Genomic DNA, 70118 nt, shown 5'->3' with positions numbered 1-70118 from the left:
CACACCCTGGTCCATTGGCTGTAGGGCCGCAGTCGTATTTGCCGGAAGGAACACCAACTTAGTTGCTCTCAGCTCAACGTCGACTTTGTGCGCCGAACAGTTGTCGACGACAAGAACGCATCTGCCGCCCAGTTCCATTCGCCTGTCAAATTTCAGTAGCCACTTCCTGAATAGGTCACCTGTCATCCAGGCTCTCTTGTTTGCGGCGTACTCCGTCGGCAGTGAGCGAATGTTTTTGAAGCACCGTGGCTTGAGTGCTTTGCCAATCACAAAAAGGGGGACCTTTTCGTACCGGTCATATTTGCGGTGACCAGAACAGTGACACGCTCTTTGCTGCGCTTGCCGCCGGCACAGCTGTCTCCCTTGTAGGTGATCGTCTTGTCTGGCTGCAACTTGAAAAATAACGCTGTCTCGTCAGCGTTAAACATATCCTGTGGTAAGTAGCTCTCCAAGTACTGCTGCAGGGTGTCGCTTCTCCAAGTAGCGCATGTTTCGGCGCCCACTTCCTTTGCCTCGCCGGTAACGTGCGGAATACGAGATTGTGCCGCTCCCTGAAACGATGAAACCATCCCTCGGAGGCGACAAAGTCTTCAATGACCAAGCGCAGGGCGAAATCGGCTGCCTTGACCACGATGATAGGGCCGCTTAATGCGATACTCTGGGCTCTCATTTCTTTAACCCAGATAATCAAAGCTGACTCCAGTTCCGGGAACTTCGCTGTCCTTAGCCTTTTTCGACTGGCGCCAAAATCCTCGGCTTCATAGGCACTTTCAATGGCCGTCCTGTTGCGTATGTAGGTTGACAACGTGCTCGGAGGTATGCCGTGCTTCCTCGCAATTTCGTATTTGCTCGAGTTTCCTTGGTCAACCTTTCGCAAAATCTACACCTTCTCCTAGACAGTCTTCGCGCAGTAGTTTCCCCGCGGCATCTTGCAACTTTGATGCGGAATAAGACGGCTTGACGGCGTGAGCGAACAACGTGCTCGAGGAACAAAGTGAGGCTGCCGGGAGCGGCCTAGGACTGCTAGGACTACTCCGCCGACTCCTCAGCGTCCCGTGGGTCCCGCGTACAAGTGGCGCCAGGCGCTGAGATAGCGGGAGGGCTACGGGAAAAAAAAAATTGCTCCCTGGATTTTGGAGGCCACACTTTGCTCGCCTTTTGCTCGGAGGCCACTTGAAGCTCGAAAAAACTGGTCGTGCCGCCCATCGTTCGACCGTAAAAACTTCCACTAGTGTTTGACGATGATGACACTCGGCGGCGTGCGCTTCGAATTATCCGTAGAGGCTGAAATTTCTGTTCGAATTAACGAATCGTTTTACACATGGTCTCTTATGCATTGCGGACCGGACTGCGGCGACCATTTCGAATTACCCAAAATTTCAAATTAATGAGGTGTGAATTAACGAGCTTTCACTGTACCAACTATTAGACAAATATGCACTTTAAAAAATCTCCGACAAACATTGTAATTTCTGGGCTGAAAGGAGTAAACCGAAACTTGGTCGCGGCCCAAAGAAAAGGTTTGCGAGATTGTGTCTCCTCTAGGTCTTCTACTACCAGTCGATGGCATTTCACGTGCGCACAGACTTGGTTCATACGCAGACAAGAAATGCCGTCCTGTATTTGCAACGCTTTCTACTTTTAAGATTAAGGAAAATATTATGGCAAACAAGAACAAATTAAATGGTACCGGTGTGAGCTTAAGTGAAGATTTTTGCAAAGAAACTAGAAACACACGCGAAAAACTGTATGGGTACAGAAAGACAGTTTGCAGTGCGTTTCAATTAATATAGTAACGAAAAATGCTTTGTTTACTACAGCCAGACGAACAGTACCCTTGGCTTCACTTTCGCCTTTAGGCTCCAATATTCCTTGTTCTACCCTCTCCCTAGCAATCCCAGCCTACTAAACGTGCCGTAACCCTTCAGCTAGTTTCAGTCTTCATTACAAATATTAATAGCGTACAAAGTACATGCGATGAGTTATCCTCTTCAAATTGATGACAGAAACTTTGTTGTCAAGTAAAAGTCACAATAATGAAGTTTTACAATGGAAAAATTCCTCCAATTTCTACAAAACTGATCGAGGTTAAGGGGCGGTGTTCTCATCAAGATAGCGGATTAATTTCCCCCTCAAATTATTCCTACATGTTCCCCATTTGGATATGTATGCACATGCATTTGCTTTGCATATCAACAAATGATTTAGTGTGCTTGGTATCGTCCATCTCACTGCTCTTCGAACTTTTGCAATAACTTCCATGACTGTTTGCACGCAGTGTTCGCGAATCTGTGCCATGGGTGATTTTAATTTCCTAGAAATTATTTGGAGCAGTGAGGTTGGAATGGCAAGCCGTCTTTCAGCGGAAAGTAATCACTTTTTAAATTACGCAAAGATTTCAACTTTACCCAAGTAATCGTTGAACCCATGCACATCACAGCATTTTCTTCCCATATACTTTATTGATACTGGCTCCATTAAATTTGACACAGGCTCCCTTAAATCGACTGTATTTTCCTTGATTTTCAAAAAGCTTTTGACGCCATTTACCCCTACAAGAACAAAGCATGCTAAATATTGGCTCAAACTTATTGCGGTGAATTGAATGCTTCTTGTTTAGGAGAACTCAACATGTAACAGCTAACAATCTTAACTCATGCAATTGCTCAGTAACATCTGGTGTGACGTGAAGTTTCATCATTAAACTCTTACTCTTTCTAATTTATACTAATGACTTTCCATCCTGCTATACATTGACAATCAGGCTATTTGCCGATAAATGTGTCGACTATCCAATAACCCGCAGGATTCATCACAACTTCAATCTGATCTTGATAGCATTACCTCTTGGTGCTCCCTCTGGTCAATGAAACTGAATATTAGCAAGTGTAAAATAATCAGGATCTCTAGAGAAAGTATTGAATGCACTAGCCCTGCTTATTCAATTACTCATTTTAAGTTGTCATCTGTCAATACTTAAATATCCAGATGTTCACATTGATAACAATTTAACATGAAATAGTCACATCAATTATGTGATCAACCCCTTGACTGCTGAATTACTTTTTATAGTTTTCCAACCAATAGTGACATTCTTCTTATTGCCAATTCCAAATCTGATTGTATAAAAGGAGCTAGTCAATGCTGAAAAAAAAATATTTGTACCACATACTTAGCCAAATCAACACAAGTTTATTTCTGAACAATACATAGGAAGCCAACTACTTTCTGCTAAAAAAATACAAACATCATAAAAAAAACTGCTTCAGGCTCCAAATCTTTCTTCACTTGTGTTTGCTAAGCACCCTTGGGCTATTTCACTCTGGAAGCTTCGGGACTGTGTGGAAAATTTCATAACGCTGTATAAAGCAACGAGGCTTCACTACCGGGCATTCGCGACGTTCGCTTCTGAGCCGTCTTCGTATCCTCAGAGGATCTGCTCAATTCACCGTCATCGCTGTCTTCGCTTTCAGACACAAGACAAATATCTGTATTCGAATCATCATCACTCGAAAAAGATGCCAAAAACAAAAAGCTTCTTTCTCGTGTTCACATGCCAGCTATGCATGGGTCACCGCCACTGCACAGTCTTTTCATACAAGAACTACGCTCCTGATGCAGAATATTAAATCCTCGAGCGAATACTGCCATCTAGTAGATGGCAGTATTCGCCAATGGAAGTCGTAAACGCACGCTTCTCTGCCTGAAAGGTAGAGGGGAGTACCTATTCTGCTAGGACTAGTTCTGCTCGTCCGAAGCAGTTTTCTAACATTTTTTTCTAACAGGAGCAAGCAGACCCACCTCTGCTTCTTCCACAAAACTTTTTTCATGAATCCTGAAATAAAACACCCATTGTTCTGGCCACCTACTTACGCTTAATTTCGCATCAGCCACAACTTTAAAGTTTACGAGCCATTCTGCTATACCAACATGTACTTCCACTCCTATGTGCCCAAGACTTCATCTGAATGAAACCGTCTTCCTGCCTCCATCGCCAACGACCCCCATCATGCATCATTAAAGACTACCATTTCTGACTTTTAACACCAATCCTCTCTGTAATGCCGCAAATTGCATTGAGAGTATTTAAATAAATAAATATGCCTTGCAAGTGTGTTCAGACTTCTTTTTCTCGGAAAGACAGCAGAAGGACATCATGGCTTCACGTGACACAAAATGGTGCAGCTACTACATGATCGAGTATGATTATCTTCTTTGTAAATAAAACACCTGGGCACATGTTCAAGCCACTGTATTCTTCGAGATTCAAGCATTAAAATATTTTACACCCTTAAAGGCAGACTCCAATGAAACTTGGCACTCCGCAAAATGTCAATACATAGGTAGTCTAGCTAGAGGTAGTGCTGCCTGCCAAATATCACCTTTGAAATACAAGCGCATACCTTAGACAAAAAAACTTGCAAACGACTGTGTTTTTGAGACCGAAACTAAAAAGAATACCATTACGGCTGACCAAAAGTAACGTCAAGGACAGAAAAATCGTCTACTCCACACTCATCAAGCACGCACATCGCGGACGCGCCCCTTAGTGTGTGTGTTTTCTCGATGTTTACTTAAGAAAGCTCCATGAACATGCCTCTTATCAAACGGTGGTCCGGACTTCCCACCGGTGAGTTCGCAGTGTCTAGTTTTTTCCCCCATATTCATACACTGCTTGACTTGAATTTGACTTGCTATGGACTTTAATGCAGCATGAACGCACAGAGCGATTCAGCGGCAGGGAGAATTGCTCAAAAAGAGCGATGCAGCGACGTTCTGTAGTAATTGTCATATCTGGTTCTGTCCAATTTGCCTGAGCAAATAGCTAGAGCTCCGCGTCGTCTACTTCCTGGCAATTCGAGCACCAATTCTAAGTTAAATACGTGACTGCAAGACTTTTCACTGCCATTAACGTAGCTTATTGTATATATACTACTTATTTATGGCCGTTTCCCCCCCAAGTAAAATTTCATGGCAGTTGGCGTTTAAAGGGGTCATAAAACGTCTTATTAAAATTTTCAACTATGTGCGTATTCTCCACTCATATTGCCCACGATTGTCCAGCCAACGTCACTTTAAGTCAGCCAATGAAAAGTCTCTGTCATCCACAAAAGATGGCGATGTGGCACTGTTTGCTGAGCTATAGTTGACAGACGTTCATAGCACTGTACCATCTCAAGTGCGGCGCTGTAAAGCCATCACGAACGTTGTTTCCACTTTTATAAGTTGTGCGGCACTGTTTGAAGATGCACACAGTAGGTATGCGAGGACTAAGCCACCCAAAACATGCTTGTAAAATACAACCTAATGCAAGCAGTAAGAAAAACACTGGGAAGCTGCACCAAGTAAGCGAAGGCAACACGTGACAAAGCCCAAATGTACTTTATAGAACCAAGCAGATAAATCTCTGTACTTTCATAGTATACACATAGAGAGCAAATATTGCCGTTTCCTTTCCTAGGTTTCCATAAATCTATTATTTTAGAGGAAAAGATCCGTCTGTTAACATCATGTTTCATTGACCTCACATTAATGTTAGTGCCTATACGTGGCCGGTAGGCCTGCATGATTGTTTAGGCACCCAAAAAAAAAACGGATATTTCAAACTAGCGTTATTGCGCTGAAATGTTTGAGAATCGGCATGTCTAATAATTATTGAATCAAGAAAAATTACGACCAGGCAGCTTCATTTTGGTTTCACAACCTCTCTTTAAAAGGACTGACAAGTGGCCAGAACATGCGATTAGATCATAGCAGAAATGAAAAGAGCATGAAATATAGTGACATATCTGAGAATTCTTTTCGTGTCGTGACTAGGATTTATATTTTTAAATCATGCTTTAAATTATCAAAAACTGTTCTGTTGCACAGCCTAGCAGAGAAGCCTTGAAGCTGGACTATAGAATATATAGTCGATCACTTTGCTGAACATGGTCGCATAGTCTGATGCTGTTGTGCGTGCCAGTCCTCAAGATTACAGTATGTATATTATCCAGCCCCGCTCAATTCTGTGCTGCTTACTATGTTAGAGGAGTGGCACGGGTAAAAAGCAGTGCTGCCATCACGGCCGCTGGTGGCCCAAGTCTAGTTGCAGCACAGGCACTATAACACGAACTGCCTGCAGCATGTAAGCATATTCACTGCAAATTTTGATTACAAATGTTTCATGGTGTTTTGCACTTTACCATTGCGAGACTTTCCTTCGCGCTGAATTGAATAGGCACCACAAGAAATGGTCCCTTTAAGGCTTGTGTCCTTGGTGCACGATGCAGAACCCCAGGTCATTGAAATTTCCGGAGCCCTCCATCGTATCGTGATTTTGGGACATTAAAATTTAGCAATTATTATTACACAGTTGGTGCTGCAACAGCTTGAACAATTTGTTTCCCAAACAGATAGCCTAGACCACAGACTTCCACTGATGGAACGAACATACAAAAGCTTTGGTGGTGCTCCCACATCTTCACAGGAAGGTGTAAAGGTGCTCTAGAAAAGTGGCCTCAGTTATGTTGGGAACACATTCTCAGGTGAAAGCAACATTCTCAGGGGAAAGAAAACTTGTCAAAACTCACTATTGTGCAAGAGTCTCACCATTGTACAAGGCACTGTTGGCAACGCTGCCCACAACTGCCAGGCCAATGCCCAGCTTGCCAAGCGAGTTGAATATCTGTGCAGCCATTGTTCAGCCTGTCTGAAAGTGACGAATCCTGTTAGCAGCCTGCGATTGCAAAAGCACAAATCTTTGTGCGATCCAAATTATTTGCCACAAACACCTCACAAACTTCAGAGCCATGTCGTGCATCTTTAGCCCCCATTTCAGGCATGGTGACCCTTTGACCAGCTGCTCATCAGCGAGTTGCTTGCTTTTATGGTGAAAGTATTTGACAGAGATCTGTCTTGCTGAGTCAAATTAGAAGAAGAAATCTCCAATGAAGGCGGAAATGTCGTAGGCCCGTGTGATTAGACTTGGGAGCACGTTGAAGAACTCCAGGTGGTCGAAATTTCCGGATCCCTCCACTCTACTCTCATAATCATATGGTGGATTTGGGACGTTAAAAACCCCACATATCAATCAATCAATTAGAAGAATAAACTGTCTCGATAGTCACGTTTACACTTCACCTGATAAAAAAAAACTGGCCTCACGCTTCTTGAAATCTTCAGTCTCTTCTTCACTCGCGGAATAAGATTGATTAATATGAGGGGCTTGAACACTCAAAACCACCATATTATGAGAGATACCGTAGTGGAGGGCTTCGGAAACTTCGACCACATGGGGTTCTTTAACGTGCACCGAAATCTGAGCACAAGGGCCTACAGCCTTTCCACCTCCATCGAAAATGCAGCCGCTGCAGCCGGAATTCAATCCCACCACCTACAGCTCCGCAGCCGAGTACATAAGCTACAAGACCGCCACGGCGGGGCCCGCTGAAGAAGCGAGACTGAAACGTAGGGCCAGTAATTAGGGAGTTTTAGAATAACATTTGCAGGGGCTGCGGGCGTTGCAGGCATAGCGGGTGCCATATGAGCTTTAGAATAGCGTTTGCTCTCCCAAGAAAATAGGGACTATCGCCCCGACCGCAAGCCCATATGCACGGAAGCTACTCGCAGCACTTTGTGGGCCTCGCGGGCCGCGATCGCCGCACGCTATTTCGGACTTTCTGCATGCTGGCCGCGAACGCCGGCTCGCGTACGACGCGTGCGCAGTGGAAGCGACTGCACCGCAAGGGCTCGCGGTGCGCTATTCTAAAACTTCCTAGAAACAAAATAAAAAATTGGAGACTAAACGTGACCTCACAGTCTTATCTTTTACACTGTACGATTATGCTCGATTATGAATGTTACACGAACTGCTTCGGCTTTCAAAGTAAACCACAAAGCACATACTATTTCGAGCCTGCCATCAGGGGTGGCTTGCGATACATGACGAGATGTGATGGGACGGTTACGAAAAACACGGATTCGGCAGGAAGCAAACACTTGCCATGTGGTCGCCAGTAGGTTGGCCCACACTTCTCAATCCTATCGGTCTTCGAGATGTAACACGGAAGCGCACGCGTTGCCGCAATGGTTGCCGACTGTGTCTTTTCGCTGCTAGTGAGGAAACATCCACAAACCGTTGGAAGGAATGGCCAGAAGCGTTAGTTAGCCACAGTGAAGTGGCGGCCCTTAACACTTACAAACGTGCAGTATGTACGGTAAGGACTGCGACCACGTGCGTAGTCAACGCTACTACAAGCGTAGAGACAGCAGCAACCACAAATTCAGTTTAACATCCATCATCTCACCTTGTTAATATTTCAGGTCTCTACGCCGCACTTTCTTACACCGCCCGAGTAGACTGCAATGTGTTTTGCTGAGAAGACTGAAAGTGTGCTTCGCCACAGTATACCGGTGACCTAAGCCAACGTTTCATCCCTAGATTGGCTAAAAAGATCCCTAGCTGATGAAATAGACAACGCCTCCTCTAGAAAGATGCCTGAGGAATGCCTCGCGCTCCCAGCAAAGTTGGCCTGCCTTCAGTTTTAAACAAGCTCCGCGCGGTGGCGCTCGCGACCAACACTATATTTTGGGGGGCAAGCGAGCCATTCGGGGTGCAGGATAGCTAGTAACGAGGAAAACAACCAGGGAGACTCTTCGACAGCTGGTATGGACAGATACGATTCCAAAGTGGCACCAATATCTAAGATAGGTAGAGTCCGGGGCATAAGTAGACGTAGCCACGAGCGCCGAGCCAATTCAGACATAGGGTATATTAACATGCAGGGTGGTAGGAACAGGCTGAACTGGGAAGAGATAGAAGAACAGCTAAGGGAAGAGAGGCCGATGGTATACGGTTTTGTAGAAACACATCTCAGGGACATGGAACAACCTCCGAACAATCCGGACTACGCGTGGGAATATTGTAACAGAACAGAAGGCAGCAGAAAGGGGGGTGGTATTGGGGCATTCATTCATAAAAGTACAGACTGGCAAAGGGTCAAGCAGGAGTGCAAGGAACATTTATGGCTAAAAGGGAGAGTGGCAGGTCAAATGACACTCCTTGGTTTCGTGTACTTGTGGACGGGAGCAAAGGCCAGAGAGGAAAACCAGGCAATGGTAGAGTGTATATCAAAGGACATTCAGGAGTTAGGAAGAGAGTGCGAGATAATTATACTAGGAGACATGAATGCGCACATAGAAGATATAGATGGGTATACCGACCCGACAGGCAAAATGATCATGGATATGTGTGAAAGGCTTGATTTGATCATTTGCAACAGTACCGAGAAGTGTGAAGGGCAAATAACATGGGAGGTAGGAAGGCTTCAGTCGACGATAGATTATGCACTGATGTCACATAGGATGTATGATAAGCTCAGGGGAATGCACATAGATGAACGTGGCTCCAGAAGTCTGGGTAGCGATCACAAACGTATCAAGCTAAGTTTTGGAAGAGCAGTGAAAGTGGGAAGGAGACAAGATGAACAACTACAGGAAAAATTTTATCCAGAAAGGCAAATTGAAATAGCCACTAAACAAATTGAGAAAGTAATCACGGAGGATAACAAGACAGTGTGGACATACACGAATCTAATTAGACTCTTTGAGCTAGAGCTTAAGACGCGTGACAAATCACCCCGGAAAAGAAGACACAAACCCAAAAGTTGGTGGGATGAGGAAGTTAAGAGAGCCATAGCAAAACGTCAGGAAGCGTCTAGGGAACACAGACATGCTAAGCAGCGGGGTGAACCGACAGATGATGTTGAAAGAAAATGGGCAACCTTTCTAAGCTGTAGAAGGGATGCATCCCTTCTGATCAATGAAAAGATTAGAAGGAAGGGAGCTCAGTGGCTGGCAGAAGTACATAAAAAAGATAGAAAGGCAGCTGCGAAATTTTGGAACCATCTAAACTCCCTAAGAAATGAGACAAGCCTAAAGCAGAGATTTATAAATACAGCCCAAGGTGCTAGGCTAGAAGGGGACGAAGCTATTGAATATATATAAGAACAAAAGTGACAGAAAAATTTCAACAAAGAAGTGCTTTATGCACCACAATAGACAAGGACGAATCAAGTGGTGCAATGGCTCCATTTTCACAACAAGAGTGGGAAAGGGCTGAGAAAAGGGTTCCTAGTAGTACATCAACAGGCCCAGATGGCATTCCAATTAGGCTGATAAAAACATTAGGTCCGAAGTCTAAGCAGGCTTTGAGAGAGGCAGTGAGCACAATAATAATCGATGGTGAAGTTCCCGATGGATGGAAACTTAGCAGGATGAGCATGAACTATAAAGGAAAGGGGGACAAAGCTGACATAAACAACTACCGTCCTATAACAGTGACATCAGTGGTCTACAGGCTCGCGATGCAGATTATAAAGGAAAGACTGCAGGCGTGGATAGAGGATGAGGGGGTGCTGGGGGAACTGCAGAATGGGTTTCGGAAACACAGGAGGTTGGAAGACAATCTGTTCTCACTGACGCAGTGCAACGAAATAGCAGAAAAGGAACACAGGCCCCTGTGGCTAGCATTTTTGGATATCAAGGGAGCGTACGATAGCGTGGTTCAAGAGGAATTGTGGGGAATACTGGACACACTAGGCGTGGAACATGTAGTCACTAATCTTTTAAAGGGTATCTATAAAGGTAACAAGGTAGTTATAAAGTGGGAAAAACAAGTATCCAAGCCTGCAGAGGTAAAACGGGGGCCTATAGGCAGGGGTGCCCCCTGTCACCCTTATTATTCATGATGTACCTACAAGGATTAGAGGCAAAATTAGAGGGAAGTGGACTGGGCTTCAACCTCTCTTTAGTCAAACAAAGAAAACTAATTGATCAGGCACTACCAGCATTAATGTACGCAGATGATATAGTGCTAATGGCCAACAACAAGGAAATTTTGCAGAGATTGACGGACATCTGCGGTAATGAGGGAGATAGGTTAGATTTTAGATTCAGTAAGGAAAAATCAGCAGTCATGATTTTCAATGACAACGAAAGTAGTGAGCTTAGAATACAGGAGGTCACGCTAGAGATAAAGTGCCAACCACTGGCACGCGTATGCTTGCGCCTACGCGTCAAAAGCGTCTAGTCGCGCCTGTGGAGGAAAAGGGCGTGCAACTACTGGCACGCGTCGACCACGTTGACGCCCACGCGTCCAAGGCCGATGCGCAACGTTGCTTGATCTTTTGGCTTGGAACTGTCCAAGTTCAGCACAGAACGGCACGTTCTCAACTGGAGCGGGAATGTATGTTTCAGAGGATATGAGAACACGTTAACAAGTTGATAGTGCTTCAACCACCACAGTTTAGACTATTTTAGAGGTAATTGACATTTCAGTGCCCAAAGTAACTACAGCGGTAGCACCAGAAATCGACATCGGTGCGTGTGCCGCTCCCGCGAATGAACATTCGCGTCTAGCATACTGTACGGCTATCATAGGCGTGTGCAGGGCTCTCCTTAAGGGGGGGGGGGGCAAAAGTTTGTCCCAGTGCCCCTCCCCAGGGCTGACTTAGCACCCCCTCCCTATTATGTTAATATATGGAATTGACATTGAGCTCCCCCCCCTCCTCTCTGCGGTGAATGAGGCGTGGCTGCCTTCCTGATCAGGTTTACAAACCACCGGGTTTCTATACCTGCACTACCAAAGTTACTAACAATATCTTGTATATGCTGGTACCTTCAGTATATTTACACAACATATTTTATATCAGTCAACTTAATAATCACGCCTGCAACTTCATGATCTGAGAGATTTAAGTCAGTCATAAGACTACAATTGAGGCCAGAGTAGCAGGCTTTCGGTTGATGTGTGTGTTCGAAATATCCTCTAATGCAACAAAGCACACCCGGTTCTTATTGACACAAGAGATATTGGTCATAAGATAGGAACCAAATACTGCGTAGAATGCCTTCGGGCATTTTCCATAGCTGAAATGTGCTCTAATGCAACTAACTGTGCCTGACACTTCATGATGTGACAGATATTGGTCAGAATATTTCAACTGAACCTTGCACTGGAAGACTTCTGGACGTTGTCTTTAGTCAAAGTATTCTCTAAAACGACAGACGACACCCAACTGTTCATGAAGTGACAGATATCGGTCATAATATTAGAACTGAAACCTCAATACAAGACTTCTGAACGTTGTCTTTAGTCAAAGTATTCTCTAGAACGACAGACGACACCCAACTGTTCATGAAGTGACAGATATCGGTCATAATATTAGAACTAAAACCTCAATACAAGACTTCTGAACGTTGTCTTTAGTCAAAGTATTCTCTAGAACGACAGACGACACCCAACTGTTCATGAAGTGACAGATATCGGTCATAATATTAGAACTAAAACCTCAATACAAGACTTCTGGACGTTGTCTTTAGTCAAAGTATTCTCTAAAACGACAAACGACACCCAATTGTTCATGAAGTCACATATATCGGTCATAATTATAGAACTGAAACCTGTAAGGAAGACTTCTGAATGTTATCTTTAGTCAAAGTATTCTCTAAAACGACAAACGACACCGAACTGTTCATGAAGTCACAGATATCAGTCATAATATTGGAACGGAACCCTGTATGGAAGACTTCTGCACGTTCTCTTTAGTCAAATTATTCTCTAAAATGACAAACCGCACCCAACTGTTCATAAAGTCAATGTTATCAGTCATAATATTGGAAGTGAACCCTGTATAGAAGGCTTTTGAACGTTGTCTGCAGCCGAAATGGCCTGCAGCCAAAATGAACGTTGTCTGCAGCCGAAACAACGCACACCCTACTCTTCATGAGGTGACGGATTTAGGTCATGAGGCTGTAATTGTGCCCTGTTCAGAGGGCTTTGAATGATAAGCGTATTGGAAATATCCTGTCATGCAAGAAACCGCATCTGGCTCTTAATGATACAACAGATACTGCCATAAGAATGGAACCAAGCACTACGTAGAATGCCTCTGGGCATTTTTTGTAGTCAAAATATGCTCTAATGCAACTAACTGTACTTGAAGTTTTCATAATAAGACAGATATTGGCCATAGGGCTGCAACTGAACCTTGTAGGAAAGACTTCTGGATGTTGTCTGTAGTTAAAGTATTCTCTAAAACGACAGACGACACCCAACTGTTCATGAAGTGACAGATATCGGTCATAATATTATAACTGAAACCTCAATACAAGACTTCTGGACGTTGTCTTTAGTCAAAGTATTCCCTAGAACCACAGACGACAATCAACTGTTCATGAAGTCACAAATATCGGTCATAACATTAGAACTGAAACCTTGATGCAAGACTTCTGGACGTTGTCTTTAGTCAAAGTATTCTCTAAAACGACAGACGACACCCAACTGTTCTTGAAGTGACAGATATCGGTCATAATATTAGAACTGAAACCTCAATACAAGACTTCTGAACGTTGTCTTTAGTCAAAGTATTCTCTAGAACGACAGACGACACCCAACTGTTCATGAAGTGACAGATATCGGTCATAATATTAGAACTAAAACGTTAATACAAAACTTCTGGAGGTTGTCTTTAGTCAAAGTATTCTCTAGAACGACAGACGACACCCAACTGTTCATGAAGTGACAGATATCGGTCATAATATTAGAACTGAAAGCTCAATACAAGACTTCTGGACGTTGTCTTTAGTCAAAGTATTCTCTAGAACGACAGACGACACCCAACTGTTCATGAAGTGACAGATATCGGTCATAATATTAGAATTGAAACCTTAATACAAGACTTCTAGACGTTGTCTTTAGTCAAAGTATTCTCTAAAACGACAAACGACACCCAATTGTTCATGAAGTCACAGATATCGGTCATAATTATAGAACTGAAACCTGTAAGGAAGACTTCTGAATGTTATCTTTAGTCAAAGTATTCTCTAAAACGACTAACGACACCGAACTGTTCATGAAGTCACAGATATCAGTCATAATATTGGAACGGAACCCTGTATGGAAGACTTCTGGACGTTCTCTTTAGTCAAATTATTCTCTAAAATGACAAACCGCACCCAACTGTTCATAGAGTCAATGTTATCAGTCATAATATTGGAAGTGAACCCTGTATAGAAGGCTTTTGAACGTTGTCTGCAGCCGAAATGGCCTGCAGCCATAATGAACGTTGTCTGCAGCCGAAACAACGCACACCCTACTCTTCATGATGTGACGGATTTAGGTCATGAGGCTGTAATTGTGCCCTGTTCAGAGGGCTTTGAATGATAAGCGTATTGGAAATATCCTGTCATGCAAGAAACTGCATCTGGCTCTTAATGATACAACAGATACTGTCATAAGAATGGAACCAAGCACTACGTAGAATGCCTCTGGGCATTTTTTTGTAGTCAAAATATGCTCTAATGCAACTAACTGTACTTGAAGTTTTCATAATAAGACAGATATTGGCCATAGGGCTGCAACTGAACCTTGTAGGAAAGACTTCTGGATGTTGTCTGTAGTTAAAGTATTCTCTAAAACGACAAACCGCGTCTAACTCTTCATGAAGTCACAGATATCAGTCATAATACTGGAACTGAACCCTGCATGGAAGGCAGCCAAAATGTTCTCCAATGCAATAAATATACCCGACACATCACGATGCAACAGATATTAGCGACTAGATTGGAACCGAGCACAGCGTTGAACACTTTCGGATGGTATATTTATTTATTTTCAAATACAGCTGCTCACTGTGAGGCTACTGCAAAAGTGGCATACATATATACAAAATGAAAGAATATAAACAGTAATATCACATTAAGTGTGCCAAGGTAAACAAATGTCACTACCCTTGAGTGCACCCCTGTAATAAATGAGAGAAATAGGACATTATTATAATACAAGTGCCTCCAAAAAGTCAGACACACTGGGATTAGGAATCAAACCAAGTAGATCAATCCAGTGTTTGATAACTTTATTTGAACGTGTTAGAGAACTCTACAAATGACTTCTAAGCTGGGTGGTGATTGCGGATCAGTGCTGTGTTGAAGACTTCAGCACTTTGCTGGTAGTTTAAATATCCTTTAACATCTACAAAATGCATCTGACACTTCTTGATGAGACAGACATTGGTTTTGAGATTACAGCCAAGCACTGTGGCTTTAGCATGCCATTAATTGTCAAAATACACTATAATGCAATAAAGCATGCCAAAAATTTTTGATGGGACAGATACTGATCAAAGGATTGCACCAGAGCACCGTAAAGAAGTTTTGGCAAGTTTTCCAACAGAACTACACAGAATATGCTTAAGTGAATGCGTATATATAATCCAAGTTAATGCATATACTAAAAAACCGAACAGAAATGAAGGACTCCTTGGAAACACATACAAATATTCAATGTTCAGAACCATCGAATATATTGAGCTCATTACAGTCTGGAGGCACAGATAAATACAAGCACAGCTCTGAAAGGACTCATAAGTCACATGAGGTACTTTTTGCATTTCTTCTACACAAAGTGCAGTACCATACTAGTGTACCTTCATTCATTCTGTGCATACATGTGGTGATCTTCTCTTCCCACAATCGTGTCATCGTGCAGCTGATTTCAAATCAGGTGCTTCTCACAAGGTTTTCAGTTATCTGTCCAGCTGTAAACAGATCGCGCGTTATGTTATAGTAAACTGTAAAATGACGGAGAAGCGCCATTGTATGCCTATAGCTATGAGTATCAGAATGAACTACAAATTAAGAATGTGTGTGTTAGAATGCCTCCAAACAACGTATGTGCTACTGAGCGTAGCACAGAAGCAGAAGAAGCGAGAAGTGAAATAGCAGGCAATACCAGCAGCACTTAATCATGCAACTTTCTTTTTCGATCACCACAGCGACGCACGCTCGAGTTTCTGTCTTGTACGTGAATGGAAATGAGACCGCTGACAGCCCAGTGTGTCAGCGTCGCTGGTACCCGACACGAAGTCGCATCTCACTGCTACCAACCAGCGCACGCTTATGATTAGCTTGGCAACACACAAAAACGATTAGCACCGAAGCCAACGAATGTTTCCGCGTCATACAATTCGCGAATACACTTATATAAGTACGTACGTTTTCACATCACGGAAATGTGTTGGCTAGTGCGAGGTTCGCTTTCAGCGATGATGAATATTGATGTTGAAAACAAACACAAACACAGTGCAGATAAAAACTCCTCCGTATGACCTACGCGATATTTCGGTCGTCGTATATTGTGTCTATGTTGCGACGGAAACTACCGTAGAGTTTTTTTCAGCCGATGTGCCTCGCATGTGCTGGTTCATACGAACTAGATGGTAGAGGCCTGCGCTGGATGCAGATGACACCGATCTGAATTGCCTCCGCGGTAGGCGAGGGCTCACGCTCAAACCTTCGAACCTCCGAAGTATGTTCGCACTCGTTTTTAGCACAGAAAGTCACAGATGAAAGCACAAGAACACCGACATGCTCCTTTCGCTCGGCCGACGATCGCACAGGGGTCCGGCGCTAGCATAGCCGGCCGGCATTCGCTGGATTTGTCGGCGTCGCTCGAACTCGGCACGAAACCGCGTCACGCTGGTATCACTCGCAGTCGTTCGTCGTTTCGTTGTCGTTCTAGATTACGAAGCGGTCATTCAGGAACGTTAGGAGTAGTTTTCATGCTTGCTTTCAGCACTCGGCTGTGCCTTCGAAGCGGCGGCCATTAGGCACAGCATTCGGAGTCATCGCGGCCTCTGGTTGGTTGGCGCGCGGCCTCTGGTTGGTTGGCGCCGCTGTACGCGTGGTGACGTAGCGTACGCGAGGCGAAATATCAAGCCCGGCTTGATCCCTCGCGCCTGCTCGCGTATTCCCCTCCGAAGCCGACGCCGAGAGGCGCATTTGACGCTTTTGACGCGTAGACGCGAGCGAACGCGTGCCAGTGGTTGGCACTTAAAGTGCCAACCACTGGCACGCGTATGCTTGCGCCTACGCGTCAAAAGCGTCTAGTCGCGCCTGTGGAGGAAAAGGGCGTGCAACTACTGGCACGCGTCAACCACGTTGACGCCCACGCGTCCAAGGCCGATGCGCAATGTTGCTTGATCTTTTGGCTTGGAACTGTCCAAGTTCAGCACAGAACGGCACGTTCTCAACTGGAGCGGGAATGTATGTTTCAGAGGATATGAGAACACGTTAACAAGTTGATAGTGCTTCAACCACCACAGTTTAGACTATTTTAGAGGTAATTGACATTTCAGTGCCCAAAGTAACTACAGCGGTAGCACCAGAAATCAACATCGGTGCGTGCGCCGCTCCCGCGAATGAACATTCGCGTCTAGCATACTGTACGTCTATCATAGGCGTGTGCAGGGCTCTCCTTAAGGGGGGGGGGGGGGGGGGCAAAAGTTTGTCCCAGTGCCTCTCCCCAGGGCTGACTTAGCACCCCCTCCCTATTATGTGAATATATGGAATTGACATTGAGCTCCCCCCCCCTCCTCTCTGCGGGGAATGAGGCGTGGCTGCCCTCCTGATCAGGTTTACAAACCACCGGGTTTCTATACCTGCACTACCAAAGTTACTAACAATATCTTGCATATGCTGGTACCTTCAGTATATTTACACAACATATTTTATATCAGTCAACTTAATAATCACGCCTGCAACTTCATGATCTGAGAGATTTAAGTCAGTCATAAGACTACAATTGAGGCCAGAGTAGCAGGCTTTCGGTTGATGTGTGTGTTCGAAATATCCTCTAATGCAACAAAGCACACCCGGTTCTTATTGACACAAGAGATATTGGTCATAAGATAGGAACCAAATACTGCGTAGAATGCCTTCGGGCATTTTCCATAGCCGAAATGTGCTCTAATGCAACTAACTGTGCCTGACACTTCATGATGTGACAGATATTGGTCAGAATATTTCAACTGAACCTTGCACTGGAAGACTTCTGGACGTTGTCTTTAGTCAAAGTATTCTCTAAAACGACAGACGACACCCAACTGTTCATGAAGTGACAGATATCGGTCATAATATTAGAACTGAAACCTCAATACATGACTTCTGGACGTTGTCTTTAGTCAAAGTATTCTCTTGAACGACAGACGACACCCAACTGTTCATGAAGTGACAGATATCGGTCATAATATTATAACTGAAACCTCAATACAAGACTTCTGGACGTTGTCTTTAGTCAAAGTATTCCCTAGAACCACAGACGACAATCAACTGTTCATGAAGTCACAAATATCGGTCATAACATTAGAACTGAAACCTTAATGCAAGACTTCTGGACGTTGTCTTTAGTCAAAGTATTCTCTAAAACGACAGACGACACCCAGCTGTTCATGAAGTGACAGATATCGGTCATAATATTAGAACTGAAACCTCAATACAAGACTTCTGGACATTGTCTTTAGTCAAAGTATTCTCTAGAACGACAGAAGACACCCAACTGTTCATGAAGTGACAGATATCGGTCATAATATTAGAACTGAAACCTTAATACAAGACTTCTGGACGTTGTCTTTAGTCAAAGTATTCTCTAGAACGACAGACGACATCCAACTGTTCATGAAGTGACAGATATCGGTCATAATATTAGAACTGAAAGCTCAATACAAGACTTCTGGACGTTGTCTTTAGTCAAAGTATTCTCTAGAACGACAGACGACACCCAACTGTTCATGAAGTGACAGATATCGGTCATAATATTAGAACTGAAACCTTAATACAAGACTTCTGGACGTTGTCTTTAGTTAAAGTGTTCTCTAAAACGACAGACGACACCCAACTGTTCATGAAGTGACAGATATCGGTCATAATATTAGAACTGAAAGCTCAATACAAGACTTCTGGGCGTTGTCTATAGTCAAAGTATTCTCTACAACGACAGACGACACCCAACTGTTCATGAAGTGACAGATATCGGTCATAATATTAGAACTGAAACCTTAATACAAGACTTCTGGACGTTGTCTTTAGTTAAAGTGTTCTCTAAAACGACAGACGACACCCAACTGTTCATGAAGTGACAGATATCGGTCATAATATTAGAACTGAAACCTCAATACAAGACTTCTGGACGTTGTCTTTAGTCAAAGTATTCTCTAGAACGACAGACGACACCGAACTGTTCATGAAGTGACAGATATCGGTCATAATATTAGAACTAAAACCTTAATACAAGACTTCTGGACGTTGTCTTTAGTCAAAGTATTCTCTAGAACGACAGACGACGCCCAACTGTTCATGAAGTGACAGATATCGGTCATAATATTAGAACTGAAACCTTAATACAAGACTTCTAGACGTTGTCTTTAGTCAAAGTATTCTCTAAAACGACAAACGACACCCAATTGTTCATGAAGTCACAGATATCGGTCATAATTATAGAACTGAAACCTGTAAGGAAGACTTCTGGATGTTATCTTTAGTCAAAGTATTCTCTAAAACGACAAACGACACCGAACTGTTCATGAAGTCACAGATATCAGTCATATTATTGGAACGGAACCCTGTATGGAAGACTTCTGGACGTTCTCTTTAGTCAAATTATTCTCTAAAATGACAAACCGCACCCAACTGTTCATAAAGTCAATGTTATCAGTCATAATATTGGAAGTGAACCCTGTATAGAAGGCTTTTGAACGTTGTCTGCAGCCGAAATGGTCTGCAGCCAAAATGAACGTTGTCTGCAGCCGAAACAACACACACCCTACTCTTCATGATGTGACGGATTTAGGTCATGAGGCTGTAATTGTGCCCTGTTCAGAGGGCTTTGAATGATAAGCGTAATGAAAATATCCTGTCATGCAAGAAACCGCATCTGGCTTTTAATGATACAACAGATACTGGTCATAAGAATGGAACCAAGCACTACGTAGAATGCCTCTGGGCATTTTTTGTAGTCAAAATATGCTCTAATGCAACTAACTGTACTTGAAGTTTTCATGATAAGACAGATATTGGCCATAGGGCTGCAACTGAACCTTGTAGGAAAGACTTCTGGATGTTGTCTGTAGTTAAAGTATTCTCTAAAACGACAAACCGCGTCTAACTCTTCATGAAGTCACAGATATCAGTCATAATACTGGAACTGAACCCTGCATGGAAGGCAGCCAAAATGTTCTCCAATGCAATAAATACACCCGACACATCACGATGCAACAGATATTAGCGACCAGATTGGAACCGAGCACAGCGTTGAACACTTTCGAATGGTATATTTATTTATTATCAAATACAGCTGCTCACTGTGAGGCTACTGCAAAAGTGGCATACATATATACAAAATGAAAGGATATAAACAGTAATATCACATTAAGTGTGCCAAGGTAAACAAATATCACTACCCTTGAGTGCACCCCTGTAATAAATGAGAGAAATAGGACATTATTATAATACAAGTGCCTCCAAAAAGTCAGACACACTGGGATTAGGAATCAAACCAAGTAGATCAATCCAGTGTTTGATAACTTTATTTGAACGTGTTAGAGAACTCTACAAATGACTTCTAAGCTGGGTAGTGATTGCGGATCAGTGCTGTGTTGAAGACTTCAGCACTTTGCTGGTAGTTTAAATATCCTTTAACATCTACAAAATGCATCTGACACTTCTTGATGAGACAGACATTGGTTTTGAGATTACAGCCAAGCACTGTGGCTTTAGCATGTCATTAATTGTCAAAATACACTATAATGCAATAAAGCATGCCAAAAATTTTTGATGGGACAGATACTGATCAAAGGATTGCACCAGAGCACCGTACAGAAGTTTTGGCAAGTTTTCCAACAGAACTACACAGAATATGCTGAAGTGAATGCGTATATATAATCCAAGTTAATGCATATACTAAAAAACCGAACAGAAATGAAGGACTCCTTGGAAACACATACAAATATTCCATGTTCAGAACCATCGAATATATTGAGCTCATTACAGTCTGGAGGCACAGATAAATACAAGCACAGCTCTGAAAGGACTCATAAGTCACATGAGGTACTTTTTGCATTTCTTCTACACAAAGTGCAGTACCATACTAGTGCACCTTCATTCATTCTGTGCATACATGTGGTGATCTTCTCTTCCCACAATCGTGTCATCGTGCAGCTGATTTCAAATCAGGTGCTTCTCACAAGGTTTTCAGTTATCTGTCCAGCTGTAAACAGATCGCGCGTTATGTTATAGTAAACTGTAAAATGACGGAGAAGCGCCATTGTATGCCTATAGCTATGAGTATCAGAATGAACTACAAATTAAGAATGTGTGTGTTAGAATGCCTCCAAACAACGTATGTGCTACTGAGCGTAGCACAGAAGTAGAAGAAGCGAGAAGTGAAATAGCAGGCAATACCAGCAGCACTTAATCATGCAACTTTCTTTTCCGATCACCACAGCGACGCACGCTCGAGTTTCTGTCTTGTACGTGAATGGAAATGAGACCGCTGACAGCCCAATGTGTCAGCGTCGCTGGTACCCGACACGAAGTCGCATCTCACTGCTACCAACCAGCGCACGCTTATGATTAGCTTGGCAACACACAAAAACGATTAGCACCGAAGCCAACGAATGTTTCCGCGTCATACAATTCGCGAATACACTTATACAAGTACGTACGTTTTCACATCACGGAAATGTGTTGGCTAGTGCGAGGTTCGCTTTCAGCGATGATGAATATTGATGTTGAAAACAAACACAAACACAGTGCAGATAAAAACTCCTCCGTATGACCTACGCGATATTTCGGTCGTCGTATATGGTGTCTATGTTGCGACGGAAACTACCGTAGAGTTTTTTTCAGCCGATGTGCCTCGCATGTGCTCGTTCATATACGAACTAGATGGTAGAGGCCTGCGCTGGATGCAGATGTCACCGATCTGAATTGCCTCCGCGGTAGGCGAGGGCTCACGCTCAAACCTTCGAACCTCCGAAGTATGTTCGCACTCGTTTTTAGCACAGAAAGTCACAGATGAAAGCACAAGAACACCGACATGCTCCTTTCGCTCGGCCGACGATCGCACAGGGGTCCGGCGCTAGCATAGCCGGCCGGTATTCGCTGGATTTGTCGGCGTCGCTCGAACTCGGCACGAAACCGCGTCACGCTGGTAGCACTCGCAGTCGTTCGTCGTTTCGTTGTAGTTATAGATTACGAAGCGGTCATTCAGGAACGTTAGGAGTAGTTTTCATGCTTGCTTTCAGCACTCGGCTGTGCCTTCGAAGCGGCGGCCATTAGGCACAGCATTCGGAGTCATCGCGGCCTCTGGTTGGTTGGCGCGCGGCCTCTGGTTGGTTGGCGCGCGGCCTCTGGTTGGTTGGCGCCGCTGTACGCGTGGTGACGTAGCGTACGCGAGGCGAAATATCAAGCCCGGCTTGATCCCTCGCGCCTGCTCGCGTATTCCCCTCAGAAGCCGACGCCGAGAGGCGCATTTGACGCTTTTGACGCGTAGACGCGAGCGAACGCGTGCCAGTGGTTGGCACTTAACAGATAAATACAAATATCTGGGCGTATGGATAAGCAATGGGACCGAGTATCTGAGGGAACACGAAATATACGTGGCGACTAAAGGTAACAGGAATGCAGCAGTCATGAAAAATAGGGCACTGTGGAAATACAATAGGTATGATGTTGTGAAAGGAATATGGAAAGGGGTCATGGTCCCTGGGCTGACGTTCGGCAATGCGGTCTTGTGCATGAGATCAGAAGTTCAAGCAAGATTAGAAATTAAGCAACGTGGAATAGGTAGGCTTGCTTTAGGAGCTCACGGGAATACACCGAATCAGGGAGTACAAGGTTATATGGAATGGACATCATTTGAGGGCAGGGAAGCTAGCAGCAAGATAAAATTTGAGAAGCGATTGAGAGAAATGGGGGAAGAGCGTTGGGCTAGGAAGGTTTTCAGCTACTTGTACATGAAGAATGTCGATACAAAATGGAGGAAGCGAACCAGGAAGTTGACTGGTAAATACTTAGAAAACAGTAGGTGGCCAAACCAAAAATAACTATCGGTTAAGAAGAAAGTGAAGGAAACGGAGACTGACATGTGGAGAATGGGCATGATTAAGAAGTCCGCACTAGAGATCTATCGAACGTTTAAGCGGGAAATTGTCAAGGAAAGGATCTATGATAATACTCGGGGTAGTTCTCTACTGTTTGAGGCCAGAACGGGAGTACTTCGAACCAAGACATATCGGGCCAAATACGAAGGGGTAGACACAGTATGCAGTGTGTGTGGAGAGGAAGAAGAAACTGCCGAACACTTGATAATGTTCTGTAAATGGCTTCACCCTATAGTTGAGGATGATGGCGCAGAGTTTTTCAAAGCACTGGGGTTTAGGGACCGGGAGGGCAAAATAGACTTTAAGCGGCTAGACTTAACTAGAAGGAGGTTATCTGATTGGTGGCTAAAGTCAAGGCACGAGTGAAAATTAAACTCTTCACTGCAAAGTACGAATCCTCAAACTCTTTTTTAAGACAAAAAAATAAATATAACTTTTGGTTCATTAGGTTTTACAGCTTGGTGGCGCTAGCCACCGCCCGATCTAAAGGGTACAGCCATATCCATCCATCCATCCATCCATCCATCCAACCATCACGGCGGTGGGCGGTACCAGCTAAGGAAGGATTTTTCATCTGCGGCTCATAGGGGCGCGTCAGTCGAGAGTTGTTTTTTCTGCAACTCTGCATTACTGTTTCGGAGGCTATGCAAAGTGTTGCGTTGTTGCACCGTCCGACACAAGTGACGCTAGCGACCGAGAACGTTTTCAAAATGAAGAAAGAAAAGGGCGCTGTGGCAGCTGTTTTTCTTCTCATGCGGCAGGCATCTTCTTAGAGGAGGCGTTGAAATAGATTGGGCCTGGGCGAAGGAGCGCAGTACAATGGGAAGCGGCCGTCGGCCTTCTCTACGAGTAGAGTAGAGAAATTAAGCAACGCGGAATACGTAGGCTTGCTTTAGGAGCTCACGGGAATACATCAAATCAGGGAATACAAGCTCATATGAGACGGACATCATTTGAGGGCAGGGAAGCTAGCAGCAAGATAAAACTTCAGAAGCGATTGAGAGAAATGGGGGAGGAGCGTTGGGCTAGGAAGGTTTTCAGCTACTTGTACATAAAGTATGTCGATACAAAAAGGAAGAAGCGAACTAGGAAATTGACTGGTAAATACTTAGAAAATAGGAGGTGGCCAAACCAAAAATAACTATCGTTTAAGAAAAAAGTGAAGAAAACGGAGACTGACATGTGAAGAATTGGCATGATTAAGAAGTCTGCACTAGAGATCTAACGAACTTTTACGCAGGAAATTGCCAAGGAAAGAATCTATGATAATACTCGGGGTAGTTCTCTACTGTTTGAGGCCTGTTTGAGGCCAGGACGGGAATATTGCGAATTAAGACATATCGGGCCAAATACGAAGGGGTATACACACGGTATAGTGCATGTGAAGAGGAGGAGGAAACTGCCGAACACTTGATAATGTTCTGTGAAGGGCTTCACCCTATAGTTCAGGATGATGGCGCAGAGTTTTTCAAAGCACTGGGGTTTATGGACAAGGGGTGGGGGAGGCAAAATAGACCTTAAGGGGGTAGAAATAACTAGAAGCAGGTTATCAGATTGGTGGCTAAAGTCAAGGCACGAATGAAAATTAAACCATTCACTGCAAAGTACCAGTCCTATACTTCACTAATTAAAAGGAAAAAAGATAAATCTAGTTGGTGGTTCACTAAGTATTGCGGCTAAGTGGCGTTAGCCGCCGCCCGAACTAAAGGGTATAGCCACATCAATCCATCTAATCTATCCATCCATCGCGGCGGGCGATACCAGCTAAGCTTTTTTCACCTGCGGCCCATAGAGGAGCGTTAGTCGAGAGTTGTTTGAGACTGGCAACTGTACACCACTATTTCGGAGGCTATGCAAGGTTTTGCGTTGTTGCACCATCCACCACAGGTGAAGCTAGCGACCGACAACATTCTAAAATAAAGGAGGAAAAGGGTGTGGCAGCTGTTTTTTTTTCTCATGCGGCAGGCACCTAAATAGTGGAGGAGTTGGCCAGAAAGAAGGGTGGCAAGAACTCGCCGCTCCAGTCGCAGAGCTAAAATCGCGGACCATTCGCGGTCCATGTGAAACGAAACCGCCATTAGCGGCAGTTGCAAACAGAGCGAATGGAACGATTTTTTTCGCTGCAATCGCGGCATGTGAAACAGGCTTTAGGCGACCAATTGTCCCGCCTCATCGCAGCAAGCCACCTTTCCCGCACACCACCGGCAGCTGGTATTTCATGGAACGAATGCCCGTTAGCGTTGTTCTTTCCGCTGAATTTGCACGGCGGTACGCAACAGCACGACATGCTGGGGCAGCGGAGCAGGTGGTTGCGAAAGGCTGAAATAGAAAAAAAAAATGACGAGTACTAACAAATTCAAATGCATTTTTCGCACCGGCACCACTGCCAGATAGACTGCATTCGGGATACATACCTGTTAAAGCCTGCGAGAAGCACGAATGAACTTAAATTCTGATGAAAACACGGATTCAGAAACTTAGCAACGCACGCGGATGTTCACCGCCAGTAGGGTACCGCCAGCTTTGCGTGGATGAATGCATCTATGTGGCTGTACTCTTTAGAATGGGTGGCAACTAGCGCCACCTAGCTGTAACACTTATTAACCAACCATTAGATTTATCTTTTTTTATTATTCTTTTAAAAAGAGAAGCTGAGGACCGGTGCTCTGCAGTGAAGGGTTTAATTTTCACTCGTGCCTTGACTTTAGCCACTAATCAGATAACCTCCTTCTAGTTAATTCTACACGCTTAAAGTCTATTTTGCCCTCCCTGTCTCTAAACCCCAGTGCTTTGAAAAACTCTACGCCATCCTCCTGAACTATAGGGTGAAGCCCTTTAAAGGACATTATCAAGTGTTCCGCAGTTTCCTCCTCCTCTCTACACGCACTGCATACCGTATCTACCCCTTCGTATTTGGCCCGATATGTCTTGGTTCGCAATAATCCTGTCCTGGCCTCAAATAGTAGAGAACTATACCCCGAGTATTATCATAGATCTTTTCCTTGGCAATTTCCCGCTTAAAGTTCGATAGATCTATAGTGCAGGCTTTTAATTCATGCCAATGCCCCATATGTCAGTCTCCGTTTCCTTCACCTTCTTCTTAACTGATAGTTTTTTTTGGTTTGGCCCTCTACTGTTTTGTAAGTATTTACCCGTCGATTTTCTGGTTCGCTTCCTCCATTTTGTATCGACATTTTTTATGTGCAAGTAGCTGAAAACCCTCCTAGCCCAACGCTCCTCCCCCATTTCTCTCAATCGCTTCTCAAATTTTATCTTCCTGCTAGCTTCTCTGCCCTCAAATGATGTCCATCCCATATCCCCAGGTGAAAATTTCCTGTTGGTTTTCTGTTGGTTCCAGTATTGATGGTTTATTAGCACATTCCCCGTAGTTGATGGGACCAGTAGGTGATGGGACCAGTAGGTGATGGGACCAGTAGGTATTGGAACCAGTAGGTAATGGAACCAGTAGCTGATGGAACCAGTCACTGAAACCAGTATCCGAAACCAGCAGCTACTGGTTTCAGCTCAGGGTTGCATACATGCAACAAAATTGTTACTCACCGAGATGGAGGACGCCCCCAATCAACAAGGTGGTGCCCAAACGAACTCAAATGCATGTTTCTGCCCAATTTAGCAACTTTAGGGTTACAAGCACATAACTTTTATGGCTATCCAGATGGTTGTGCCATTCGATTAGTAAGTCAGTGCTTATTGTAACTTGCACGTTCTACATTCCTGTGCCAAGTTAACAGCATGCATTGGGCGTTAAACAAACAGCCTTAGTGTTTAAGAATTTATTGTGCTTGATCGTCAAACATCTGCTTGCGCACTTTCGATTTCAGGAGATCTTGGATCTTCTCAGCCAGGATCCTGGGCAGATTTTTTTCCGTGTCAGCAGTGTTGACGTCTTTCTGCTGTCCCCAGTGCTTGAGTGTTTCTACAAACAGACGAGTCGATTTTGAGCATTAGACAACAAAAAGTAGTGATTGCGGCAACGACAACTGCCACACCATAGAGGCAGAGCTTGGGTTTGAGCACTAAAGCTCCGACATCACTGGATTAGGAATGTGCATGACTTAGTTTCACAAGCTCCACAAAACCCAAGTTGTCCTGTTCGGCAGCTGATGGCAGTTAAATTTGGTGCACAGTTTCATGTGCAACAGATTGTCAGTTGAGCATAGGAGCCTACCATGCACCCCATCAAATTTAACCCAAACTCAGAGATATCTTTCCATATTTCCAGTACAAAGTGCAACTTCTGTTCACCCTATATACCAAAATTTTGTTTTGACAACTCGCAAAGCAAACAGCATGAATTTCACTCTTTCATTTTCGTTCATGCTGCCAGGCTGTGTAAAGATGACTTCCTGCATGCGCTGTGGAAAACTATTCATGCTAGTTGTACCTGACACAACAAGAAGTTTCTCCGGTGTCAGCGGCTGCTTGGGCTGCTCCCCCAATGCTCTCTTCCTGGAGCCAACGGTCCCTGTGACGCTCCTAGATGCAAGAACGTTGCTTCCCCATATAGCGTGGGCAGCATCCTTCACCACCAAGGTAGCCTTCTTGTTCCCAAATATTTTTTTTGCACACACACCACTTATTGTTACGCCTTTCGTCAAATGGAACTGTGAAAAAGCAAAATAATGGAGGAAAATCCCTACTGTAAGGAGCAATGAAACAAAAAATGCTGCATGTTACTTCTGCTAAACATACAACAAAACTAACAAATTGTTTAACCAATGCACCTGGCACAACACAACGATGTAGCACATGAATAGTATGTACAGTCTATCACACTTGTCTATGGTGCACAAGTGGTGTGCTGCAAATCAAATGCAGTAAAATGTTATTGGTTACTCTGTTAGAGACAATGCTTTTGAGCCTGTGCGGTTCATCTAGTATATTCAACTGCACATGAATGCAAGAAGTATCAGTGAAATTGAGTATCTGCTTTAGAATTTTGCCATATTTCATCCACACAGCACTGCTCAGGTGCTCAAGACAGGTGTGATCAGCACTGTACACCTTGCTATTGCTGATAATAAAAAAGAAAAACTGTGTGCTGGTCCCAACGGTATTCATACTTCTCTCAAAAAGTACACTGAGTAAAACTGAAGACTTGAGCATGCTAAAAAAATAAAAATGGTAAACATGCTGCAAGCAAGAAGCTTTAAGAAAGCTTTCGTAATTAACTATACCACCTAGATCTATAGAGTAGCTGTGACTACCAATAGAAAAAAAAACGGTTAAGCATGAAAAGCAGCTGCAGACAGTGACATTAAATTTCGAGCAAATTACTTACAGAGCCATCTTCCATATAAATGAAATCTCCATTTGGGCCTGCAAGAAAGATATCAGGTCCTTGTCATGGCACAAAAAAAAAAAAATTATTGTCAGAATATCTGAGGTGACATCTGAGCTGACCTGGATGTGTAGTGTTCTTTTCTCCACCAACAGTGCTTGTCCTTTCCTCTGGTTCTACAGCAGTAGATGAGCACGGTGCTACGCAACATTTAGAATTATTCAAAAATGGCTTATCTTGGTGCACAACTTGCTCTAATTGAAACAAAGTTTACTGTCTATGAAACCAGAGCTGTTACTTACGGAGAACACGTTCACTGCAGGCCATGTTGTCCATAATCAACAGATCTAAAGTTACAAAGATATAGTGACAGTAACTGTCACTCCAGTTTTGAAATGCAGGGAAGTATTATAAAAGAAGCAAAGTACTCACTTCCGACGAAGCTTTCTCCTTCATCTGTCTCAGAATGTGCTGTAATAAAAATGATTCAGGTGTAAAAGTTTAGATTTCAACCCCTCAAGCCTGTTAAATCTGGATGCTTTTGTTTAAAGCTTCATGCTAGTCAGAGCGTGCCTTAGAGCATTGGCTGCTTCTAAAAGCTACGATGAGGTGCACATCTCCAAGTCAATTCACTTCGGACTTTCAAACCAAAAATCACAATGTAACATAGCGATAAACCATACCAAGGAAAAATTTTGTTCGTTCGAGGTTTTCTCGATTGGCTACTCTGTTTTACAGTTCAAACTTTACTTTCATCTATCCACCTCCACTTTCAAAGAACCAACATCATTTCATTATCATGGCACTAGCATCTTCTATATTACATACTGACTGAAGCTGCCATCTTACTGCAGAACAGCTGAACTTACACTCCAAAGTTAATTCATGCTGTGTTTGGCGGGCACTTTTTCAAAACAAATAAAAAGTGCAGCACTCTTTGAACTCGTTCGGCAAGTTCATCAAGTAAAGCCAAATCTCTATAACCTTTACTTTGCACATACTACTGAGCGAGTTGCTTAGACAAAATATGAATAAATAAATAATAAAAAAGCTGACTTCATTAAACAGGTCAAAGTATGCTATATTACTGTCCCAGTGAAATATGGAACTGATGCATTTACTCAAGAGCATAGGTGTATGCAGTTCTTATGGGGAAACAAACCTGACAACATGCCCCGACTGCAAGGCACCCGGTCTTGTTCTACTGCAACTGCATGTACACAAAAAAAGGGTGCACAAGTTTTTATGTAGCACATGAGTTGTCATGTAATCATTATACATGGAGCTTTTGTCAAGTAAATAATGCAGAGCAAAAAGCATTCTTACGCTTGAAAAGCTTGCTTTCAAGGGATCTCTGCAGGCTTGCAACCTGCTGCTTTAGAAACTGGTTGTCGTGCTGCAGCTCCTCAGCACGCAATTTCCACATGTCTCTGTCCTTCTCAAGCTCTTTAACCACCAGCGCCTTCGTTCTCGCCTTCCACACGTCTTTCTTCTTCTTCATTTGAAGAATTTCACTTTTTGGGCACAATTCATCACTATCGGAGGACCCGCTGTCCGACGGAGTGTCTGTCCCTTTCCTTGGCTGAAATTTCATCATGCAAAAAATGACTTCATGAATTCACTAGGATGGCTTGGTGGGCTAGTTGGTATTGCATCTTGAAGGCTACTGTGCACAATAGACAGGAACAACAGAAGCAACACAAGTATCGGCGCTTCACTTTGTGCTTTCTTCTGTTGTCCCTGTCTATTTATTGTGCCCTAGCTGTAGCCTTCAAGGGTCTCATGAGGGTTTTGCTTTCAGTAAAAAAAAATGCTTCTTTTATAGTACAGTGCACTACCCAGGTGAAAATTTCCTGCTGGTTTTCTGTTGGGAGTTGTTGGTTTTTGATGGAACCAGCAGTTAATCTGCTGGTTTCTTGCTGGTTGTACTGGTTCCAGCAGGGTGCCTACTGGTTTTCTGCTGGTTCCAGCAAAGTGCCTACTGGTTCTTACTGGTTTGCTGATGGTCCCAGCAAGCTACCTGCTGGTTGTACTGGTTCCAGCAGTGTGCCTACTGGTTTTCTGCTGGTTCCAGTGGGGTGCCTACTGGTTCTTTACTGGGACCAGTACCCTGTCTGCTGGCTCTACTGGTACCAGCAGGATGCTTGCTGGTTTTCTGTACTGGTTCAAGCAGGCTACTGGTTTCACCCTGGGATGCTGCTGGGACCATTAGGCAATACCGGACGGTTCTCAGCTGCTTGAACTGATTATAGTGGTGGTCCACTTCGTGGTTTCCTGAGAACTCTAACTAGCCGAAACATTCAATCATGAGGCTTGTATCTTCTGATTATAACTAAGACTTTACTGTACTTGAAAGTGGTGTGCCAATACATTGAGCAATTAAGATGTAGTATAGAGAAATATGACGTAGAGACTGTTTATACAGGTTTCAAAAAACAAAAGTCAAGGGAATTCAAGGCAGTGTCTTGGGTTTTCGAAGGACTAAAGAAGATATCCAAAGAATATTTTTGTGGGTGCTCTGCATTTCAACATTCTGACTAGTTCTAATAAGTTTATATTATAATGAACATAGTGCTTGTGATAGTGAAGCCTTTATTCCACAAGAAGTAGTTCACTACACACAAAAAATGTTCAGATTAGCTGCGGAGACTTTTTAAGCATAAACTAGGCTTTGCTTCGTTGGAGTATACTAACTTAACATGCTGCTCACATGATGGGGAAACCAATTTTGTGGCATAAATGCACGAGACATAGTGAAGCAGAGAGATAAGTCGAGAAAGAGACAATGTACGACAAGGTTGACGTACAGGTGGGGAAATGAACAATAAAAAATGTCGTGAAGAAAACAGTGCAACACCAGAAGGGAGCCAGCACCTAAGCCACAGTAGGTGTCTATCGCTTCATTAACAGTGTTTCATATTTTTAATGCCCTGAAGAACAAAGCATATTGGTGCTGAAATGAAGTTTGGTGAATCTACACTGCTGCCTAAGCACAAAGAAGCAGCTCATAGACAAATTCCTAGACTTTTAGGCTTCGAATATGTTCTTTTTTATTTCAATGGTTTTATTGTTATTTAATTTGGAAACATACATGTACAAAGGATACAGAGAAAAAAGGGAGGAATTTTGAAGAGTTGCATGCACCCTGAACACACAAGGTGTGTTCAAATATAAAGGGGTGCTCAAACGTTCCCAGGCTGCTACGCTTGTAATCTTATGACAGCACTGCCTGGGAACATTTGACCAACCCAGTGCACATTAAACCTTGTACTGTACAACAGCGCACACTTTCTCTTCTTTTTTTTATAATACAAAATGTTTACACCCAGAGACAGGGCTAAAGCTGGGCTTAAACAATGAGAATTGTCAATACTCACAATCATGAAGTTTATTAGTAATTCAAGAGGCACTCGACAGTATACAGCATGAATTTGCACAAATTGGCAATAGCTAAATCAATTGAAAATGGCATTTCTCACTTCCTCTAAAAACAACTGTTTCACTGCACAATCCACAAACATCTACACCTGCAGTTCACTGACATGTGGAGGTTCTTTTTAACAGCCCATTCATTTAACAGCTTGACATGCAATGACAATGCGGTGTACACATCTGAGGTTTCTACTCATATCATTGTAATTTAGAAGGTGGCTTGAGCAGTGAATTATTAATAAAGCCACAACACACAAGGAACAAAAAAAACTAATTTTACAGATGTGAAGTGTTTCTGACAAAAAGTACAAAAAGTAGGTATAAGAAGGTATTGGTGCGATTTTTATATGATGAGACCTTTTTATAGAATGATGAAACTAATTCAATGTTGCTCTTAAGCGTCCCTTTAACAACCACCAGAGAGCATTTTCAAAGAAATTCTCTGAAAAAAACACTTTCTATTGACCTCTACATAGTTGCAAGGGACAACACTGGCAGACAGCTCCACTAGCTGTTGGGAATTCGCATCCTCTGATTTCATTATGTGCTCAGTGCCAAATGCACGACGTGACAAGAATTTGTTTGACAGTGCAAAAATCCTTACATTTCCTGACGAATCCCTAATAGAAACAATGTGCTTCAACTTCAAGCACGTTCCCAAATATATTTGCAATACAGTGCTGTCACTTTTGTTCGGCCTTGAGTACTGCTCACTGTGAAACCGAACACCCGGTGATACAATCACTCGGTCATGTTCCATGACACGGCCCCTAACGATGTTGCCAACATGGTCCTGCACAAGGTGAAGCAGCTGGTCAGACACAGCTCGGGGTTTGCTGAGCAGTAAACCACCTTTACTATTTGATGGGCCAGCTTTTGTCAAAAACTTCAGAGTGCAAGGGCTAGCTGAAGCCTTTAGATACCTGAAGTTGCTGGCCATCATTAAGCGCTCTACAATCTGCAGTGGGGCACCTTTTGCTGATGTGACCAGCTGCTTAATTTGGCCAATGTTAGACTCAAAAGCAAAACATGAATGTGCCCAAAGAGGTCCTTGGTTCAGAACACTCTGAGCCATGTGCAACAATTGATGTACATTGAAAGTCATGTTTTTTTCTCCATAGAGAAACTGCATGTCGACAACAAACTTTACCAAGCAGTCTGTGCTTACAGAAATGTCACTGAGGGACACTGTGTCCTGCAGAAGAAGGGCAATACCTTTCACAAGCAATGCAAAATGTTTAAGATACTGCCGTGGAAGTAGGCCTTCCAGACAAGGCAATGAAAAATACAGTAGCCATTGCTGCCACTCCGAGGCTTTCCAATACTTTCTCAGAGAAACTGAGCGGGGAAGTCGTGGCATACAGCTATGCGGCTTTATAGAGCACAAACGTTGATCTAATACTGCCACAGTTTGTGGTGCCCCAATGTAATATTCCTCGCCTACATTAGAGAGCCAGTCCTCCGTCATCTGCCGTGCCACACCTAGAAGCACACAATGCATATAATCTGGAGTAAAGCCCCAGATTATATTAAAGTGCTGAAGATTAATCAAAGGCGTGATGCCTTTTGCTCCCTGTACTGGTCTTCCAGCTTCAGCAGCCTTGGCCATGATTTCCTTTGTGCCTTCTGCTGTCCTGTCAGGTGAAACAGTGTCCACAGGATACTTGACAGTTCCTGTTTGGCAATAGTAAGAAAAAAAAACAGAGAACCTCACAAATTTAGAAGTTTGTAAAATCTCGCACAGCTAAGCTTGATTGTAAATGGCACACTTGTTTTCAGTGATATTTCTGAGAATTTACTTCTAGAACACATTTAGAAAAACATACTATGTGCCAGAATTTGGAAACATAGAATCGCTACGACATAAAGCACATTTTTGCCTCTGAGATGAGAAATGGCAACCCCAGATACATTAAACAAGGTGAATGTTTACATAAAAATTGCTAAAAAAGAGAGAAACTCTGATCAACATATCTAGTCAGAAATCTGACTCCATGTTATGCAGTAATGCGACATCTTTACTAACCATTCACAGCTGCCCCTGGATGCAAGCACCATCCACAGCCATAATACCCATTAAACTGGGTTAGGTGCTGCATGGCTGCCCGTGCTGGTGCATCAGCGCTGCAGCTGAAGCAGTACACCTGCATGAGCAAGGACAAAAAAGGAAGCTGTTAGCCCTAACTACCCTCTGCAATGAAGTACAACAAAAAGGAAATGGATAGAGGGCTTGTTTTCTTTGCCAGACACAAGTCAATTATTGCAGTAGACATTGAGGACAAGGAAAAGATCGGGTGATGTTATTAACAGTTTTCAATTGATAACAATCCATTCAGAAGAAGCACTTTTCATGCTTTTGCATAAAGGGACATGATCTCCGTAAGTTGTAACAGTTACAGTAAACACAATGCAGTAAATACCACTTTGACACTTAGATAATTGACAGTATTTAGAGATAAAGTCGCACTAGAAAAGAATACACACAAAGATGAACTAGTGTGCCATCCTCCATGGTGTCATTATGCCCAAGTGGCCTGGATTTCATCATGACTGGAAGAAATTAGCTGGCACAACAATGTAGCCTCGTCTATGCATTGTAGCTCAGTGCAGCATTTACAACTAGAATGTCTTGAAGTCGTGTTGTTCAAGCAGCTTTAATAATTAAAAAAAAATTACCTTGGAATGCACAGTTTCGTTGCCTGCCTTCCATGTGATCCCACTGGTCGACAAACCGTCCATTTGTTCAACAAATGCGTTCAGTAGGAGAGTCATGTCGGGATGTTTCTGGCCATACCACAGAGCAGACACAAGCACATTTTTCTGCCTCATGTACACTGGGAGTTCATTCACCATCACTTGAACGGGCCACACAGAAAACTTCGATGACTTGAACACGGCGCTTCCATCACTGTTAACAGTGAGAGTGATATCATTTTTTGATGTCAATTCGCGCCTAAGTGCCCTGTATAAGGTGCCATCTATTATGTCTGTCATTTCATCTTTGTCGACAGACATACTCTCGTTTATTGAATTCAGTCTTTCGTGGAGTGCAGTGCTCGCATCATTCTCGGCAAGTAACGAAGACAGCAACTTTGCGATGGGCAGGGTTATGAAAAAGTGGCCATCGCGTAGCATCTGCGGCCCACTGTTACGTTGCCCGCATACGGTGCACGTTACCCGCACTGCATTCCGCGCTGCAAGGTCGCCACTTGTTACGGCAAGGAGCGTCATACAGTTTTCACAGTAGAAGTGTAACCGGGCGGCTTTTATTTCTGCCCCGACACTCTTCTTGAAAAGATATTTAGTAACTGGTATATCATGTCGTTCAAGTATGTGCATTATCAACTTTTGGAGTGCTTCGACTCCCTTCCAAGGGATGCCAAATTCGAGGACAAAATTGACAGTCAGTGCCAGCAAATCGTCACTAGAGAAGCTCCCTAAATCTCCCTGTGGCTCGTCTGTCATTTCTGCGCCAACGGAAGGCTGCGGCTCGTCACTTGGGGCCGCTTCATGTGCCGATTCAGAGTCACAGTCGCCTTCAACATCAGTCTGCGGAGGTTGCGTCAGTACGCGAAGTGCTGTCGGAGCAGTCGACCCGCCAGCGACATTTGTGTCCTGCTGCAGTCCACGACGTGATTGTTGCACGCTCGAGGCTGATCTTTCGAGATATGTTTTCGTTGAATACGGGATGGCGGAGGCGCTGCCTGGGTTTAGGTATTCCTTTCTACGAGGCATACTCCCTCAGTGCGGATCCACGCAAATATCGCACTGCAAACTCACCGAAAACCTTCTAAGTAATGAAGCCACACGTTGTGTTCACGCGCACAATCACGACAGTTCGCTCATAGTTCGCTCGGACTCGCACATTCTCCATGATCTCACACAATCAAACGACTTGGATTGGCTTGTACGGCGTTGAATTAGTTGGATTGCAACCCGGATTTCAAAAACACATATCTATTTAATTATATCTTAGTAAGTTTATACATTGTTTATAACATGAACAGTTTTTACACCTGTTTATAAGCTTATTTAAAGCATTTTTTATTTGTTTATAGGTGTATTTATTTATTTATTTTGTTCCGCACGCAGTTATTGGTATTGCCCAGTCTTGCCGCTAGGAGTTGTTATGGTGTTATTTTTAATGGACACGACACGTGCGCGACACGCGACTGCTACATTTTTTTCAGAGATTGGTGTGTGTGTGATGCCATTTAAGGCTTTGTTAAATCATCAGTACTACCATGTACGCTGTTGTTCGTTTCCTGGACGATCACGACAAACGGTTACACGTCATTCACGTGCATGACATCGAGAAGTTTGATCCCAAAGACACCAGCGACTACGACAACCGCTTTGTTTACAGCGCGTACTGGCGAGACCCCGTGGATGACACAAACACTGGTTTGTACAACACGCAAGTCTTGATGCTGGCAGGTATGTGTGGTATGTGAAATGTTACGGTTCCAATTTTATAGTCGTAATTTCTTACAGAAAGCGAAGATGACGCCCGCGCGAAAATGCGGGCCAAGAGGTTGGTGATACCAAAAATACCTATGCAAGAAACGACGTCAGATGATGATCCTGATGAGCTCGTGGAGTCCCAAACAAAAAGAAAAAAGGCTGAAAGAAAGGTTGCTATTTATGCTGCCTACATTTTGAAACGGCTGAAAACTTGCTGGTCTTGCATTGATCATCATCTGTAATTGTGCTTTCGACTTCTTTCAGAAACAAAAGAACGACAGAGCAAATGCTAAAAAAAACATGTATGACGAAATTCTTAAAAAGAATCTGGAAAAAGCGCACTCTGGGCGTAAACCTAGAGCACAGGTAAGTGTGCCATGGTCTTCATTAGTGCACTGTACTATAAAAGAAGCATTTTTTTTTACTGAAAGCAAAACCCTCATGAGACCCTTGAAGGCTACAGCTAGGGCACAATAAATAGACAGGGACAACAGAAGAAAGCACAAAGTGAAGCGCCGATACTTGTGTTGCTTCTGTTGTTCCTGTCTATTGTGCACAGTAGCCTTCAAGATGCAATACCAACTAGCCCACCAAGCCATCCTAGTGAATTCATGAAGTCATTTTTTGCATGATGAAATTTCAGCCAAGGAAAGGGACAGACACTCCGTCGGACAGCGGGTCCTCCGATAGTGATGAATTGTGCCCAAAAAGTGAAATTCTTCAAATGAAGAAGAAGAAAGACGTGTGGAAGGCGAGAACGAAGGCGCTGGTGGTTAAAGAGCTTGAGAAGGACAGAGACATGTGGAAATTGCGTGCTGAGGAGCTGCAGCACGACAACCAGTTTCTAAAGCAGCAGGTTGCAAGCCTGCAGAGATCCCTTGAAAGCAAGCTTTTCAAGCGTAAGAATGCTTTTTGCTCTGCATTATTTACTTGACAAAAGCTCCATGTATAATGATTACATGACAACTCATGTGCTACATAAAAACTTGTGCACCCTTTTTTTGTGTACATGCAGTTGCAGTAGAACAAGACCGGGTGCCTTGCAGTCGGGGCATGTTGTCAGGTTTGTTTCCCCATAAGAACTGCATACACCTATGCTCTTGAGTAAATGCATCAGTTCCATATTTCACTGGGACAGTAATATAGCATACTTTGACCTGTTTAATGAAGTCAGCTTTTTTATTATTTATTTATTCATATTTTGTCTAAGCAACTCGCTCAGTAGTATGTGCAAAGTAAAGGTTATAGAGATTTGGCTTTACTTGATGAACTTGCCGAACGAGTTCAAAGAGTGCTGCACTTTTTATTTGTTTTGAAAAAGTGCCCGCCAAACACAGCATGAATTAACTTTGGAGTGTAAGTTCAGCTGTTCTGCAGTAAGATGGCAGCTTCAGTCAGTATGTAATATAGAAGATGCTAGTGCCATGATAATGAAATGATGTTGGTTCTTTGAAAGTGGAGGTGGATAGATGAAAGTAAAGTTTGAACTGTAAAACAGAGTAGCCAATCGAGAAAACCTCGAACGAACAAAATTTTTCCTTGGTATGGTTTATCGCTATGTTACATTGTGATTTTTGGTTTGAAAGTCCGAAGTGAATTGACTTGGAGATGTGCACCTCATCGTAGCTTTTAGAAGCAGCCAATGCTCTAAGGCACGCTCTGACTAGCATGAAGCTTTAAACAAAAGCATCCAGATTTAACAGGCTTGAGGGGTTGAAATCTAAACTTTTACACCTGAATCATTTTTATTACAGCACATTCTGAGACAGATGAAGGAGAAAGCTTCGTCGGAAGTGAGTACTTTGCTTCTTTTATAATACTTCCCTGCATTTCAAAACTGGAGTGACAGTTACTGTCACTATATCTTTGTAACTTTAGATCTGTTGATTATGGACAACATGGCCTGCAGTGAACGTGTTCTCCGTAAGTAACAGCTCTGGTTTCATAGACAGTAAACTTTGTTTCAATTAGAGCAAGTTGTGCACCAAGATAAGCCATTTTTGAATAATTCTAAATGTTGCGTAGCACCGTGCTCATCTACTGCTGTAGAACCAGAGGAAAGGACAAGCACTGTTGGTGGAGAAAAGAACACTACACATCCAGGTCAGCTCAGATGTCACCTCAGATATTCTGACAATAATTTTTTTTTTTTTGTGCCATGACAAGGACCTGATATCTTTCTTGCAGGCCCAAATGGAGATTTCATTTATATGGAAGATGGCTCTGTAAGTAATTTGCTCGAAATTTAATGTCACTGTCTGCAGCTGCTTTTCATGCTTAACCGTTTTTTTTTCTATTGGTAGTCACAGCTACTCTATAGATCTAGGTGGTATAGTTAATTACGAAAGCTTTCTTAAAGCTTCTTGCTTGCAGCATGTTTACCATTTTTATTTTTTTAGCATGCTCAAGTCTTCAGTTTTACTCAGTGTACTTTTTGAGAGAAGTATGAATACCGTTGGGACCAGCACACAGTTTTTCTTTTTTATTATCAGCAATAGCAAGGTGTACAGTGCTGATCACACCTGTCTTGAGCACCTGAGCAGTGCTGTGTGGATGAAATATGGCAAAATTCTAAAGCAGATACTCAATTTCACTGATACTTCTTGCATTCATGTGCAGTTGAATATACTAGATGAACCGCACAGGCTCAAAAGCATTGTCTCTAACAGAGTAACCAATAACATTTTACTGCATTTGATTTGCAGCACACCACTTGTGCACCATAGACAAGTGTGATAGACTGTACATACTATTCATGTGCTACATCGTTGTGTTGTGCCAGGTGCATTGGTTAAACAATTTGTTAGTTTTGTTGTATGTTTAGCAGAAGTAACATGCAGCATTTTTTGTTTCATTGCTCCTTACAGTAGGGATTTTCCTCCATTATTTTGCTTTTTCACAGTTCCATTTGACGAAAGGCGTAACAATAAGTGGTGTGTGTGCAAAAAAAATATTTGGGAACAAGAAGGCTACCTTGGTGGTGAAGGATGCTGCCCACGCTATATGGGGAAGCAACGTTCTTGCATCTAGGAGCGTCACAGGGACCGTTGGCTCCAGGAAGAGAGCATTGGGGGAGCAGCCCAAGCAGCCGCTGACACCGGAGAAACTTCTTGTTGTGTCAGGTACAACTAGCATGAATAGTTTTCCACAGCGCATGCAGGAAGTCATCTTTACACAGCCTGGCAGCATGAACGAAAATGAAAGAGTGAAATTCATGCTGTTTGCTTTGCGAGTTGTCAAAACAAAATTTTGGTATATAGGGTGAACAGAAGTTGCACTTTGTACTGGAAATATGGAAAGATATCTCTGAGTTTGGGTTAAATTTGATGGGGTGCATGGTAGGCTCCTATGCTCAACTGACAATCTGTTGCACATGAAACTGTGCACCAAATTTAACTGCCATCAGCTGCCGAACAGGACAACTTGGGTTTTGTGGAGCTTGTGAAACTAAGTCATGCACATTCCTAATCCAGTGATGTCGGAGCTTTAGTGCTCAAACCCAAGCTCTGCCTCTATGGTGTGGCAGTTGTCGTTGCCGCAATCACTACTTTTTGTTGTCTAATGCTCAAAATCGACTCGTCTGTTTGTAGAAACACTCAAGCACTGGGGACAGCAGAAAGACGTCAACACTGCTGACACGGAAAAAAATCTGCCCAGGATCCTGGCTGAGAAGATCCAAGATCTCCTGAAATCGAAAGTGCGCAAGCAGATGTTTGACGATCAAGCACAATAAATTCTTAAACACTAAGGCTGTTTGTTTAACGCCCAATGCATGCTGTTAACTTGGCACAGGAATGTAGAACGTGCAAGTTACAATAAGCACTGACTTACTAATCGAATGGCACAACCATCTGGATAGCCATAAAAGTTATGTGCTTGTAACCCTAAAGTTGCTAAATTGGGCAGAAACATGCATTTGAGTTCGTTTGGGCACCACCTTGTTGATTGGGGGCGTCCTCCATCTCGGTGAGTAACAATTTTGTTGCATGTATGCAACCCTGAGCTGAAACCAGTAGCTGCTGGTTTCGGATACTGGTTTCAGTGACTGGTTCCATCAGCTACTGGTTCCATTACCTACTGGTTCCAATACCTACTGGTCCCATCACCTACTGGTCCCATCACCTACTGGTCCCATCAACTACGGGGAATGTGCTAATAAACCATCAATACTGGAACCAACAGAAAACCAACAGGAAATTTTCACCTGGGTAATGAAGACCATGGCACACTTACCTGTGCTCTAGGTTTACGCCCAGAGTGCGCTTTTTCCAGATTCTTTTTAAGAATTTCGTCATACATGTTTTTTTTAGCATTTGCTCTGTCGTTCTTTTGTTTCTGAAAGAAGTCGAAAGCACAATTACAGATGATGATCAATGCAAGACCAGCAAGTTTTCAGCCGTTTCAAAATGTAGGCAGCATAAATAGCAACCTTTCTTTCAGCCTTTTTTCTTTTTGTTTGGGACTCCACGAGCTCATCAGGATCATCATCTGACGTCGTTTCTTGCATAGGTATTTTTGGTATCACCAACCTCTTGGCCCGCATTTTCGCGCGGGCGTCATCTTCGCTTTCTGTAAGAAATTACGACTATAAAATTGGAACCGTAACATTTCACATACCACACATACCTGCCAGCATCAAGACTTGCGTGTTGTACAAACCAGTGTTTGTGTCATCCACGGGGTCTCGCCAGTACGCGCTGTAAACAAAGCGGTTGTCGTAGTCGCTGGTGTCTTTGGGATCAAACTTCTCGATGTCATGCACGTGAATGACGTGTAACCGTTTGTCGTGATCGTCCAGGAAACGAACAACAGCGTACATGGTAGTACTGATGATTTAACAAAGCCTTAAATGGCATCACACACACACCAATCTCTGAAAAAAATGTAGCAGTCGCGTGTCGCGCACGTGTCGTGTCCATTAAAAATAACACCATAACAACTCCTAGCGGCAAGACTGGGCAATACCAATAACTGCGTGCGGAACAAAATAAATAAATAAATACACCTATAAACAAATAAAAAATGCTTTAAATAAGCTTATAAACAGGTGTAAAAACTGTTCATGTTATAAACAATGTATAAACTTACTAAGATATAATTAAATAGATATGTGTTTTTGAAATCCGGGTTGCAATCCAACTAATTCAACGCCGTACAAGCCAATCCAAGTCGTTTGATTGTGTGAGATCATGGAGAATGTGCGAGTCCGAGCGAACTATGAGCGAACTGTCGTGATTGTGCGCGTGAACACAACGTGTGGCTTCATTACTTAGAAGGTTTTCGGTGAGTTTGCAGTGCGATATTTGCGTGGATCCGCACTGAGGGAGTATGCCTCGTAGAAAGGAATACCTAAACCCAGGCAGCGCCTCCGCCATCCCGTATTCAACGAAAACATATCTCGAAAGATCAGCCTCGAGCGTGCAACAATCACGTCGTGGACTGCAGCAGGACACAAATGTCGCTGGCGGGTCGACTGCTCCGACAGCACTTCGCGTACTGACGCAACCTCCGCAGACTGATGTTGAAGGCGACTGTGACTCTGAATCGGCACATGAAGCGGCCCCAAGTGACGAGCCGCAGCCTTCCGTTGGCGCAGAAATGACAGACGAGCCACAGGGAGATTTAGGGAGCTTCTCTAGTGACGATTTGCTGGCACTGACTGTCAATTTTGTCCTCGAATTTGGCATCCCTTGGAAGGGAGTCGAAGCACTCCAAAAGTTGATAATGCACATACTTGAACGACATGATATACCAGTTACTAAATATCTTTTCAAGAAGAGTGTCGGGGCAGAAATAAAAGCCGCCCGGTTACACTTCTACTGTGAAAACTGTATGACGCTCCTTGCCGTAACAAGTGGCGACCTTGCAGCGCGGAATGCAGTGCGGGTAACGTGCACCGTATGCGGGCAACGTAACAGTGGGCCGCAGATGCTACGCGATGGCCACTTTTTCATAACCCTGCCCATCGCAAAGTTGCTGTCTTCGTTACTTGCCGAGAATGATGCGAGCACTGCACTCCACGAAAGACTGAATTCAATAAACGAGAGTATGTCTGTCGACAAAGATGAAATGACAGACATAATAGATGGCACCTTATACAGGGCACTTAGGCGCGAATTGACATCAAAAAATGATATCACTCTCACTGTTAACAGTGATGGAAGCGCCGTGTTCAAGTCATCGAAGTTTTCTGTGTGGCCCGTTCAAGTGATGGTGAATGAACTCCCAGTGTACATGAGGCAGAAAAATGTGCTTGTGTCTGCTCTGTGGTATGGCCAGAAACATCCCGACATGACTCTCCTACTGAACGCATTTGTTGAACAAATGGACGGTTTGTCGACCAGTGGGATCACATGGAAGGCAGGCAACGAAACTGTGCATTCCAAGGTAATTTTTTTTTAATTATTAAAGCTGCTTGAACAACACGACTTCAAGACATTCTAGTTGTAAATGCTGCACTGAGCTACAATGCATAGACGAGGCTACATTGTTGTGCCAGCTAATTTCTTCCAGTCATGATGAAATCCAGGCCACTTGGGCATAATGACACCATGGAGGATGGCACACTAGTTCATCTTTGTGTGTATTCTTTTCTAGTGCGACTTTATCTCTAAATACTGTCAATTATCTAAGTGTCAAAGTGGTATTTACTGCATTGTGTTTACTGTAACTGTTACAACTTACGGAGATCATGTCCCTTTATGCAAAAGCATGAAAAGTGCTTCTTCTGAATGGATTGTTATCAATTGAAAACTGTTAATAACATCACCCGATCTTTTCCTTGTCCTCAATGTCTACTGCAATAATTGACTTGTGTCTGGCAAAGAAAACAAGCCCTCTATCCATTTCCTTTTTGTTGTACTTCATTGCAGAGGGTAGTTAGGGCTAACAGCTTCCTTTTTTGTCCTTGCTCATGCAGGTGTACTGCTTCAGCTGCAGCGCTGATGCACCAGCACGGGCAGCCATGCAGCACCTAACCCAGTTTAATGGGTATTATGGCTGTGGATGGTGCTTGCATCCAGGGGCAGCTGTGAATGGTTAGTAAAGATGTCGCATTACTGCATAACATGGAGTCAGATTTCTGACTAGATATGTTGATCAGAGTTTCTCTCTTTTTTAGCAATTTTTATGTAAACATTCACCTTGTTTAATGTATCTGGGGTTGCCATTTCTCATCTCAGAGGCAAAAATGTGCTTTATGTCGTAGCGATTCTATGTTTCCAAATTCTGGCACATAGTATGTTTTTCTAAATGTGTTCTAGAAGTAAATTCTCAGAAATATCACTGAAAACAAGTGTGCCATTTACAATCAAGCTTAGCTGTGCGAGATTTTACAAACTTCTAAATTTGTGAGGTTCTCTGTTTTTTTTTCTTACTATTGCCAAACAGGAACTGTCAAGTATCCTGTGGACACTGTTTCACCTGACAGGACAGCAGAAGGCACAAAGGAAATCATGGCCAAGGCTGCTGAAGCTGGAAGACCAGTACAGGGAGCAAAAGGCATCACGCCTTTGATTAATCTTCAGCACTTTAATATAATCTGGGGCTTTACTCCAGATTATATGCATTGTGTGCTTCTAGGTGTGGCACGGCAGATGACGGAGGACTGGCTCTCTAATGTAGGCGAGGAATATTACATTGGGGCACCACAAACTGTGGCAGTATTAGATCAACGTTTGTGCTCTATAAAGCCGCATAGCTGTATGCCACGACTTCCCCGCTCAGTTTCTCTGAGAAAGTATTGGAAAGCCTCGGAGTGGCAGCAATGGCTACTGTATTTTTCATTGCCTTGTCTGGAAGGCCTACTTCCACGGCAGTATCTTAAACATTTTGCATTGCTTGTGAAAGGTATTGCCCTTCTTCTGCAGGACACAGTGTCCCTCAGTGACATTTCTGTAAGCACAGACTGCTTGGTAAAGTTTGTTGTCGACATGCAGTTTCTCTATGGAGAAAAAAACATGACTTTCAATGTACATCAATTGTTGCACATGGCTCAGAGTGTTCTGAACCAAGGACCTCTTTGGGCACATTCATGTTTTGCTTTTGAGTCTAACATTGGCCAAATTAAGCAGCTGGTCACATCAGCAAAAGGTGCCCCACTGCAGATTGTAGAGCGCTTAATGATGGCCAGCAACTTCAGGTATCTAAAGGCTTCAGCTAGCCCTTGCACTCTGAAGTTTTTGACAAAAGCTGGCCCATCAAATAGTAAAGGTGGTTTACTGCTCAGCAAACCCCGAGCTGTGTCTGACCAGCTGCTTCACCTTGTGCAGGACCATGTTGGCAACATCGTTAGGGGCCGTGTCATGGAACATGACCGAGTGATTGTATCACCGGGTGTTCGGTTTCACAGTGAGCAGTACTCAAGGCCGAACAAAAGTGACAGCACTGTATTGCAAATATATTTGGGAACGTGCTTGAAGTTGAAGCACATTGTTTCTATTAGGGATTCGTCAGGAAATGTAAGGATTTTTGCACTGTCAAACAAATTCTTGTCACGTCGTGCATTTGGCACTGAGCACATAATGAAATCAGAGGATGCGAATTCCCAACAGCTAGTGGAGCTGTCTGCCAGTGTTGTCCCTTGCAACTATGTAGAGGTCAATAGAAAGTGTTTTTTTCAGAGAATTTCTTTGAAAATGCTCTCTGGTGGTTGTTAAAGGGACGCTTAAGAGCAACATTGAATTAGTTTCATCATTCTATAAAAAGGTCTCATCATATAAAAATCGCACCAATACCTTCTTATACCTACTTTTTGTACTTTTTGTCAGAAACACTTCACATCTGTAAAATTAGTTTTTTTTGTTCCTTGTGTGTTGTGGCTTTATTAATAATTCACTGCTCAAGCCACCTTCTAAATTACAATGATATGAGTAGAAACCTCAGATGTGTACACCGCATTGTCATTGCATGTCAAGCTGTTAAATGAATGGGCTGTTAAAAAGAACCTCCACATGTCAGTGAACTGCAGGTGTAGATGTTTGTGGATTGTGCAGTGAAACAGTTGTTTTTAGAGGAAGTGAGAAATGCCATTTTCAATTGATTTAGCTATTGCCAATTTGTGCAAATTCATGCTGTATACTGTCGAGTGCCTCTTGAATTACTAATAAACTTCATGATTGTGAGTATTGACAATTCTCATTGTTTAAGCCCAGCTTTAGCCCTGTCTCTGGGTGTAAACATTTTGTATTATAAAAAAAAGAAGAGAAAGTGTGCGCTGTTGTACAGTACAAGGTTTAATGTGCACTGGGTTGGTCAAATGTTCCCAGGCAGTGCTGTCATAAGATTACAAGCGTAGCAGCCTGGGAACGTTTGAGCACCCCTTTATATTTGAACACACCTTGTGTGTTCAGGGTGCATGCAACTCTTCAAAATTCCTCCCTTTTTTCTCTGTATCCTTTGTACATGTATGTTTCCAAATTAAATAACAATAAAACCATTGAAATAAAAAAGAACATATTCGAAGCCTAAAAGTCTAGGAATTTGTCTATGAGCTGCTTCTTTGTGCTTAGGCAGCAGTGTAGATTCACCAAACTTCATTTCAGCACCAATATGCTTTGTTCTTCAGGGCATTAAAAATATGAAACACTGTTAATGAAGCGATAGACACCTACTGTGGCTTAGGTGCTGGCTCCCTTCTGGTGTTGCACTGTTTTCTTCACGACATTTTTTATTGTTCATTTCCCCACCTGTACGTCAACCTTGTCGTACATTGTCTCTTTCTCGACTTATCTCTCTGCTTCACTATGTCTCGTGCATTTATGCCACAAAATTGGTTTCCCCATCATGTGAGCAGCATGTTAAGTTAGTATACTCCAACGAAGCAAAGCCTAGTTTATGCTTAAAAAGTCTCCGCAGCTAATCTGAACATTTTTTGTGTGTAGTGAACTACTTCTTGTGGAATAAAGGCTTCACTATCACAAGCACTATGTTCATTATAATATAAACTTATTAGAACTAGTCAGAATGTTGAAATGCAGAGCACCCACAAAAATATTCTTTGGATATCTTCTTTAGTCCTTCGAAAACCCAAGACACTGCCTTGAATTCCCTTGACTTTTGTTTTTTGAAACCTGTATAAACAGTCTCTACGTCATATTTCTCTATACTACATCTTAATTGCTCAATGTATTGGCACACCACTTTCAAGTACAGTAAAGTCTTAGTTATAATCAGAAGATACAAGCCTCATGATTGAATGTTTCGGCTAGTTAGAGTTCTCAGGAAACCACGAAGTGGACCACCACTATAATCAGTTCAAGCAGCTGAGAACCGTCCGGTATTGCCTAATGGTCCCAGCAGCATCCCAGGGTGAAACCAGTAGCCTGCTTGAACCAGTACAGAAAACCAGCAAGCATCCTGCTGGTACCAGTAGAGCCAGCAGACAGGGTACTGGTCCCAGTAAAGAACCAGTAGGCACCCCACTGGAACCAGCAGAAAACCAGTAGGCACACTGCTGGAACCAGTACAACCAGCAGGTAGCTTGCTGGGACCATCAGCAAACCAGTAAGAACCAGTAGGCACTTTGCTGGAACCAGCAGAAAACCAGTAGGCACCCTGCTGGAACCAGTACAACCAGCAAGAAACCAGCAGATTAACTGCTGGTTCCATCAAAAACCAACAACTCCCAACAGAAAACCAGCAGGAAATTTTCACCTGGGTCACCTTGAACTCCCTGATTTGGTGTACTCCCGTGAGCTCCTGAAGCAAGCTTACCTATTCCCCGTTGCTTTATTTCTCATCTTGCTTGAACTTCTGATCTCATGCACAAGACCGCATTGCCGAACGTCACACCAGGAAGCATGACCCCTTTCCATATTCCTTTCACAACATCATACCTATTGTAATTACACAGTGCGATGGCATTTTATCTTTAGGCGAGCTTGTTGCTTTCTATGTTTACGGGCTTAGCGCGCGAGGTTTGTTGATGTTGCTGGCGGACGGTGCGGTGCGTACATTATCTGCCGACGAGATGTGTAGCCCTGCATGCCGTTCCGTCACTTGACGTCCGTGATCGTTTTTACTTCCGTCTACCACTTCTAGAGCTTCCAAAGACGGCACCAGATGCGTTTTCTTGTCATCATGTATCAGTGTTCAGCAAATTGGCATGAACAAAATCATTTCGCTTATCGTCGTGTCACACGGGCAAATTTTATCGCGGTCAGACTTGAACTGTATTGTGTGTTCATTCATGGTCACCACTAATCGCGTTCTGTGCACTGTGATCTAGCTCCCGGATAGCGATTTAAGTGACTGCTGCGCCACAGTCGATCCGGATTAGTTTGAACGAAGTAGCAGCAATGATTCTATATCGTGATCAAGAAATCCGGTCCAGGTCGACCCTGATCGTTATCAGAAGTACACGTGTTACTGCAGCTATCTTGCCCGTGCCTGTGATTTTAATGGGAAAAATGTAGGGCGCGTTAACAGAAGTGCCGATGCTTCTATTAAAAAAAAGAAACAAAAGCTCAGCAGGTCCTTAGATGCCAGCTGGTAACCTAAAATAATTGCAACTGCTGGTTACAAGAATGCAGTGACAAAAATACATCTTCATGGAGAAGAAATATTGTTTTTAGTAGCAAGGCTGCTTTCGTTCATGTTGAAGACGTATGTTTGTCAGTGGTGGGAATGCATAATGTACGCGGCATTCGACCCCCAACAGCCCACTGTGCAACTGCGCCACCACTAATTCCTCAGCGTGTTCACCTGTAAACACACATCCCGGAGTCCAGAACGCAAGCTTGCATCGTTCAGATCCGCTACTTATTTCAAGTGTATACCCACATGCAAAGAGTTCGCCTACGCGATCGACTTCAGAAATTGCGAGGCCCTTCAAATAAAGCAAGGAAGCAACTAGCAATTGGTGGTCGTAAAAGCCGGAACAGACGGAGAGCGACAGCGTGACAGGAGTACACGATTATTCACACCTCGCCATCATACTTCGCGGACAACACATTTTCCTGGGATAAACAACTTAACACGTGTTCCTAAATAGTAATCATTACAGAGCAAGCGAGGCGAAAACTTCCCCAGATCTAAATCACCCGAATAGATTCTGTGAAAAAACAAACGCTTGTTTCGTGTTACAGAGGTAAAAAAAAAAGAGTACCACTCTGCACAATATTTTTACTTGTCGCCGCTAAAATAAAGGTTAAAATGGAAACGTAATTTCATTTTTTAAGCTGCTTCAAAGGCACAGATCACTAATTAGTCAATTTGGCTGGATATGTAAATTCTTGAACATGTCTTGGAGAAACCACGGAGGCTCATGAAGAAGAGATCAACGTCTGTTTTCACTTGTGGACAGTTGCCTTCTAGTCAATCTGCTAGTAGTCGATTTTGTTACTGTGAATTTTAGGGGATGGCTTTAAGCTCTCCCATAGTTGAGTACCTGGTACTCTAAATCGTTACCCACTTTTTCTACCCCCCCCCCCCCCAACCCTCCCATAGTAGAGTACCTAGTACTCTAAATTGTTACCCACTTTATCTAAACACACATACAGCTGCCGTACCTGCCGTTTGCCCAAGGGACGTCTCTATGCTCTCCCATAGTAGAGTATCTCGAACTCTAAATCGTTAACAACTTTTTCTAAACACACCAAGCCTTCCTCGGGACGGCTCTTGTATAGTTTAGTACCTGGTGCTCCCAATCGCTGCACACCCTTACTAAACACACAAATAAGAGGTCAAGACCTGTGTATGGACGCTCGCCCTCCTCGACGGAGGCCCACGTCGTGCAGGTCTCCGCACGCAGTGTACTTGCCTTTCGAGGACCTGCTGGACACCCTTACTAAACACACAAATTAGAGGTCAAGGCCTGTGGATGGGCGCTCGCCCGCCTCGACGGGAGCCCACGTCGTCGTGCAGCGGCCGTATAACGTACTTCTATTCCCTATTCTGTTTTCCATGTGATGTCACGCTTGACGATACTTAAAGCGCGAGAACAGAACGACGACACAGAGACAAGAAGGACACGAGTGCTAACTTCCAACTGAGTTTATTGCGCAAAGGGCGAAAATATATAGAGGAGACAGTAAACCATCTGACAAAAACCATGTGACACAAAGAGCAATACATGAGTAAGGGGAAAAAACAAAATGCACAGAAATAGGCAAAGAAAAGTCTATAAGGAAACGAAACAGAAAAGTAAAAGTAATATAACTACTTGAGCGCACCGAAACTATCGGAGGTACCTTCCTTCTCAGACAGAGACACGGAGGGCTTGCTCATGCATGACACCTGTTCGCGTGCCATCTGCGTTGCCTCGGCGATGACTATGGTGCGCTCATCCTAGTGCTTGTACAGCGTCACTGGGCTAATGTCCTTGAAAAGGGGCACACAGTTGCACTCAGTGCAGTGCTGAGCAAGAAAACCATCTTTCTCGTTTTTAACCTTGTTAGCGTGGTCTCTCAGTCGATCGTTCAGACACCCTCCGGTCGTTCCGACATAACAAGCACCGCATGAAAGGGGGGTCCTATAGACAACTTCCGGGGAGCATGCGGCATACCTGTTTCTATGCTGAACTCTACATTCCGTTGATGACTTCGTTTTCAGGGGGTTTGTAAATTTGGTGAGGTTGATTAATTTGAACGGTGCAGATAACAGGACACGAACTCCCACTCGTTTTCTGATTTTATTGAGCCTGTGTAATATCTGGCGTTTGTATGGAACCCCAGCTATCCTTTCACCCTCTGTATGCGTGTTGCTCAGATCCTGTCGCTGCCCCTGCTCTGCCCTATTAGTCCGTAGGATAGTCTCAGCAACGGAAGCGATAAATGCCTCAGGAAAACCAGAAGCCTTAAGCCAGGAAACTTGAGCTTTGAAGCCCGCAGAGATGTTGTGAACGCCCGACCTATTTAAGGCATTCTCAAGACAGGCTCGTGCTATGCCTCGTTTAACTATAGCTTGTTGTGAGTGGAAGAAAAAGGAAGTAAAGGTTCCTGCGCACATGGTTCATTACACCAACATGTGTGCTGTGGGCTAAAAACAGTCTTAAATCCAAAAAGCTTAACTTGTCATTCTCGGACATTTCATGTGTCAACACGGCTTTAAATAATCTTCAAACCCGCCTATCGTTTGAGCTGCAATTGAGTGAGACATAGAAGGGTTACAATTTAGAATAACCAAGAAATCATCCACGTATCTGAATACTTTGACATGCGTGCCCTCTAACTTTTTCTGCAGTTTATTGCCCATTTTTGCCAATAGTATAGACAACTGAGTAGAGGTGCTATGCATGAGCCAATTGAAACATCTTTTTTTCTGCAGATAGATGGAATCATTCAATTGAACGAAAGTAGAGGTAAGGTACAGCAAAAGAAGGTCAAGAAAATCTCGCGCACTGATGCCAGTTTTTAATTGAAAGTTCAATAAATTAATATTTAATTGGAAGTTCAATGTGTGTAGCTGGTGAAAACTCCGACAAAATCGTGGCCATGGCCTAGGTCGCCCCCAAGGAGGACCGGAGACCCTGTGTCGTCACTGCTTCATGTGATTGCTGGATGCCCAGTTGAACCTGGTGGTTGGAGCTAGCGCGGCCGTCCACCGCACTGGTAGGTGTTCTGTGCTGCGACTGCGAAAGGTAAATGGTAAGAAACAGTAGGTGCCTGCGATGTGTGTTGGTGGTGAAAACTCAGACAAAATCGTGGCCATGGCCTATGCCGCCCCAAAGAAGGACCGGAGACCCTGTGTCGTCACTGCTTCATGTGATTGCTGGATGCCCAGTTGAACCTGAAGGTTGGAGCGAGTGCGGCCGTCCACCGCACCGCAGGTTCATCTGTCTGTGCGCCATGAAGTTTCTCAGGATGAAGTGCGGATTATTGTTGTTGGATGTGCTGCATTTTCGAGATTGCAATACCAAGCGTGGTGTAGTAAAAGGGGAAAGTGCCCTTGGTGTTGAGTTTTACTTGTCGCGAAGGGCGAAGTCGACGATGAAATAAATGCTTTTGCACAATTCACGTGTGACTGATCGGACGCACATGCATGAAACTCCAGTGCGTCTGCGAAGTGTTTTTACGACGAATGGGAACAACTTTATTGTAGTGTTCAAACGAAGCCTGTGATCTACAAAGGCCAAAGCTACTACATTACCGGCTGTTTTGTTAAGTGCGAACACATACAGCCGTTCTCATCCGTTGCTACGTAAATGCTCCCGTGCAGGCCGTGCATGTTATTCAGCAAGGCAGACAAGCTGTTTTGTAGTTAGATGGGCTAACGCCGTCGGTACTTCCTCTTGGGCATCGTTTATCAAGTGCTGATCGCCTATATTGTTGCGGTGGCACGTCAGTATTTTGAAACGGCCTGCCCGTTAACTCGTCAGGTGATGGCACACTGAGCGATATAAAAAAGTTCCCTTGTACTATGTTGCGGTGCACCTTTCGATTGCGCCTTTCAAATTCATTTTTTAAAAGTATATACTTTCGAAATTGAAACATCATAGACTATTTACAACACTTTTCATTGATCTTTAATAGCTTATGAGTTTTTCCTACCCCACAACACTTGTTGGTCAGCTATGAGCCTATGACTATGAGTACAGTGTCAAGGCTATGAAAACGGTTCTTGGAAAAAAAAATGTTTTTTAAGTTCGTGGCATTGCCTAGTTATATATTATAAGTATTGGGTAAAATTTTAAATAAAAAGTTCCTCCCCTGACCGGTATTCTCTTTCTTTTTTGCAAAACATTTGTGTCAAATTGTTGAATGAGAATGGATTAGTGCGTTGATTTTTTAGCATGTGAAACAAACATATCTAATCGGGTACTTTTATTTGGTTAAAAAAATGAATGTCAATTTTGGACGACTGATGTACTTATAGCATTTGCCAAGCTTTGAGTACTCTTCCAGTGCCCTTATTTTTTTATATTTCCTTAGAGGCTCACGGGACGGCGTTCAGCTTTCCCATAGTAGAGTACCTGGTACTCTAAATCATTAGCCACCATATCGTAATGGTTTGTGGAATAATCTTTGTGGAATAGCGAGCGCATAGAAGGGTGACTTACAGCCTCACTCCCCAAAAGGAGTATTCCAATTGCAATTCAACATTAGCCGAAGAAACAACGATAACAACACACTTGTTACCGCACATGTGCACTAGTGTCAAGTAGGCCCGCATGGCCTAGCATGGGGTTTCAACTAAAGCACAATCGTGTGCGTACGTACAGGAACGTCACAAAGTTGCCGTCGTGCCAGCGGTAGCCAAGATGTAGCCTGTAAAGGGCTCGAAGGTCGATGGCAGGTTCTTTTTAGGCACGTGTTTTTAGGGTAATTTGATATGTGGGGTTTAACGTCCCAAAACCACTATATGATTATAGTGGTTTTGAATAGCCGTCGTTTGAATAGCCGATTATCGCCAGTGAGGGGACGCGTTAATAGAGATAGAACGATGGTTTATTTACATTATGAGAACGATGCAACTGCACAGAGATTCAGCACAGATTCAGCTGAGATTCCACTCAATGCAGAACAAAAATTCCGTGCTCACTTACTAAAAGTCTCCAGCTTTTATAGCCCGCCGTCTCATTACACGTAGGTACGAAGAAGGCAATGACCACTCTTGCCATAATCAGGTGACGAAGTCTGAGCGGTCCACCCACCGGAAAGGGTGCAGAAATTAGGTTACTCGACGTGAGAAGAAGAATGTGGGTGCAAATGTCAATGGTTATAACGAGCGCACCGTACGAAGAAGCACCCGGCCCACGCCTTCAAGACATCGCAGGGCGAGGAGGTAGGGCCCGGTGGAGGGAAAAGTTGTGCTCGGTAGAGGTTCTTGAGCGGGAAAACTAAAGAGAAAAGCGCGGAACTGTTACTCTCTTCCCCGACACGGCTCCACACGAGTGATGGGAATGCGGAGTCATGAAGGAGGAGGAAGGAATGGGAGAAGGATAGATGCATTCAACTCTGTTCGGCACTGGCAATTAATATTGCAAATGTAGCACTGGATTTTGGCCTCATGTGTGCACCTAAATCGTACACGCGCTATCCTCTCTTCTGTCTCATCAGTGAGGATGCGGCAGTCAGTATCGTCATCATCTTCAGCTTGTGTAACGAGTTCATAAAAATTTACCTAGTAAAATACATTTTGTGGCAGGCAATCTGCAAGGCATTGAGATTTTAGTTCATTGCAGGAATAATTCAGAATTGTTGCATGACACCTTTAAATAAACAAAAGATGCATATATGAGCGGCTTCAGACGTACTCCGAAATTTGTGCTATGCCTCAAATTGAAAATGATTATAAAGGAAATATTAACTAAGGCTGGGTGTAGATTACCATTCAGAATTCAATAACCATTCATATTTTAGAAATTTAGTGAGAAAATTCATAGCTCATGGTTTTCATATCGAGTAAGCACGAAAGTAACTATTGAAGAACGGCCTGCTATACACACAGTTTACAAGAAATAAATCTTTGAAACCTATGTCGTGCCAGAACTAAGAGCAAGGTGGTTCGAGGAAACTGGCTATGACCCGACATGATAGCGCATGTTCGAACGTCTTACATGGGCTGCTTGTTGGCAAAATAGGGTGCTAATTAGGTAAGTGCCGGCAGTGATCTGCACATAGAGGCGAAACCTGCTGCATCTTTTTCGAAAATTTCATTATTTATGTCAAGCATGCGTGTACTCTTCGTTGTTGTGTTCTCTCAGGGAGAAACTATATGGCATGCACTTTGAATTCATACATTACCCCTGCGATTTGGAGATGTCATCACAAAGGACAGGAATGTGCAATGTAGTTGAAAAAGTTGCTGGGCACAAACTTTCTTCACAATTTGAACACGCTTGTACTACAAAAGTTTGCATGTGACTTCAGTCAAATAGTTTCTAACTGTTGTGGTTAATGACAGATAAAAGTAATACTGAGATAGTTGTGCTTGGACAACAGTCTTGCTTGACTGACTGTATTAAAATGCAGTAATTTAGTACCTGCATATAGAACTGACCATTTAGTTAATTTTTTTTTAATTTGTGGTCCTATTTGTTTCAGTTTACTTTCAAAATATTTTATACAGAGTGGTTAAGTTTTAAGTCCATACTGTGGGCAAATTTTATCAGCAGGACCGCATGCTGTACAATCACGGCTACTTCGCGTAGAAGGCATGCTGTCCCACTATTCTGGCATGTCTTGGCTGGGCTTCTCGACCTCGACGCCTGTACATGTCAAACAGTTTGGCAAGTGTAACTACTTACTCTCATATAACTGTATATTTTGTTAAACCATAATAAATAATGGGTAGTAAGGACCAGTTACAGAACCCTTTTTTTATGAACTGCTCATTGATCAGGAACCTAACAATTCCGTACAAAACGACGACAGCAAACACTTCTCCACACATTGAGCGATTAAGTTGTACTAATAAAAACATTAACATAATCAGACCTCCTTTTTTATAGAATGCATAAAAGTGAATAGAATGCATAAAAATCTGACTAGTCTGTGCCTAGTCAGATTGACAGCGATAGCTCAACTATCATTGAAAGCCAGAGTCATTACAAATACCAAGTGGATTCCCGAAAAGTGTTAGGTGCTTGATATAAATTGGGGATGTCTTCAGAAAAGCAAAAAGCCTACTTTTATGTTTAGCAGAAGTCCAAGTGAACAAGCATGCATATGTTCATGAACTGGTTCGCTCTGACATATGGTGCAAGAGCTCTAGTTTAAAAGCTTCAGGCGGCTGTTATGCTGCTCCAAAGAGATTTTAGTTGCTCCGGAAATGGCTTTGATGAGTCATGTCACTGTGCCTGTTGAGTCTTTAAAAGAACGAGTTTGAAGGGGATGCTAAAAGTTTTTTTGAAGGGGTGAGCAGCAGAGAGCATTACTTTATTAAACTCTCCAATTTTATTAGGTTAGCACTGAGGCTTGCAGGTATGTTAAATGAGCATGGTCACTTGAGTAACACCTCAGAGGTCAATGATTATTCGGTGGACAGCAAGGTATGTATGAGACAGAATTATGCAAATTGCAGAAATAGAAGTAATAAAGTTGTCGAGAAGACTTTGTTACCAGTACATTTACAGGCTTCATGCAGAATTTGGTTTCTAGCAGGGTGAATTTACTTTTGCTGATGCTTCTGATGGCAGTATTGCAGTTCATAAGCGCTGGTTTTATGCCCTGCATGTGATGATCTTGTTTTTTAAAGGTTCATGCACTGATTAAAAAGTATAGCAACAAGAAACTTACATGCTTTCTTAAGGCTTAATCAGGCTTACCATAGAGGCACTTGGTGACATATTAGTGAATAGTACGTGCAAGGTCTGTGTACACAACATCATAGTAATCTTGCAATGTTGTAGCTTTATTTGTGTAATAATTGAAGCTTCTTTTCCTGTTAGACATTTCTGCCAAGCAAACAAGTTTCAACAGCAGGATTGGCCCTTGGGTAAAGCAGGTAAAAAGAGTGAGCGTATTCACAACCGCTTCAAGAACACTCATTGAAATACTTATCGGGCAAAACTTCCAGTGCACCAAGAAGGGCAAGAAAGGACAGTGCAGGTTAACATTTCAGGAGGGTATCTTCTGTACATCATCCTTCTCTAGCCACAAGCTTGTATGGCCAATGTTTAGCAGACTCCTACTAACATATACTAGGTATAAGTGTTGTTTCTTTATTGCAAGATGACATGCCATATAGCTTTTGAGAGTTTCCTCACCACAAGTGTTTACATTAGCCTAAAAATATTCTTTCCAGGGTGTCCTTTTTTTGTCCTAAACAGTTGTCTCAAGCAACAATATGCACATTGTAACAGTCTAGCTGATGCCCACAGAAATGGCTCCAGCCAGCACGATGTATACTCCACTCAAAATGTAAGACACTGTAAAATCATAGTCTGGTGTGCGTGCGTAGGACCTTGAACATGTAAGCAGTGACCATTTCTCTTGTGTTCTCTGCACTGGCTCATGGTTGTCACACACCTGTTCAAGATTGTGCCAGAGAAGTTGTTTCTGCCAATACTGTTTAAGAGGTAAGACTGTGTACACCCACAGGAACACCATGGTGGAGCAAGCAGAGGTTCATATCAAATGTAGTGATAAAGTGGCAACACCATGTTGATATGAGTTTTCTTCCATTAATTTATTGCATTAATTTATTGAGGCAGACATTGCGCCATTAGGCCTAGCTGCGATCTCTTTTCGTTATTGTCTACATAGTTTTTCCGTTGTTCACAGCACAGCAAGAAAAATTTATTTGCGGGAGCACCATATTTTAAGCTTGCATGACTTCAATGAAGCACTGTGCAAAAAGATATATTCAAAGTATCAGCACTTTGTGTCGTATAAATGGTGAACGCATTGTCACATTGAGTCGGTGATCCTGCAGGAGCTCTAGCATATACTCTAAAGTAATTTTGCATCAACAATGCCACGTACAATAGTTTACCACTAGTTCTTAATGGGCGAGAGGGAGTATAGCTTCAAGGAGGTAATTAAGCTAAGGGGGAAAATTCTAGATGCCTAAGCACCACAGGAAAAATGAAAAAGCACAGAAAAGAGCGTCACTCGTAGCTGAACTGCAGAAAATATTTACACCGCACCACACCACACATTCGCATCGTCTAGAATTTTCCATAGTAATGTTATACCTACCCGCCCAGCAACAAGCACTTCAAGGTAATAAAGTGCAGAATGACACTCGCATAAGACAAAAGAAACACGGGATGCGAGTTAACTGCCATCTATCTTTATTTGTGCAGGTTGTTTACTAACCTGGAAAATTCGGGGAATTCGGTCCGTGCTGGAGAAGTGGGGGAACCTTGGTAAAACCTGGCCAATTAATGGAAACTGACGGCAGTCCACAAAAATAGGCGTTACTCTTGATCAATAATAAAAAACTCACTCCTTCGACTGCAACTACAGTGAAGAGATAGAAGAAGCCTGAAAGAAAGGCAGTGCATAGCTGTTTCTTTCTAGTGTACAAACAAAAGGATACACCGACCAAAATAACACAAAGTTTATTAACGTTTGGGCACCTCATATTGTTCTGAATAACAGCCATGAGAAAGGTACATCGTATTTAAGTATGACTAGGTGCGTTGTAAGCACCAAAAGTACATAGTCAGCGTGCCATAAATCTTATTGAGGATATCTGCAGCTGTGTGCATGTGCAGGGATTCCAGGTGCCAGCTTAATGCAAGCTAGTTTTCTTCGACCAGAAAACGATTGCTTGACCAGCCAATTCGAAAGCCTGCATATTCCACGTGTTCGGCGAGGGCATTCGAGGACGTCCATGATTTGGTGACATCATATTCGCATTGTTTAACTCTTTCGTTGAAATCATAGGTCTAATAGATTAACGGGTTGTCACAATGATGGCAGACTTCAGTGTGAACAAGACTAGGAAAATTTCTACTCGGCAGCTTGTTATTCCCATTTACTAAAACATTCCTTAGCTTCCATGTTGGTACATGCAGTATTTTGATGTATGTTAATTCCTTCTACATATCACATAGCATATCTGACTTTCCAAGCACAGCATTTCTCACATTGGTAAATTTGTGCATATTTGTCGTGGCTACAATTTCGGCTTGGCTTGAAAGCCTTTTATTGAGTGCTTAGGTTAAAACTGCCATCACGAGAGGTGTGCTGGGCTATGTCTTGCCTTTTATATTATTACTGCAATTATTATTATTGGCGATGCAGCTGCAAACGTCCTCAGCTATACACTTATTCCAGATGTTTCGAAGGTAGCACACTTTCTTCTCATTTCATTTTCTTGAGATGGTGTTGTTAAACCCATAATTATTTTTAGCATTATGTCCACAGAAGAGCATGTAAACAAAGGTAGCACGAAGGTAACCAAAACATGCAACTTAGTTTTACAAAAAAAAGTCTCATGGCTTTTTCAGCTTGCCTTTGTTGTGCATATCATGGTCACTCCTCACAATGGTGTTCATGCTGTCTGAGACGCATCTGGACCGCAGCCAATCAATTTATGTGAGTGGATATGCGTCTTCACTTTCACATGTAAAGTCTGGTGTTCCCTAGGGATCAGTCCTGGGACCAGTTTTGTTTCTCATTTACATCAAGGATATTGGACATGGTTTATCATCTACTATCAGATTATGTACATACAACTACATCATTTACAGATAAAATTGACAGCACCCAAGCTAATGAGTCATTACAGTTGGACATTATTAAACGCGCACTTTGGTGTCACCAGTGACAAATGCAAATTAACACTTCCAAAATAAACGCCGTGACATTTACAAGAGCACATAAAACAAAAATGAGTCAATATGAAATTCAAGCTGTCCCCCATTGAACAAGTATTCCTGTTTAAATATCTTGGAATTCATTTATCTTCTGACCTATCTCAGAATGAGCCCATTGATATCATAACTAATAAGGTGTCAAAAGCACTTGGATTTATTAAAAGAAACCTTTACTTGGTGAACTATATGCGTGTCATCCTTGCGCAGGGGCCATGCTAATCTTCTCTGTATCGTTCCAATTTTAGTATATGTACTTTGGAAGTACGTTGGTGAACTATATCACTAAAATGCTAGCCTACACTACACTTGTCCGCCCCGCCGCGGTTCTCTAGTGGCTAAGGTACTCAGCTGCTGACCCGCAGGTCGTGGGATCGAATCCCGGCTGCGGCGGCTGCATTTCCGATGGAGCGGAAAATGTAGTAGGCCCGTGTGCTCAGATTTGGGTGCACGTAAAGAACCCCAGGTGGTTGAAATTTCCGGAGCCCTCCACTACAGCGTCTCTCGTAATCAAATAGTGGTTTCGGGACGTCAAACCCCACATATCAATCAATCACTACACTTGTCCATTCAAAGATAGCATATGCATCCATCATCTGGAACCCACATCTATTATATCTCATTGATTAACTTATAAAGTGATGCAGCAGGATTTATCACTAAGTAGTATTCTCGCAACTGCTGCATTACAGATATTACACACTGACTTTCATTACCCCTTCTTGAAGAACGCAGACTTTCATCACTGTTATTGCATTTTCATACATTTTATCTTAATAGATCCTTCCTTTGTCAAGCTTGCACAAACACACCTCATAATATTTCGAAACGCATTGATCACTAATGAAAGATACAGCCTTTTTTTGCACGCACAGTTATGTATCAACACTGACTCAGTGCACGGACGTCGACTACCTTTGCGCTGAATGTTTTGTTAGTTTTGTGTGTGGTGCAGTGAGCACTTCCTCTATTTTGGTGTTGTGTGGCTGTCTGTGAGATTGCGATATTATTCCCTGCGAATGTGGTGATGCGTGAGCGCTAGCTGTTTCGGGCAAGCAGTAGTGCTGAATTACCTCAACCTGCGTTCATGTGATTATGCACGAGTGATGGTTGTGTGTGTGTTGTGTAGCGGTTTGTACGTTTGTAAAATTGCAGTGCATGATGATACGAAAGTGTTGTCTGATTTGTGCAGACGTTAGTACTCAATAAGAAGGTGCGAACTGACTCGCTTTACTGATCGCCGTCACAGGGGTACTTACTTGCTGCATGTGGTCACCTTTAAGTGCGACAAGGGCCGATTGCGGTCAGTTAACAAATGGACTGACGGCTGCATCATACTTGATCCGGATTAGTTTTGACCGTGTAGCGGTGAGTAATACTGGTTTCACTCGAGATTGCAAGCAAGTTTGTTACTGCAGCGCAGCACTGTACAGCCTAATCCAGATCAAGTTTGGCTGAGATGCCTTGACCGCGATCGCTAGTGCCTGTGTGACACAGTATAATTATCGTATTGTTTGCACAACTGGCACAGTTAGTCCAAGTAGCATAGTGAAAAAACAAACTGTGACTGCGATATCACCAGTTGGAGCTCACACGCGAGCCGTTCAGTTCATTACACATTTGTGGTCTCTACCTCATTGGCTGCTGGTTGCATCAGTTCATGACAGTGCAAGATAAGCAGTCCACTACACATAGAAAGTCACTGTGTAAAAATTATACAGCAAAGGTGCATCATACCTAGGTTAGCCTCTAGAATGATGGGACATTTGCAATTAGCACATGTTCATGATCGGTCCTGCAAACTAGCTTATTCCTCACGCTGTTGGCAAATTTGGTTGCTGGGGTTCTGCTTATATGAGCCACAGTGGGCCACAGCATTATACGTATATTGTATAACTGATGTGTCAAATGGTTACCTGTAAGTTTTTATCTATATAGGGAGCGAGTGCTATGTCTTCAACGCAACTTTCTCATGCTCTTTTTTGCTTAACACCTAGATCTAAAGCTTGCCCTACTAACACCTAGATCTAAAGTTCGCCCTACTGTGAAGGTGTAGTTTGATGTGTTTATGGCACAATAATGTTTCGAACACCGTGGCACTTTCCACAGTGCACTGTCCAGCATATTTCAATCAGTGCATCTCCTTTTCATGAACTAGTAGTAATTAATCTGGAGCGAGAAATCTTATAGCCTTTTGGTTTCGCCCATTTTATAATGCAAAGTATTCAATAAAAGATCAAATAAATTAATGAAAGGATCGGGGAAGTGGAGGACTTTGACACTTCGATGTCCCACTACAATATTGCAATTTTCTGGTGCACCTGAAAGACCATTGCTTGGCATATTTAGCCCATAATCAATCATATCGTTACATCGATTGCCTTTGTAACGGCTGGTCCATTATATTGTAATGATTGTAACGGCTGGTCCATTAGTTTTTAAACATCACGCGAATGATACCATATGACTAACAATTACAGCAGAGCATTAGAGTACTTGTCCAAAATATGCTGTTTATGGCTGTGGTGCTCCAAGCAAGTTATTTTCAGTTATTAAGTCTTGGGTGCACCTTATTACAGCATTATTGGGAGTCTGTTATCGTGTGCATATCTTTTGTTCTAGCATAAGTTTATGAGTTGCAGGCCCATCTAGAGAAGAGCAGTAGGAACCTATGTTGCTAGCCATCAAGAGCATAATGAAAGAATTTGACGTACCTCTCCCACAGCCATGCATTGCAACTTGAAAATATGTGCACCTCCAACAAAACGGAAGCTTGTCTGGTTAGAGTTCGTTGATGAGGTAAAAGTACTTGAAATCTTAAGATGCTCTAACATCTCCCGAGGAGACGTTGATGGCCAGAAACAAAATGTTTTCTTAGCAGAAAAACCAGGGCAAGGCTTCTCTTGATTGGGATGAAAAAAAGTTCATTGCTAGTCTTTGGCAGTAAAGTTCCAACACACAGGAAAGTCAACTGTTTTTCTAGGTCTTGAGCATTTTTTCTGACCTCGGCCAGTGTTATTGTAAGCGCTGTTTTTACACTTTATATAGCTTCTTTTCTATCTGTTCATAAGAAACTTCTAATAGTAATACCCGAGCGTGTTATATGTCTAAATTCAAATAATTTTAAAATCAACACCTTTGCAACTTGTTCAGATTTTCTTTGACGTGTCAGAATGGTGTCATAACAGATAACTTCGCAGCAATGAATGGGATATCTCTCGTCTGACTGAATAGTTGCCATTTCAATTGCCATTATCGAACAAATTTATCAAAAAACAAAGATTAAAAAACAAAGATTATCAGACACATTACAAATGATATAATGACAAAAGCCCTAACTAAGTAAACACCATAGTTGTTTAATTCAACTGTTGCATCTCATGAAGGGGATAACATATCATTCAGTAAAAGCATTGCTGGTGATCTCCATAGTGATAGAACAAATTTGATTGTAGTGATTAGTACGGAGGTTCTACTTCGTTGTGTGTACATATAGCAGCATCATATTTATCCTTTTCTTTATGCCTGTGCATTTCATTAATGACACTTGAAAAACTCAGAAGTAGTGCTTGTCCTTTTCATATTTCCCTCCGACTTGCATTGTGCCCTATGCTGGGTGCCAAAATAGATTAACAGGTCACACCTCCGATTCACCACAAGGACGCTTCTTTTAAAATCATTGTTGAAGATAGTAACATGAATCAGTTCTATACGTACTGTAAAGCATATGAGCAATACTGGTTCTTTAAACGGGACGCTATACTATCGGTTACATTTACATGCCTTTTTCGTCTACATCCGTGCTTCTTAAAAAAGACATGAGAGTCAATGCGAATTTTTTTATTTATTTATAAAGTAGGACATAAAAAAAGTCTGCACCTCTCTTCTGCCACATGGACAGAGGGAAGTGGAACAGCGCAGTGCTGCACGAGATCACAGGATTGATTCCCAGCCACAGCACTCACGTTATAGTGGGTGTGATATGTACTAGTGCAATGCACTTCAATAGAGAAGGAAAAATGAAGAGGAAAGACTGGGGAGTTAACCAAGCTTTGACTCAGTTGGCTACGATACACTTGGGGTGGGGAAAGGAAGTATGATAGAAAAGAAAGAGATAGGGGAAAAAAGAAGAGTAAGAAAGAGTTGCATTGATAGTCAACTAATTTGGGTTTCAATTTGAGGTCAAAATAATTTGGCATTCACTTGCTACAGTGCATCTCATCATCAGGTTATATTTTTGCAACACGAAACTGTAGAACTTAACTTTAATTCTCCTCTACACTAGCATAAGTGCTCAGTGCTCTCATAGGCGCACAGTGCTTGCGAAACCCTGCTCCCAGGTTTGCTCGTTTGGATGTCTGGTTCATCACATATTTTATGGCATTATTTAGCAGTGTGGTTTTAGGCCCTTCCTGATTGCTCTGTCCTTCTCCCCTTTCTTCCTTTTTTTTTCAAAACTTTAAAATCCAGTAGACAGGTATACCGGTAAACATTTACAGCCAAGTAGTTTACACTGCATGAGAAGACGCTTGAAACGGTTTGTAATGTGTTGAATTTGGCCCATATTCACGCATCTTGCAAATCAACAACACAATTCCTTCATCTCCCTTATGGAAACTTATGTGCAGCAGTCATGCAGCTTTACTGTAAGAGAAATAAATGTTCAAGACAAATAGAAATGTTGAATGAAAGTTACTGGCCGGAGAATGCAAAGTTTCCATTCCTTGAAAAAGTTGCTTGACATTTACAGCTCACCTCAAGGATCAATACCGATTCTGTGTAATTGGAGGCAACTGCAGGTTAAAAAAAAAACGTGAATCATAAATCCAATCGAGGGAACAATTTAACATTAATATCACTAGGCACTTTTACTAAATATCCTAATGAAGATTGCAGCAAAATAACCAGTTGCAGACATGTGCGCAAGTAGCAACAACGAAAACACTCAGCTAGAGGTTCAAGTCTGAATTCTAGCCATGGCAGCACATCTTTATGATGCAGGAAAAATAAAGAAATCACGAAAATGACCAGATCTTGGATGAAGAAGCCAGAACATTGTTTTATTCGCAGTTTTTAAAATGCTCGATTTGTGCAACTTTTCAATTATGTTCAAGAATTAGCTCGTTGTTCTCTTGCTTGGAGTGCAGATTCATTTCCACCATTGTCACCCTTCTTCCTTTGAGGCCCCTGGAACCAAGTGCCTCTACCGGTAACAGACATGGCAAAATATCCCACCTCAGCCTTTATTCCTGTACAGTTCAACCAGCAGCCTATCTTCCCACTGCTAAATAAAAGCGGAGGCGAGGAAGCTGTGCATGCATGAACTTCACTGCATGAGTCTGACACAGCCCCCAAAGCAGAAGCTCTCGTAAGAAACCGTGATGTGTTTCACTTTGTTCTGACTATAGAGATTTAAGCAAAATTGGTTGAAAGACAAAAATATGGAAACAGGTGTGCTTTTTAATTTTGTAATGTGCACTGCAGTAAAGTGATTGTGCAAAGAGAACACTCACAGATGGAGCAGCTGAATGGGTGCCAGGCGTTCTTTGGTTGAAGGGGCAGTCACATTCAATGGGCTTCTTGTGCAGCCGTGGCGATGCTATGAAAACAGCAAATGCTAGTGCCTTCATTCCAACTTCGATCCTGAGTGAGCACTGTAATATACTGAGCAAGCACCCAATTTTACTTTACAGGAGACCTGAAATATAATTAATGTCCGACAGATTTTCGACAAACGTATAAAGCTGGCCTGGAACTCTAGCAACAGGTCATGCAGTCTTCAATTGTTTTCGTCAGGAAGCGTTGGATTTATGTTGACGCCACGATGAGGTGCTTCGGCATTGTTAGCTGCTTCAAAAGCAAAACACTCGGCCGCTTTGGTTACTGGGTTAGAATGGGTGATGACAAAGAGTTTGTAGACAAGGAATTGACCACACCTTCTGAATACCACTTCTTGATGCCTAAAAACAAGCAAGGAGGCTGCTTGTACTTTTATCTTCTTGAAGATTCGTGATGTTTACATAGGTGAATTACTCAACACACAAATACCAGGCAGATGTCTTTCATTTAACAATGATATGCCTACTGAGCCGTTATCAGAACTCCTAAAATCATTGTTCATCCAACATACCACCTACTCTTCCATCCTTTGTTCAAGATATACTTTATTTCTTTTGAATAATAGATTAAGCTACTAATCAAACACAAACACTCTCTGATCAGGCCATCCTAGAAACATTAAATGTCTGCTTTTTGTTTAAGAATATTGTCGGCATTATATATGCGTTACATCTTCTTATCTGTACATACTCATCATCACCACTCTAGTTTGGGTTGTGGGGCACAAACTCGAGATAACAACGAAGTCTTCAGGGTCTTAAACCTTGTCTTACAATTTACCTATCACTGAAGGAATTAAAGCAGTAAAGTCAGTCATAGCAAGCGAACGCATAAACCTGAAGCTTGCCTCTCGTTACTAAAACTAGTCCTCAAACTTAGTTAGCTTTAATTGTATTCATCACACATAATTTTGGAAAGAGTATGGGAAACCCTTTTTCACCACCATTTTTATGGCATCATTTAAATTGAGAGCTTATGAAATAGTCTCTGGTAACAATTTCCACCAACATCTGTTACACAGATGACATATTCACTATATGTGAACATATTACAATAATATTATTTGGTGTTTAACATCGCAAAACCACAATATGATTATAAGGGCTGTGAAATGGAGGGCTCTAGAAATTTTGGTCATCTGGTGTCCTGGCATCGCACAGTGCACGAGCCCCTAGCCTTCCACCTCCATCAAAATGTGGTCGCAGCAACCAGGATCAAATCTGCCACCTACAGGTCAGCAACTGCGCACCTAACTGCTACACCACTGCGGCATGTGAACATGGCATAAGTGCACTAAATGCATTCATTGGGGACAAGGTTCACCCTAGTATAAATTTAGCATGCATTATCCTTTCAGGGAATGCACTTCCTAGATATGATGGTATCTACTGAAACATTAAAACCCAATTAAGGTTATGCTCAACATATAGCCAAGGAATAGCCAACAATACATAAAATACACAAGCCATCAGTCGTGACACTGCAAACAGAAAACATTCATCGGACATGCGAAGCGTTTAGGATAGGTCTGCAGCGAGAGCAATGACTACGCTCACCAGTTAAGCAACTCAAAGGAGACATTTGTTAAGAGAAATGAGCCGCACAACGCTCTAAACAAGGTCTACAATGAAACTTGAAAATTAGAAAGTAAGCACTCCCTGAAGATGCCTCGTTGCACAGCCTAACCATCTTCTAGCTTTTACAATCAAATACAGAAATGCACATCCAGATTTTAATATCCTTCGTAAACATAATCTAACATTAAAAAGCAATGAGCACCTTGGAACAGCGTTCCCAAAGTGCGACAGGTCATACATCATTGCAATAGAAATTTTAAGGACATGCTAGTGCATGCAAAAGTAAACTCCCAATTTTTTAACGCCTAGTTCTCGTCTAAGATGCAAGATCTGCAAACACCCTAAAGATTGTACTAGAGTTAAAAGCACCATAAGTGGTTATGTATATCATACAAAATGTAGTTTTAACTGCATTATTCAAACATGATCAACATGATCAAATGTACATATTGTCATAAACAAGACAGCTCGTTATAGTTTGATTAAATGGGCATCAAGCAGACATCGCAAATAAATTACCAAAAGTAGTGGTGTAGTATTTTATAACAGCAGGACATGTCTTCGATTATCTTAAACTTTACAAACTATAGTTGGCTTTCCGGCAAAAAAATATTGCCACACTTTATTCACAAGTTTAATACATCCCACCCAACAAGTATAAATGTTTCAAAGGGGGCTCTCGGATCCATTTGACATGGCACATACACAATGAAGATCAGCAAAAATCAAGCCGTTCTTCTAGGAATTTGTAACGCTACTTATCCCCATTGTCAGGTGGTGCATCCTCGAGGCAAGGATAATTCAGCAACACGTTTTCTCCCCTTCTACATGACCCCTCCCTCCCTCCTTTCTGTTTCATGGGCTTTAGACTCGGCCAACTCAGCATGTCAGCTCCTCCTTTTCATCCGCCTCTATTTTCAATGTGGCCTCTGCTCCATCGTTTACAGAAAATGCACTATGGTATGCAAGGGCTGACTTCTAGCCTTGTTGGTTTGACTTATCTGAAATATTTTGTGGTCACTTGCTGAACATTGTCACCAGTGTACATGTGTTCCCTTCGTCTTAATAAATCTGCCCTACACACTTCACATAAGGTCGATGGTCGCAGCCTTGAAGAAGTGGGCATGTGGAAGCGGTGGCTGAAGCGACAGCCAGCATTCAAAAATTTTTCATCTCTTCGAGCTTTCGTCTTCGCCTCAACTTCTGTCTTCTTTTATTTATTAACATAAAACTTCCGAATAAATAATAATAGAAGATGCTATTCCTGTGTATACCCATTGTTATAATAGCTCAATTTTTGTGTACATTTTAAGATATCTTCTATGTGCACAATGAGCTTCGTTTCTTATGTGCACTAAAGGTATACCGTACTACAAAGCAAAGCGATCATTTGACTGAGTTAATGAAGCAACGATCCCTCTTCATTCTTTATTTTCCACCCTCTTGCTTGGTCTACAGACTATGTACTATATTAAATTGAAATTATGAAAGAAACAAAAAGATCCTTATTTTCACATTACAGTATGAAAATTGGGACATTTAGTAAATGTGTCTCTTCAATTTATTACCAGCATTTAAAGTGCCCAAGGAATGACTCCTGGCAAACCAAGGAAGGGTTCCTTCCTAAGCAAAAGTGCAAAACATCCCCCCCTTCTCAGACGCTTAAATTGTAATCTTTCAGTGGTTAATTATTTCAAATAGTTTAACACTTTGAAAATAAGACCACATGTTACATATTTCACGCTAATTTCTTATGCGAGACAAGAAGACGGCAGAGTAGATTAGGGAATAAACGGGGGTTAAGGATATAATAGTTGAAATCAAGAAAAAGAAATGGACATGGACCGGTCATGTAGCGCGTAGACAGGATAACTGCTGGTCATTAAAGGTAATTAACTGGATTCCCAGAGAAGACAAGTGGTTTAAAGGGAGACAGAAGGTTAGGGGGACAGATGAGATTAAGAAGTTTGCGGGTATAAATTGGCAGCTGCAAGCACGGGACAGAGTTAACTGGCGGAACATGGGAGAGAGGTCTTTGTCCTGCAGTGGACGTAGCCAGGCTGATGATGATAATGATGAATTTGTTATGCCGCACTGAGCAGTTTTTCGGCTGTCACTCAGCGTCGTGAGTGCAGCCGATTTGAACTGGTCGAGACGCTTCCGCTGCAGATCGGACACGCGTCTCTCATAATCATATGGTGGTTTTGGGACGTTAAACCCCACATATCAATCAGCAGATCGGACACGGTAGAAGAGCGACATGTGAACATATAACCAGCAACGTGTTTAGGTTACACGCATATTAAGTGGACATCTTGAGTACATGTAGCACCACAAGAGAAACCCAGCAATGCAAATAGCGTTGCAGTGCCGCACTGAAAGTACGGTAAACGATAAAGGTCCTACTTTTATTGCAAAGACCTGTATTAGCCTCTACAATAATTTCAACAGGCTGCAGTACAAACCGAGCAACTTGCGCAGCGAGAACTCTTTCAAATTGTGGTACTTTTAACAAGGAACTGTTTTACAATCGCTGCCACGATATTTATGGTGCTAAAGCGCATTTATCAAGAGATTAGTTAGAGTTTTACAACTTAGCTGCCGTTGACAGAAAATGCACTATCAAGCTGAGAACATTTGTCTTCCTTACTCCAGTCAATGAAGAGCATATTTATCTCAAGAAAGAATGCTTGCGGCAAACAAACACGTAACTCAAACTTTGTGCTAGTTCACTGACACAACCGAAAGCCGCCATGACACTTTACTTCATTCAGGAGGAAACAAGAGAGACCCAGTCAAAGCAATGCAAGCCAAGGTTGTTGCGAGCCAAATTCACTGCAGCTACTACCCTAGCTACAGCATTGCTTGCTTGATCCTTTCTTTTGTGGCTCTCACCCACTAAGGAGGATTGGCCAAGAAGCCTGTGGTTAACGCAAGTCAATACCTTTAGGTTTTCCAGGCTAGAAGAGTAAGATGACTTTGTTATGATTGTTAAATTAATTTGGCACAATGTAAAGAAAAGGGGAAAGAAGAGAAATAATAGAATTTGTTGAATATCTGAGGTGTAATCGTTATATGACATTCTTCTGAAGGTTAAATCATTATGGTTTATTAGCTAAATAATAAATGTTAGATTGACTAGTAGAAATCAAAAGCTGCATGATCAATGGCTCAGGAAGGTAATCCTTCTGTGTTACATAGGAATTCGCAGGACCCCCAATGATGTTCCTGTTGCTGTGTCCTAATAGAGCGGACCCAAAAGTCAAAATATTAGGAGTAGTAAGTGATATTCCTAGTTTTTCTAATAAATTTTCGAAACAATTTTTTCTTTGATTTTTGAAATGGTGACAAGTGAGAAGCTACAGCAGCGATGACCAACAATTCGTGTTTAATGCTTTTTCGTCTTTAGCTTTTCATTTTGAATGTTTGGCGAAACTCACCTTTTCAGGCACTTGAATTCCATAGCCATCATCAAAAAGCCCCATAACTTGAATGTGGAACTTCACGGCACCCAAAAATTTACTTTTTCATATCATTTGCTGAGGACTTGCAAGGCTCCCCTCAATATGGAGCAGAGTCACAGTCATGCGTAAGCTCAGCGTTGCCTTGAAACACCCGTTTGCGATGCCTTAGCACAAGAGATAAATTATGACACAGAGGAAATAGGCAAAACCATTACTACTCTGATTTCTGAAACAAAAGGCAAGAAGTATGCAAACTCAACCAATCCCCTCCCCCCCCCCCCCACAAAAAAAAAAAAAACGAAAACCCAAAAAAGCTACTCACTCAAGATATAAAACTGAATTTGCTGAGCTAAACTAGGTGATTGACAAAAGAAAATTGGCGACATAAGGATTTGTAGCACCAAAGAATTACATTGAGAATTGAAAGAACGGACAGAGCGTGACAACACGAAGCTGTTAACGAATGCACACTCTAAATGTAGGGTAATGTTATAGGCAGTTTCAGCAACATAGTAAAGGTTCCAGAAGACTCTACTATATATGAGCTCTACAGCTCAAAAATAAGTCATCTAACAGCCAAAGAAGCCAGCATTCAACACAACACTTAAGTTCTAAGAGTAAATAAAAACGAAAAAAGCAACAAAGAGAAGGATAATAATAGGCCTAAGCATGAATGAATCCGGTTGAATATCCTACCCTGAGAGAATGAGAGGAAAAGGTAATAGAATAGAGCCCTACAAACCATCACCCACGAAAAATCATCAAGTGAAATTGTGACTTGATCAACGACGAAGAAGATCTCCTGTTTAACAAGCATGTGACACTTTACGCACAATAGTTTATGTACTGGTGAATCGAATGTGCTAGCGAAATGTAAAAACATGAATACCACACAAATACACCAAAAAGGAGACATCAAAGAGTTAAGGAATCATACACAGATCAACAGATGTCCCACTGTAGATCATAGCCAGGCGCCATCAAACTGAAAAATTCGTGAAACAGAACCCATTCATTTACTTGGCTTGAGAGACTACAATAAGGCATTCGACTCGGTAGAGATACCGGCAGTCT

The 70118-nt window shown here is 42.6% G+C and overlaps 6 protein-coding genes, 1 long non-coding RNA gene and 1 other non-coding gene across 12 annotated transcripts in view; 2 read left to right on the top strand and 6 right to left on the bottom strand.

Annotated features, from left to right (window-relative positions):
- Phb1 (prohibitin 1) overlaps window positions 1-8434 on the bottom strand; it is a 67675-nt gene extending 59241 nt beyond the window's left edge. Inside the window, exons 1-2 of one of the 4 annotated variants that reach the window (XM_037426534.2) lie at window positions 8289-8434; window positions 6592-6691 (exon numbers count right to left, since the gene is read on the bottom strand). In XM_037426534.2, the coding sequence (XP_037282431.1) occupies window positions 6592-6679 (88 nt within the window). In that variant the 5' untranslated portion in view covers window positions 6680-6691; window positions 8289-8434. Of the gene's footprint in view, window positions 1-6572; window positions 6719-8288 lie in introns of those variants that run through there. The other 3 variants (XM_037426535.2, XM_037426536.2, XM_075881724.1) reach the window with 3 other exon arrangements.
- Window positions 8435-24885: 16451 nt separating this feature from the next.
- On the bottom strand, window positions 24886-25529 carry LOC142777382 (uncharacterized). The gene is made up of 2 exons (XR_012888063.1): window positions 25394-25529; window positions 24886-25298 (listed from the first exon to the last, which is right to left on the bottom strand). It is a non-coding gene; the product is annotated as an uncharacterized LOC142777382 (long non-coding RNA).
- A 1229-nt stretch (window positions 25530-26758) lies between these two features.
- On the bottom strand, window positions 26759-30029 carry LOC142777380 (BEN domain-containing protein 5-like). The gene is made up of 8 exons (XM_075881720.1): window positions 29608-30029; window positions 29444-29491; window positions 28714-28752; window positions 28584-28628; window positions 28404-28481; window positions 28282-28319; window positions 27385-27604; window positions 26759-26916 (listed from the first exon to the last, which is right to left on the bottom strand). Exons 1-8 carry the CDS (start codon window positions 29876-29878, stop codon window positions 26774-26776), a joined length of 882 nt encoding a protein of 293 aa, XP_075737835.1. The 5' UTR covers window positions 29879-30029; the 3' UTR covers window positions 26759-26773.
- A 2024-nt stretch (window positions 30030-32053) lies between these two features.
- Window positions 32054-35686, bottom strand: LOC142777379 (uncharacterized). The gene is made up of 3 exons (XM_075881719.1): window positions 34390-35686; window positions 33740-33857; window positions 32054-33387 (listed from the first exon to the last, which is right to left on the bottom strand). The coding sequence occupies exons 1-3, from the start codon at window positions 35446-35448 to the stop codon at window positions 32120-32122; spliced, it is 2445 nt and encodes an 814-aa protein (XP_075737834.1). The 5' UTR covers window positions 35449-35686; the 3' UTR covers window positions 32054-32119.
- A 132-nt stretch (window positions 35687-35818) lies between these two features.
- On the top strand, window positions 35819-39925 carry LOC119186021 (BEN domain-containing protein 5). Its single transcript, XM_037434818.2, has 11 exons — window positions 35819-36150; window positions 36208-36347; window positions 36442-36543; window positions 36821-37076; window positions 37193-37240; window positions 37932-37970; window positions 38056-38100; window positions 38203-38280; window positions 38365-38402; window positions 39080-39299; window positions 39768-39925. The coding sequence occupies exons 1-11, from the start codon at window positions 35958-35960 to the stop codon at window positions 39908-39910; spliced, it is 1302 nt and encodes a 433-aa protein (XP_037290715.2). The 5' UTR covers window positions 35819-35957; the 3' UTR covers window positions 39911-39925.
- A 339-nt stretch (window positions 39926-40264) lies between these two features.
- On the bottom strand, window positions 40265-41141 carry LOC142777381 (BEN domain-containing protein 5-like). 2 transcript variants are annotated; one of them, XM_075881722.1, is made up of 3 exons: window positions 40804-41141; window positions 40607-40746; window positions 40265-40512 (listed from the first exon to the last, which is right to left on the bottom strand). In XM_075881722.1, exons 1-3 carry the CDS (start codon window positions 40994-40996, stop codon window positions 40378-40380), a joined length of 468 nt encoding a protein of 155 aa, XP_075737837.1. In that variant the 5' UTR covers window positions 40997-41141; the 3' UTR covers window positions 40265-40377. The 2 variants fall into 2 exon arrangements, with proteins under 2 accessions (XP_075737837.1, XP_075737838.1); XM_075881723.1 differs by having other exon boundaries at window positions 40490-40746.
- A 126-nt stretch (window positions 41142-41267) lies between these two features.
- LOC142777377 (uncharacterized) lies at window positions 41268-44900 on the top strand. The gene is made up of 3 exons (XM_075881718.1): window positions 41268-42564; window positions 43097-43214; window positions 43567-44900. Exons 1-3 carry the CDS (start codon window positions 41506-41508, stop codon window positions 44832-44834), a joined length of 2445 nt encoding a protein of 814 aa, XP_075737833.1. The 5' UTR covers window positions 41268-41505; the 3' UTR covers window positions 44835-44900.
- A 13649-nt stretch (window positions 44901-58549) lies between these two features.
- Window positions 58550-58652, bottom strand: LOC119177435 (U6 spliceosomal RNA). Its single transcript, XR_005110612.1, has one exon. It is a non-coding gene; the product is annotated as a U6 spliceosomal RNA (small nuclear RNA).
- Window positions 58653-70118: the final 11466 nt, after the last annotated feature.

Source organism: Rhipicephalus microplus, chromosome X (assembly GCF_043290135.1).
Source record: "Rhipicephalus microplus isolate Deutch F79 chromosome X, USDA_Rmic, whole genome shotgun sequence".
Lineage (NCBI taxonomy): Eukaryota > Metazoa > Arthropoda > Arachnida > Ixodida > Ixodidae > Rhipicephalus > Rhipicephalus microplus.
Note: the sequence above shows the minus strand (reverse complement) of the source record. Positions and strands in the feature narration are given on the sequence as shown.

Excerpts from the sequence above, each read along its gene's own strand:
- LOC142777380 (XM_075881720.1), bottom strand. The coding sequence starts at position 29,878 with ATGATGAAATTTCAGCCAAGGAAAGGGACAGACACTCCGTCGGACAGC. Across the intron at positions 29,492-29,607 it reads TGAAAGCAAGCTTTTCAAGC|TTGCAGTAGAACAAGACCGG; the intron begins GTAAGAATGCTT and ends GTGTACATGCAG. Across the intron at positions 28,320-28,403 it reads AAAGAACACTACACATCCAG|GCCCAAATGGAGATTTCATT; the intron begins GTCAGCTCAGAT and ends TCTTTCTTGCAG.
- LOC142777379 (XM_075881719.1), bottom strand. The coding sequence starts at position 35,448 with ATGCCTCGTAGAAAGGAATACCTAAACCCAGGCAGCGCCTCCGCCATC. Across the intron at positions 33,858-34,389 it reads ACGAAACTGTGCATTCCAAG|GTGTACTGCTTCAGCTGCAG; the intron begins GTAATTTTTTTT and ends TTGCTCATGCAG. Across the intron at positions 33,388-33,739 it reads TCCAGGGGCAGCTGTGAATG|GAACTGTCAAGTATCCTGTG; the intron begins GTTAGTAAAGAT and ends ATTGCCAAACAG.
- LOC119186021 (XM_037434818.2), top strand. The coding sequence starts at position 35,958 with ATGTACGCTGTTGTTCGTTTCCTGGACGATCACGACAAACGGTTACAC. Across the intron at positions 37,971-38,055 it reads AGGAGAAAGCTTCGTCGGAA|ATCTGTTGATTATGGACAAC; the intron begins GTGAGTACTTTG and ends TTGTAACTTTAG. Across the intron at positions 38,281-38,364 it reads AAAGAACACTACACATCCAG|GCCCAAATGGAGATTTCATT; the intron begins GTCAGCTCAGAT and ends TCTTTCTTGCAG.
- LOC142777381 (XM_075881722.1), bottom strand. The coding sequence starts at position 40,996 with ATGTACGCTGTTGTTCGTTTCCTGGACGATCACGACAAACGGTTACAC. Across the intron at positions 40,747-40,803 it reads GCAAGTCTTGATGCTGGCAG|AAAGCGAAGATGACGCCCGC; the intron begins GTATGTGTGGTA and ends AATTTCTTACAG. Across the intron at positions 40,513-40,606 it reads GAAAAAAGGCTGAAAGAAAG|AAACAAAAGAACGACAGAGC; the intron begins GTTGCTATTTAT and ends GACTTCTTTCAG.
- LOC142777377 (XM_075881718.1), top strand. The coding sequence starts at position 41,506 with ATGCCTCGTAGAAAGGAATACCTAAACCCAGGCAGCGCCTCCGCCATC. Across the intron at positions 42,565-43,096 it reads ACGAAACTGTGCATTCCAAG|GTGTACTGCTTCAGCTGCAG; the intron begins GTAATTTTTTTT and ends TTGCTCATGCAG. Across the intron at positions 43,215-43,566 it reads TCCAGGGGCAGCTGTGAATG|GAACTGTCAAGTATCCTGTG; the intron begins GTTAGTAAAGAT and ends ATTGCCAAACAG.